Raw genomic sequence first — 72,089 nt, forward strand, 5'->3', positions numbered from 1 at the left:
GCTATATCATGGCGCTATATGAAAGAGACAATGATTGTAACTTCTTCAAATCATTCTGAGATACTCGCAATTCATGAGGCAAGCAGGGAATGCATTTGGTTGAGGTCAATGATCCAACATATTCGAACAACATGTAGTCTCTCATCAATAAAAGATAGCCCAATAGTATTATATGAAGATAATGCGGCATGCATTGCACAGATGAAAGAAGAGTATATTAAAAGTGACAGGATTAAGCACATCTCACCAAAATTCTTTTATGCACATGAACGCCAGAAAAATGGTGACATTGATATTCAGAAGATACGTTCATATGAAAATTTAGCAGATCTATTCACTAAACGCTTCCAGCTACAATATTCAAGAAGCTGGTGCACAACATTGGAATGTGTCAACTAAAGGATCTTCAGGGTTGAACTAACGCAACAATGAGGAGGAGCAATTGATCGAAGAGGTATTGGCATACTGTACTCTTTTTTCCTTCGTCCAGGTTTTGTCCCACTGTGTTTTTAATTTATGCAATACCATTTTCAGATACACAAGAATACTGTACTCTTTTTCCTTCGCTAGGGTTTTGTCCCACCGGGTTTTTCTTAGTAAGGTTTTAACGAGGCATATTCTTAGTGTAGTATTGTGAATCCCAAAGAGGAGTGTTATATATCTATGTTTGTGTGGGATCCACAATGGTTTAAGTCATTAATGATGTCACCCTTGACTTGGAGAGAAAGATCACAATTAAGGCTTACAGTGGAAGCTTCATCTGAGTCTTACATGGAAGCTTCATATGAGTCTTACAGTGGAAGCTTATTTTGAGCCTATAAATAGGCATCATATGTATGTAATGGGTGTGTGTAAAAAAAACGTATAAATGAATTCTTCTTACTTTCTTTTCTTTTGCTTTCTTTATCTCTCTTAATCCTACTATATATATATACACACACATATATTTGTTATAGAATATAAATATATGTGGATATATAAATTGTTAGATTTTTTTGTTTTGGCTGGATGCATATAGCTACTCCATCATTATTAATTAAGAAATATAAATATATGTCTATATATATAAATATATATCCCAGTCATTGAAGAAATTTTTTGTTTTATTTAGGAAAAAAATAAGAAGAAATTTTTTGTTTTGGCTGGATGCATACACCTACTCCATCACTAGTATTAATTAGTAATTAGCACCAAAAAGAATATATATATAGGGTTAAAATCATAAAACCACCTATTATTTCTTAAAATAACAAATAACCTCCTCAATTAATAAAAAATTAACTAATACAAACTATCATGTTATCCTCTTTTCGTAATTAGACTCGTTAACTTACTGCAAATTGACAAAAATGACCTTCAAAGTATAATATTAATTTAAAATTTAAATGTAATTTTTTAAAATGACAATTATATCCTTCATGGGGTCCACCACAAAAATCATATTTTCCATTAATATATATATAATTTTTCATACCTTTTCATCAATACTCATATGTCATAATAAGTCATACAAAATCTTTTTTCTAGTTCTACTATAATAACAAAAATTTATTGACATAATGAGGAGATTAACAACAAAAAAATTATATTATTCTATAAAATTTCAGATTTCTGTGGTAAATTAGTTGTTTTTCTTTAATACTGCTATTTTTATCATCCATTTTTTTTGGTAAGTAAAAAAAATATGAAAGACTGCCAATATGTAAAGTAACTGCAAAGTTCCGATTAGTGGTGGTGAGAAGAACAGAGGCGAAGCGATTTATATTTTTATTTGTTTGGTACTTATTAGTGATATTGGTAAATTTTAAATTTAGAAACTATAAATAATGACAGTGGTTTTATATTAAAAGAAAAATATATAGGTGGGTTTGAAATTTGACCATTAAATTTAATATAATAGTTACAGTAGAAAGTGCATAAGAATTTTTTTACTCTATGGGAAGGAATAGATCACTGCTCCAACTATATATATATATATATATATATATATATATATAAATAGAAAATGATAGCTAGACTATTTTCCTCCCTTTATCTTTCTCTCTCTCTCCTCTTTTTCTTTTTCTTTTTCTTATTCTATTTGTCTTGCTAAAGAAACAAGAACTGGTGAACGATCTGGTTGGTGTCGCCGGCGGTTGGAGAATTCAATTTGGGTCTTTCTTTTAGTCTCTTTCTCTTTCTCACAAGATGAAGACCCATTTTTCCGTACAAAACAAAGAAGGGTAAAGTGGAACCGGAGAGGGAAACATGCAAGAAGTGGTGAACGTTGGATGAGAAAAGCGAATGGAGAGGTAAAAAAACAAGTCGTCGGAGCAGAGGAGGGCCGCCGGTTGGTAGCTGACGAAAACATGGATGGGTTGTTGGCTGGAGATTCAACCAATTATTCTCAGAAGATGATTTTAATTGATAAGAATTAATTGCAGTAGATGAAATATTGAAACAGAGAAGAGAAGAGGAGAGAAGAGACCCGAAGGAATACAACACTTACAATTTTCAGACAACCAGCATATACATGGACTACAGCTCCACCTTCCTATACAATGACTTGTCTTCCGATTTTCAAAGTACCCTTCACTAGGACTCTACACATACAAAGACTATCAAATCATCATTAATGGTCTGATGTACAACACACAATTTATTCAACACTTAGCCTACAAAGTCCTCTTTGCGGTTTAACTCAAACATGGACTTTGAACTTCTAATTTTGCACTAATCAATAACAGCCATCATTCATTGTAGACTTTTTATTTTTCATTTCAACATTTTAACACGGGTCCGGTGTTAATATGGAGATTGCCGGACAGATATGGGTTTTTCCGAGGCTTGAGAGCTCGCGCCGTTGCTTGAGGGCTCGTCGGATTGAGCTTAGTCGTGGTTGCTTCGTGCTACGCGGTTGGGTCAGTTGAAATTAGGTCCGGTGTTGCTCTACTCTGGTTTTGATCTACCTGAACTTCCTCTCTCGTCTTCGTTTAAGCTTTTCCGGTTGTCAATGGAGCATACACTGTTGGTCAATATATATGTATACATATTCAGGCCATAGACACCACAAATTCAAACTTGTTTCACCGCCGAACACTTTGCCGTCGCCTTCAGACCGCCGTCCGCCGTTCTGTTCATCCGTGTTCGCTGCCAATTCTGTTATTTTTATTCTTGTTCGCCGGTTCTGTCCATCCGCGCTTCTCGCCGTTCAGACCTTTATCATCGTCGTCGCTGCCAGTATTGAAGCTCTCTTCTGGGTCTAGCTCACTAATTGAGTATCGACCCCAGAACCATCTTTCCTTGCTCGCCGAACAATCCCGCCGCCCTCTTCACCGCCGTTCAGTCGCTTCATCGGTCAGTTCAATCTCAACGTTCAGCTTGCCGTTTCTCGTTGTTTCTTGCCGGTAATACAGCTTCGAGACCGGCGAGGGCGGGCCACGGTCGGGGCTTGACGAGAAAGTGTTGATGCATCAGGTGTTATGGGTTTGTTGATACGAGGGCACCATTGTCCTTCTGGGTTTGGGTGGTGTTCTCTGATATTTAGAGAGAAGAGAAAAAGAGAGGAAGTGAGGAAAAGATTTCAAAACTTTGACAATTGGACTGCCACGTAATAAGCCACCTAGATTCTGCCTAGGAGATCGGTCTAAACTGTCTGCCTGCGTATCACGACCCTAAACATATAGAAATAAATCCGTATAACTTATATATTTTTCGTAAGGAATACATATCTAAGTTATATATATAATAATTTATATATTTTCCAAATTAGGGTTCGGCATGTTTAGAGAGAGAAGAAGAATTGAAGCAGATATGTCAGCCGTTGTTGGTCTTATTGTTCTCCGTATTTTTCTTCCAATACCTCTGATGCCTCGTTAATTTTGCCTTCGACTATGACCGAACCCGGCAAAGTAAATCAGTTCTGCTATAGGGGTTGTGTGTGACTTATGGTTGATGACTGATTTTGGAGAAATAGGTAATTGGTGGTGGTAGCGCCGCCGCCGGTGTCAGAATTCCCACAAATCAAGCATCGTCAATTTCTCAGCACCTGAATCCAAACCCTCTCTTTCTCTACCTGATTTCCCACAAATTATTCATCGTCAACTTCTTAACACCTGAATCCAAACCCTCTTTTTCTCTATCTGATTTCTCTATTTTTGCTTTAAAATAACGATCAAACACAAGCGTTATTTTTGTCAGTTATTGACCAAGTGTTATTTTTGTCAGTTATTGACCAAGTGTTATTTTTGTCAGTTAAAATAACGATGAAACCCTCTCTGTGCCATGAGAGCAAAGGAAGAGGATGACAATGAAGAAGAACAGTGTGTTATAAGGGCAATTTAGTCATTATGTAATTAAAAGGGTAGAATCGACTCTCACCCGCTTTTCTTCAGTCACGTAATTAAAAGGGTAGGATTGACTCTCACATGCTTTTCTTCAGTTAGTTTTAGCCGGCCACTTAAAAAGGGCTGATGTGATAGTTTTTATAAAAGATTAGAGAATAATGTGATAATTTTTTTAATCCAGGGAGTTAGTCGATAAATTTTGTAAATAATAAGAAAATTTTATAGTTTTCATATATATATATATTTCCGTCATTCAAGAAATATCACACAACAAAAAATAAAAATCCTTGTAATGGGAGAGTAGAGTATCATAGTGCATTAAAGTGGTTGTTACTTGTCTGCTGTTACATGCTTCATCGACTCATCACTGCTTTACAGACATAAAGAAATACTAGTATTAAAAAGTAAAGTCTCACGGGCCATTCTCATTTTATAGTCCTCAACACACCTCATTTCCTATTGTAATACTCCTACAATCTTGTGCAAATCCGAAGTGAATATACGGTCAACATTGTAATGGGTAGTTTCTGAGCCAACACAACAGACATTACCAGGTATACAAACTCGAGATATATTGACCTCCCAAATTAGTGCTTACACCGTCACAGAAGAAACAACACGCGGCTAGCCACGTGTCAGTACCAAATGTTGATTGATTTTAGTTGGTAAAGAAGAATTTGACACTTATTGACGATGCGTAACCTCTCACCCTCACCATATATAATATTATTTGTTTTTCATTCAACCAGACAAAAAGCTTTAAGGGAGATCATCGTAATAATAACGCTTAATTTTAAAATTCTAATAAATTCATAGCCTTTTAAAATGTGCAAGTGCCCACATTACACTTCTTTCTCCTAATTGGTATTCACACACACGTCTTTTGTGAGACTTGAACTCCTAATCTATTTTTAGAAAGTAAAAGACTTATACCGCTAGACCACTGGCCCGTTAATCAGTGCTCACATTACACTTGCCCAAAGCGTCACAATCGCCCGCCTATGACGCTCCGAATTTTCACAAACCCGGATAGTCAATGCGACCTGAAAGTTGACCCAATAACGGATCTGGAATGCAGAAGCGGAAACAAAACAAATGCGGAAGCAGAAGGGTAAAAATAGAACAAGTATATCCCCAATAACAAAATGATCATTTCACATGCAAACAAATTCTCAAGTGATGTACGTCATTCCTAAGACACAAACATAACTTCCCATGAAGCCACGGAACAAAAAAGAAACAAAATGCGGAAGCAAATTTTTTATTATTATTAAAGAAAAGGGATAAGTTTAGCCCTAAAGGTAAAATCGTAATTTTTAGAAAGTTATGAGCGCTATCGAGCACATAGATAACGAAAAATTAAAGAAGTTCAAAACAAAATTCACCCAAAACAGAGTCCGGATCCAGCGCCCACATTACACTTGCCCAAAGCGTCACAATCACCCGTGAGAACAACACCACAATATTATTCGCTTTGAACTGCCCCTTGCTAGACTTAGGACTGCAAGTTGGGTTGGCCCAACCTAGCCCAGCCCCAACCCAACCTCAATCCGAATCGGGTTGGGTTGGGCCAACCCGAATTACACCCAACATGGGTTGTAGTCATAACCCGAACTGAATTTTTTCGGGCGGGTTGGGTCGAGTTGACGGGTTGAGATTTTTTTTAATTATATTTTTTTTATTATATTATTATTATTACATATATATATATATATATATATATATATATATATTTAGGGGCAAATCGTTTCAGCCTTACCAATCGCCGCCTCCATCTCTCTTCACGTTCTCAACTCTGAACTTGCCTTCTCTCTCTCTCTCTCTCTCTCTCTCTGCAACTGCAAGGTACTAAATCTACAAGAATCAGAATTTCAAAACCTATATATTTCAGTTTATCTATCTGTTGCAATAATCAAAAGTTCAAAACCTATTACCTATATCAAAACCCAAATCGGCATATCATTTCAGATTGTTCAAAAAATCAAAACCCATATCTTTCAGTTTTCATCGCCCGCTGTTCCAGTTCGGGTTCGCCGTTCGCAAGCTTCAGCAGCTGTCTCTCAACTCTCAAGCTTCGCCCATGGACGGCGGCAGAGAGAGAAAGAGAAAGAAAAAGAAGAGAGAGAAAGAGAAAGAAAGGAGAAAAAAAAAAAAAAAAAATTAAGCCCCTCTCAACTCTCAAGCTTCGCCCCCTCTCAACTCTCAAGCTTCGCCCATGAATGGCCGTAGAGAGAGAAACAGAAAGAAGAGAGAGGATGATGAGAGAGAGAGTTAGCGAAGAGAAGAGAAGAGAAGGATGATGAGAGAGTGTTAGCGAAGGATGAGGAGAGAGAAAGTTAGGGTTTGTGATATGTGTTTGTCGTGGAATTTTTTTTTTTTTTAAATTTTTTTTTTTTTTTTATGAAATATTTCATTTGGGTTCTCGGGTTGGATTCGGGTTGAACCTAGCCCAAACCGAATAAGGTTGGGTTTTGAAAAAACCCAACCCGACTTAAACCCGAATTGTGAATTTATATGTCCAGATTTTAAAATTTATGGGCTGAACTCTGGTTGGGCTGGGCTAGCCCGCCTAAGTTGTACCCCTAGCTAGACTTCCTACGAAGTCGCCCATTTTGATATTAGTCTAGAATAAACACGCTTTATTTTTTGAAATTCTAATTCGTTCACGACTTTAAAATGCGTTGTGTGATAAAAAAGTGTAATACTTTACCTATAGCATATTGCTCCTGCCCATAGAGGTCGTCGCTCAGTGAGAGACTGAATTGCATAAGTAGTGGAAATGGAGGGGTTTACAAAAGAGAAGATGCATCGACAATTCTAACACCCCACCCAAGTGCAGTCACAAATTTGATAATGTCACTGCAAAACCAAGTCTAATAGTTGAACATACACTCCGCACAAAGAGGCCACATCTATTATACAAAATTACATTAGGAGTAGTTATTTACATGCATATAGGATAACGATTATGTACATGCCTACCAAAAAAACGTTAGGAGTGGTTATTTACATGCACATAGGATAACGATTATGTACATGCATACTAAAAAAAGCAGCAGAGGCTATCAACAAGAAATAGCAATAGGACAACATGGTTGAATATCATATAGTGCAAATTGCAGGCTAACAACATATCTTTTGACAACAGAATTAATAACACAGTTGTTTTTAAGGCCATAGACTAAAGAAATGTCTTCCACCTCGCTGGTCAGGTTGCATCTGTACAGCTTCTTCCACTAAGTTACCCATCGCTACATTTCTTCTCCTCTTTTTTCCTTCTTGTGCCATATAAAAAATATACAAGTGTTAATCAGCCTGCATATCACAGCAGCTAAACCATTAAAATAAAATCATTATAACAAGGTCAAGTACTTTTTTGTATCAACTACTAGTACTAAGTAACACGTAACTAAAATTTTCTTCTCCTCTTTTTCCCTTCTTATGCCACATTAAAATATACAAGTGTTAAACAGGCAGCAACTAAACCATAACAATAAAATTGTTATAGTGAAACCAAGTACCTTTTTTTATTTTTTTTATTTTATCAGCTACGCTAAACTTGTCATTGGGTAAGAAAATCGACAAGACTTCAGAAATATGATGTCCAATTTGGTATGGTTTCATTGAGATATCATCAGTGATACTTAAAGGCTTTTGTTGCTGGAACATTATCTAGACCACTCAAATCTGTTTTGGCAGAAAGGTTAAATGTCACTCTTTACATCATCCTACAAAATTATACAATGAAGCAATGATTTAACCATTTCCCAAAAAACCCAAAGGATCCACATTTCAGTTATGCCATGCTACAAACCACCCTGGTTTCATACACACAGAATTAGTCATATTTCGAATGACATGGTCCTCAAGTATAGAATTTCCATCATAAACAACAGAAAATCGTACGAGAGATTCTCCTCAGCCCACCACATCCAGAAACACGCCACATAAATCAGCACAGGACGCTTTAAAGCAATAATCACAAAATTGCCATAATACACTTGCCTACCCTAGTATGATCATGGCACATGTTGTGCTAATGCATCATTTGACAAGAATTTTGACATCTAAGCAATGCAACTGAATGATAAAAAAGGTTGGCCTTGGAAACAGGGTGGTCATGAATGAAGATTCCATACCCCTCCCCTCAAGATAATGAATAACTGAATTAAATGATCCAATGTCCCATGGACATGTCAGGTCACGAAAGGGCCTACGCCAGTAACAGATACTCACTCCTTAGCTTACTCGATAACACCCACACACCTCATGTATATAATATATTCATCCAAAGTTTTTGAAATCTCATTTTGCATCTTTCAACTGTTCTGTCAATGTCTAGCGGTCTCAATCTCAATGACTCTTTCAGTCTCTCTCCCCAGTCTTGAGGCATAAACATATATATATATATATATATATATATATATTTGCAAATACACATACATATACAAAATATAAACACATGTATATATTTAAACAAACTAAGCATACTTTTTGGCATATGAAAATCTCGGGTTTTTGTGAAAGTTTTTCATCTTTGATCTTTGCTTTGGTTGAGATTTATGCTAAATTCAATATTTTGTTCTTATATCTTCCTGTAATATATATTCATACATAAATTTGTGTATTTGTATATATTAGACTATTAGTGCATTGTTTTCTGCTTATCTTCATTTTCTTTGTTACTGAGGATACAAGTAGGATTAATTATGTTCGACTTGAAAGAGAATATGGCCATCAGCGTATAATCTATTTGATTGGTCACTGTAGTTCTGCATTTCAATATGATATACCATTTTGTTAAAAGATTTGCAGACAAAATTAGAACACACGAATCTGAGAGTTTTGGAAACTCTCTCTCATAAGTTGGTCCCCGCATAGTGTGTGATATGTTGGCTTAGAATGGTTTTTTTTTTTTTTTTTTTTTTTTTTTTCAGTAAACTGTGGCATATTATTTCGATGTTCCAAAACACATTTTTCAATCATTTAACACACTTGTTTTTTTATATGGCCTCTACAAATACATTCATTTACATTTAGGCTCCAGCTTATAGCTGTTTCTCTACAAGTTTACCAATTACCATATACAGGTAATTGATTATTCGATTACCATAAGTAGACTTGCTACTGGAACAATAATCAGTTGGTCACAGCTAAAGATTTTTTCCTTTTTTAATAAACAAGACATGCATTTCAAGAGAACGTTCTTGCTACAATATCATCGTGATTGCTAAATATATAACCAAGTATTAAACTTTGATTTGTATAATATAAAGAGTGCCTCTCTCATCCAATCTCTGTCCAGATAAACCAGTAAATATTACAAAAAGAAAGTGGTCACACGAACATCAGTTAATATGCTATAATACAGCTGTCAATGTTGAACTCCACTCACCGAGATGCATTTTTTTGTCAGAATTGTCATTCATCATCATCCTCCTCAGTTTGTGACGTGTTTCTGGATGTTGTCTCTGCCTCCACTGGATGGGGAGTTGCATCTGGAATTGAGCAAGAAAGAGGCATGAAGAAAATTAGATCATGTCACATTTCATCAAAGATGTAAAAAAAATCAGTAGAACTTGAAATTCCTGCCCATGTCACAAAACCATAGTTATAAATTGCCCAAATAATGAAATTTAGTCCGGCACCTTCTACATCTTAATTGGCCACTCATACAACTGCAAACAGCCCAAAGAAATTACATGTCTGACCATAGTGCAAGTGTATCAAAAATCCGTTTTGGAGTGCAAACGGTGGAATTTGGGTATAAAACTACTCTAACCCAACGCAAAAGAAAAATAGATATCTCATCAGTGTTAAAAGTTCTACGATGTCTTGGACTCTTGGCACCTACAAGAAAATTAAGGTGACCCCATTCATGCAACATATGGAAAAATATAATGATTGATCAATTGGCATTACAGCCCTAGGAGCTATGTCAAGCTTTATTACACCAGCTTGACTGCCCAATATCACAAATTTATATCAATTGTAATGGATGACACAAAACTTCCAACAAGCACAAGCACGTTACTTTGAAAGATTTTTTTTCCAGATACTTGCACCTAAACTATGCAATGCAGAAATAATAACCTACAATCCAAACAAAGTTTATCATTAAACGAGACCCATTGATACATAACGCTAGAAAACTAGAACTTAAGCATGTTTCGCAATTCTCTTAAACTTGGTTTGGATATCAAGTGGAGCTTTTGAACAACATCGAATTGGACAATAAATAAAGAAGTTAAATTTTACATTAATCAAAAAAGTTTAGCAAATTTCCACATTAATCAATTCAATCAAAATCAAAAAATCATATATCACTGACAAAATGGGTTTATGTGCATAATAAAATGAGCCGCAGCATACCACTGACGAAATAGGCCGAGGAAGGCCACCCACGAACGTTAGTCAACGACATCACCTCCTCTTCAGTCAACGTATTCGCCAACTTCTGAACCAAATCGGCGATCCCGTATGACGGTCGACGAGGCGGAACCCAATACGAAGATCCCGGGACGAACGGCAGCCAATCAGGAGCCGATCTCTTGGCGATGATTCGGTGAATCGCGTCCTCAATCCTCTGTACCGCCAAGGCCTCGCGTTGCTGTTCGGAATCGGAATCGACGAGATTGGGATCCCCAATTTGGGGGTTACCGGACTGACTCGATTGATTCCGGAGGGTTGCGATGCGAGATACGTGAGGGGTTGGTGGGGATTTGGTGGCGAAGAGAGAGGGGTTGGAGGTGCGAATTAGGGTTTGAGAGAGAGAACGCGCCATGTAAAAATGCAGAGATATAGAATTTTAGAAAGAGAGAGAGAGTGATGGATAATTCGGAGAGAGAGACTGCTGATGGTGTAGAGAAATGTGAGCTATATATGTGGTCGTTCTCTAGATTTAGCCAAATATTGTAGAGGCGGTTTACACGTGTTAATGTTCGCTCCTGCACAGCGTATTTAAATTCTGAACAAATACAAAAATTTACACTGCCTAATTACACCATCTATTATTATTATTATTATTATTATTATTATTATTATTTCTGTCACTCAAAAATTTACTATAAAGGAATGGGAGTCTAACACTGGGATTTTATTATTAGACTATTTTCTTATAATTACCACCTAATTATTGGGGGAAAATATACACCATCTATTAAATAGAACTAACAAAATTAGGGGTTATTTTTTTATAATAAATATATGCTATGTATTTATTTATATTTATATATGAAAATGGATAATCAAAAACTTTTCTCTCTCAAAACATCTGTAAGGGCAAGTGGTATAGTGCTAGCCATACAGGCTAGCAAAGTTTTGTTGGATTGCTAGTCACATCAGCAATTGTGTTTATGTGGTTAGCAACAATATATTGCAATTTTTTGAACACGGTATGGGTTAATTGATATTTATTATTTTATTATTTTTTGTTGTACTTTTTTAATACATTTAATATTTTTTGAGTAAAAAAAATTAAAAATTTATGTATTTTTTTGTTTGCTTGTATTTTTTAAAACGGTTACTTTTTCAACCACTTGAATTTTTTTTTTATTATATATTGCTATCTTTTAGTCACGGTATGGGTTAATTGATATCTATTATTTTATTATTTTTGCTTATATTTTTTAAAAAGGCTACTTTTTCAACTACTTAGAAATTTTTTTTATTATATATTTGAATAGGATAGAGCAGTTGTGGGCCAAAGAAAAAAAAAAAAAAACAAAACAAAAAAAAAAAAAAGAAAAAAGAAAAGAAAAGAGCCGAGCAGTTGTGGGCCAAAAAAAAATAAAAATAAAAAGAAGAGAGAGCCGTTCTGCAGTGTTTGGCTCGAAATGTTATTGTTAGCAGTTGCGATGTACTTTGCTATTCTCCTTCTGGGTCCCACAAATAGCTAGCATTATACCAATTCAAAGGCTAGCAATACTAACTCATTTACTAGCAAAAAGCTATCCATACCGGTTGCTCTAACCCTAAAATGCAACTAACAGACTTGTTTATTCTTGTGAAAAATAAAATAAAATCTTTTTTTATTTTGTAGCACAAATAATATATTTTAAGAAAATATATAATAAAAATTAATTACTAAATTTTATTTGTGAAAATATGTAAACATTGAACAAATAGAATCTAATTCAAGGAGTGCTACACAAATTGGACAAATAACAGATTGTGAATAATAACAAGTATGTATATATATATATATATATATATATATATATATATATTTAAAGAACTTAATTGAATACGTGAGAGATGTATTAGTTATGGTCTTCGTAACTTTTTACTTCAAGATACAAAAATTATATTTTTTAGTGGTCTTTTTTATGTTAAGGAGTTCGTGGATTCATCTTATGCAGGGCCAGAACCAGAGGCGGAGAAGTCAATGCCTACCTCATCATCCTTATCACAAAGTCGAACAAGTTCTGCTACATCTAAAGAGAGATTGGGAAATAAGAAGGCAGGCAGCAAACTGAAGGGAATAGGTCTCTCCCTACGCATGTTCTACCTTTAAAAGGTTTAGGGCATCTGAGAGCTATCTCTAAACCCCACCTTAATGGTTAGTTTTGCTACCTGGAATATTAGGGGCTTGAACATGCTCCCTAAGTAGCTGGAGCTGCAGAATATTATTTCGTCCTATATATAAATTAGACTTGCTAGCAGTACTGGAAACAAAGGTTTCTCCGAACAATAGTCAGTGGTGTGAACTGGTTTGTGATGGGCAATGAAATTGACACGCTTTCCACTCCATCCTTCTGAAACGTGTTCTAGCAAGTTGTTTGGTTTGTAGCAGTGGGAGCTTCCCTGATGGGGGTGATGACCATTTGTGGTTGGGGCTTCTGCTAGGTGACTTATCCTGCCTCTGAGCATTGAGAGTATCTGCATCTGCAATAGGTAGTTGAACATAGAAGGATGAATAAGGATCCACAACAGCATTAGGGAGCTGAACATAGGGGAATGGTTGAGCCCCTCGTCTGCAAAAGCAATGGATGAACCCTTATTTCTAACAACCTTTTTCCCACATAGCTGCAGTCTGGTTGGCAACATCATGATGAGGAGAGGCAACAACCAAGCTAAAAGGACATATGGAAGAAGTATGCCCTACATTTTTACATGTAACATGGTATTTGGGAACCCTTTTTTGATATTCAACGTGAATTTGGACAGTTTTGCCATCACCCTTTCTCGAAGGGAAGGAATTGATAAGAGGAAAATTAAGATCAATTTCCATGCAAATGCGAGCAAATTTCAGCTTCTGTATGCCTTCAGTAGCTTGATTAGCGTGAGGTCGTTTACCAAGTGCACTAACAATGTGGCTTAGGCCCTTAGCAGTCCATAACTTGAGTGGGATATTAAAAAACTTGACTCAAACATGCACTAAATGACTATTTTGTTTGTCTTACACCAGGTTAGGCTTTCATTTCTGCAAGTGAATTGGTCTTCCGAGGCCCTGATGCTAGAATGTGATCAAGCTGAAGCTCATTTGCAAATCTAAAATAGTATATGTACCATACTTTTTTTCTTTCCAAAGCTTCATTGCAGCTTCTTGTACCATATTAAAAGGAGGTTTCTTTGTGGGGAAATTCCCTGCTATCACCCCTTTCCAAAAGGAATTTCCTTCTTGCTCAACTTCTTTTTGAGGGCTCACCACAGCACCGCAATCATCCTCCGAGGGCTCAAAAAATTATAACACCATTCTTTGGGAAGATGGCCGTGAAGGAGGTTGTTGGGCAATATCAGCCCAATATCTAGTTCTAGTATAACTGGTTGGTGATTGCTTGATTGATGTGCATTGTCCATCAGATGAAGGGGAAGCTATTTTCTCTGACAAAGTGGAAGTCAAACACGGGTCATTGTGCACTGTCACAGAAATGAGAGCAACCCTAGCGCATCAATGAAGTGTACAATATGTGTGTTTGTGTGTAATGAATTGCTCTCCTATGCGGATTACACACTAGTGGGCCCAACTCATATTACACACTCAGCTCTTCACATATAAGGATTGAAGTGGAGGCGCAGTGGGTCTTGTGTGGGCCATGTGTGAGATAATGATATAAAATGATATTGTATGATGGTGTGTAAAATAATTATTGTATGTGTATTGAATTAATTAATTAATGAAAAGATAGTTAAATTTTAATTAATTAAAAAAAGTCATTTTTGTAAATAAATAAAAAGAGTCATATAATTTGCATAATAATTTAATTAATTATTTTTAAAAAAAAAAAGTTTGTACTCTTTGACTTATCAATTTTATTTATTTATTTATTACATAATAATTTAATTAATTTGCATAATAATATAACAAATAAAATTTTATTCGATTAATAAATTTAAACATCTTCACCACGTACTGATTTAATTAATTCGCATAATAATATAAAAATTACATTTTATTCGATTACACCAAATTTAAACATCTTCATTACCAAATTGATTCTACAAATGTTCCATCAGATGTCTCTTGAGATCAGCATTATCCGCTCTATTACGAATTTTTCTAAAACGACCGGAAATGTGTGCCGCCAACATTGTTGGGTTTCGAATGTATTGTGGGAGGGATATTGGCTCATCCGGCGGAGGTGTCCATTGCAAAATGTATCCACGCTCATCTTCAATGATCATATTATGCAATACGATGCACGTTCTCATTATCTTGTTTAAATCTTCTTTATCCCAATAATACACAGGTCCTTGCGTTATAGCCCACTTGATCTGTAACACACCAAATGCTCGTTCAACATCTTTCCTAACGGCTTCATGTTTTTTAGAAATAATTTCTCTTTCACAGTTGTTGGGTGTGGGATGGTCTGAATCAAAGTTGCCCACTTGGGAAAAATACCATCAGATAAGTAATACCCCATTGTACGTCGATGCCTATTTACCTCGTAATTAATCGGAGGCATTGTGCCATTGATCAGGCTATTGAATACCGGGGAACGATCTAAGACATTCACGTCATTGTTTAAACCAGCCATACCAAAGAAAGCATGCTAAATCCACAGATCTTTCGATGCAACCGCCTCCAATATGAGGGTAGGCTTATAATTTCTTCCCTTGTCTGTGCCATGTCACCCTGTAGGGCAATTCTTCCATTACCCAATGCATACAATCTATAGAGCCAAGCATACCTGGGAAGCCTCTTTCTTCCCCTTCTCGAAGCAGACGTGCAATGTCTTCTTCGTTCGGTGTGCGTTGGTACTACGCGCCCTACATACACCACAATTACAGCATCACAAAAGCGCTTCAAGCTTTCAACCGCAGTGGTTTCAGAAATCTTTATGTACTTATCACAAAGATCTGCTGAAATTCTATATGCGAGTATACGTATTGCAGCTGTCATCTTCTGTATAGGGGTGAAACCCGTACGACCGAGGGCATCAGGCTTCTGGATGAACCATTCGTCATATGCTGTAACACCATTTAAAATGCGAATAAACAACTCTCGGCGCATCCAAAATCGTCTAAGAAACATCTCGGGTGGAAAAGTGGGATTTTCAGCAAAATAATCTTGGAATAGCTGTTAAGCTGCTTCCTCTCGATCATGTTTAATATACCTTCTCTTACAACGTCGAAAGAATGCCTTTACCTTCTCAGGCGATAACAGTTGCATCACTGTATTCATCCTTTTCTGACGTTCTTCAAAAAAATCTTCCCCGTTAGAAGATGAAAAGGAACTTAATGGAGAAATTGACCTGGACACTGGAATAGATTGTGATGATGAAGCCATTTTTTTTTTTTTTTTCTATAATAAAGATAAAGACTCAAAGAAGAGTAAATGAATTCGAAGATGTAAAGAAGTGGACTTGGTAATTGAAAAAATGAGCAAATGAGTGGTTTATATAGCCATTGAGAATATAGTTGTTGAAGAAAAAACAAACAGAATATATCCGTTAACAAAAAAACAAACATAATATAACCGTTAGAATAAGACAAACATAATATAGCCATTGGGAATATAGCCGTTAGGAAAAAGATAAAATATTATGGCGCGTTATGCAAAAAGGGGCAATTAATTGTAATGTTTACTATTTTTTTTTTTCCTTATATATATATATATATATGTAATATTATTGTTTTTTAATATATATATATATATATATATATATATATTTAAAATCTTGTATCTAAATCGGAGCAAACAATTATAGCCGTTAGTAATATAGTTGTTGAGAATAAAATTGTTAAGAAAAAAATAATAATAAGAAAATTATTTTATTATTTAAAAAATAATAATATAATAAAGTGTACAATGAAAAAATGAGTGCACAACAAGAACTTGAAACCTTTAAAATAAGTGTACAATCAAATACTGACGTGGCTGTACACTTTATATAAAGTTGATGATGTGGCTACACACTTTATATAAAGTGTGGAATGGGAAACAATGTGTGCACTGGGGTTGCTCTGAGGAGAACTATTTATCTTTCCTGACAAAGTACAGGGGCTGATGGGACAGGTGAACAATGTTGTGATAGGTGGGGTGGTCACATTTGGCGAGATGGGGGGATAATTCAAATTTGAATCTCGTCGGTGCTCAAAGCTCTGGCCAGTGGCTTCCATGGAAGAGTGAGCAAGAAACTCGTGGAAGATACTCATTAACTCATTATGATTGGGCATTGTACGAGCCATTATATCATTAAGGACCAAGGTATCAATGGCTGGTAATGATCCCTGTTGTGCCTTCAATGAGTCAAAAGATAGGATAGATGCAGAGTTCTTCATCAAATTAATCTCCTCCTCCGCCTTCTTTAGCAGTATTTTCGTCACCCCCTTTATAAAGCTATCATTCGAGATGTTATGGAATGTGATCTCTCTATGTCAGTAATAGTTTTTTTTTTTTTTTTTGGAAAGTAGCTTAACACCTGGATAAGGCTTTGGACCCGTTTACTAACGCTTTCACTTTTTTACTTTTATTTTCTTCAAAAGTAAAATCATAATTTTACTTTTTTGAGATAAAATAGAAAGTAAAATGATGTTTAATAAGAAAATTTTATTTTTACTATTTTGAAAGTAAAAAATAGAAAGTAAATTTAATAATTTTGATTTTAATTTTGCTTTCCTATTATATTTCTGAATCTAAAAAAAGCTGAAATCTTAGTCGTGCCTTTGCAATCCTCGCGAAGAAGACGAAGCACGACGAGATGGATTGAAACGGCGACGCCTTTCAACAAAATTGTGTTCGGCGACGGCGAGCACCACATATCCGACCACCACCATATCCAACCCTACCGCGGCGAACCCATTTCACCCACAACCTTCCTTCATACCTATCAGTTCATTCATCACATGAAGATGGTGTTCAAATCCCTAATACAAAACATGAGTATTAACATTCCTACAGATTTTAGATTCTCCCATCATTGCGCAAGCCTTTACAATGAAAGGAAAAGTAAACCCATCAGCCCCAACCCCAATTTCGCATCCGATGGTAAACACATAGACTCTCTTTATGCTCTCCATATGTGACATTAGCTTTCCAGATTGAATTCTACCAAATCAAATTCAAATTGCATTCAATTGGGGTGGTTTCAAATTCTTCCCACTTATCCTCAAGTTGGGTGGTTTCAAATACTTCCCAAGCATCCACAATTTGGGTGGTCACAAATGGTAGTACAATACTAAAGAAGATGATCAAAGAAATTAAAGATTCCACTGTAGGTGTTACAGAAGTGGCTTGCCTTGATTTGGGTTCAATTATGGTGATTAATAATAGAGACGCAAAGGCTCTAGCAACAGGCGTGGGTTTGTTAGGCAGTGAAGAAGATGTCGAGCACTGTTTGAAATGCGCGCAGGCAGCAAGGAACGACAAGCTCCGAATGGATTCCGGTGGTTGTGAGGCTTGGGATATGCCGGTGGTGTACCGAAACAGCGTCGGATCCTGTACAATATTGGGGTTTAAGAGAGGGAAAAGGAGTCATTGCTCGTCGGTGATGGCGTGCTTGTTCGAATCAACGCTGCCGTCTTTGGCGGTGTACGAATCGGAAGAGCGAGGATCTATAAATCCCTTAAATTTGATGGGTAGAAGAGTTTGGGCAGATGGAGATATGGTGGGTTCGAAATGAGAAGCCTTAAAGAACAACTATAAGCCTTCGGTTGTGTCGTCCATGGTAAATTGAGTGCAAGCATAGAGAGAAGAGAGAAGATGTTATAAACGAGACAGCAACTCACGCACAACTTATTTAGGATGAACATTGGCCCGTGTGGTAACAGTGTAGGAATCAATTTCCCGTTACAGTGCATAAAATATAGAAAGCATCAAAAAGTCACTTTTCACTTTCTTCATTAAAACTGATTTCACTTTCTCTTTTTAGAAATCAGAATCAATTTTACTGAACATAATTTTACTTTTATTTCTACTTTTTCAGAGTTGACAGTAGAAAACAGAAATTACTTCCTATTAGTAAACAGGCCCTTTGTAATATCCTTTCGCCCTTTTTAAATTGAGATTGGCCCAAGTGGTATTTGAAGTATAATAATCAAGTTTATCAATTATATTTCTATGAAATAAAGAAAATGCTACATAAATAGAAGTATATATGATACTTCCACATTATATTTTCATCTCAGGCAAAATGCTTCAGTAACACGACATGTGGATACATAGTAAGATAGAAACTTAAAACAGGAATCCAATTCATGAGGAGAGAGATTTTCCATAGTCAAACTGCTACATAAATAGAAGTATATATGATACTTCCACATTATATTTTCATCTCAGGCAAAATGCTTCAATAATACGACATGTGGATACATAGTAAGATTGAAACTTAAAAAAGGAATCCAATTCATGAGGAGAGAGATTTTCCATAGTCATCACAAAATAAATCCAATTCAACAAATACTTTGTTGAAATATCTTTAGTATTATTATTATTATTATTTTATTAGTTGTTTTTAATCTTTTATTATGCGTTTTATGTAAGATTCCTATAATCATGAGATCACGTAGATAAGATCCCCGTAATAATGGGATCACGTAAATTTTGACATACTTCCTGTTTTTCTTTGATGTGGTTTCCTTTCTTTGTACTATTTTCTTGTATATAAATGTAGTTCTTGGCTCTCGGTTGACTAAGCCAAAACCCAAAACTTCTTCTTTTTGGTATCAGAGCATAAACAAAAAACCTCCTCATCTTCCTTCCCCAACGTTTCTACCTCTCTCTCCCTCTCTCCTCTTTTCCTCACCTCCGGCGCACCTCTACCTCCTCCACTTACTTCAAGCCTTTAAGCCTCTGTTATCCAAGTTTCTAGGTCTTACGATTTTTCTTTTTAGACTTAAGCTAGTTTATGGCATGCTAGCCTCGGGCATGTAAACTTTCAGTATTTATGTCTGTGTTTCCCTTCATTAATAACGGCTTGTAAGGATAATGAGTTTCAATGTGAGATTTGTAAGCTTTCTAAACATACTAGAACCAATTATATTTCTCATATGCATCATGTACCTAGTATGTTTGATCTCATACATTCTGATGTATGGGGTCCTTCTCCTGTTACTGCTTTTTCAGGGCATCGTTATTATGTCACATTCATTGATGATTATTCCCGCTACGCATGGGTATATTTATTTAAAAAGAAATATGAAGTTTTTCCCTTGTTCACTCAATTCCTCCAAATGATCAAAACTCAATATAAAACTGTTGTTAGGAATCTTAGGTCTGACAATGGTCATGAATATGTTTCCAATGAGTTTCAGTCTCAACTTAACCAACAGGATATTCTTCATTAGCTTACCTGTCCATATACCCCTGAACAGAATGGTGTGGCACTAATGTCAGTTGTTCGATGTCTTTTAAGTGGTATGAATGTGCCAAAGTCATATTGGAACATGGCGGTTCTTACAACTACTTTTCTCATTAATCGTACCCCTAGTAGTGTCTTAAATGGCAAGGCCCCTTTACAATTGCTTTAGCATGATATTACTTTTTTTTTCCATCATGCCTTGGGTGTTTGGATGTACATGTTTTGTTCAGAATTGTAGCCCTTCTCGTACTAAACTTGATGACAAGGCCATTAAATGTATCTTTTTAGGATATATACTCTTTCATGTCAAAAGGTTACCAGTGTTATGATCCTATACGCAAACACATGTATCACTCTCTTGATGTCACATTTCATGAGCATACCCATTTTTATGGTTCTAGCACTATATTGAAGGAAACTTCTACTCTCAATCAAGAGGCTTCTCCTCTTGCTTGTCCTCTTCCTATTTTTCAAGAAGAGTCTTCTTTTGTGGTTTCCTCACCCCCTTTGTAGGTCTATTCTCGCCGCCCTCGTGCTCCGCCTCCACTGTCTTCATTTTCCTCAAATTTAGGTTCAGGTACATCTCATCTCCATCCCTTACATTTCCCTCATTTACATTTACCTGAACCATGTTCTTGAGTCTCGGTATCCCACTCGGGACCGCAAACCCCCTGCTCAATTTGGATTTGCTTGTAGTACTAATCATCCTATTTTGTAGTATATCTCTTATGATGGTCTTTCAGGGTCTTACCGAGCCTTTCTAGGCAAACTTGATTCTATTTCCATTCCCAAAAATGTGTCTGAGGCTCTTTGGAATCCCAATTTTTTTTTTTAAAGATTCTGGAATCCCAATTAGTGTGTGCTATGAAGGTAGAAATGGATGCTCTGCAGCATAATGAAACATGGGAGCTTGTATCTCTCCCTCCTGGTGAAAAGACGGTTGGTTGCAAATGGGTTTTCAACCGGAAATAATTGCTTGTTAGTTAAAGATTCAAACTATAATATTTCTCAACCGGAGGTCAGACCCTCTTAAATCACATTGAACCATCTTTCTTATCTACAGTGAGGTCCTCATAAGTGCTCCTAGATTGATAAGTTATTTATACTAGATTTTTATTTCTTTTCTTCGCTTTTACTTGTTACCGAAAACAGAAACGTTTGGAATTGGATATTTTACTTATGACCGAAAACAGAAAGTTTGGAATTGGAGATTTTATTTATTCGTTACTTTTCTTTTTTTTCTTTTTTTTTTTTTTTCTTCACCCGGTATTGAAGTGGCTGCTTACAAATTCAATGTTTTTTCACCCGCACACCAAATGATGGCTCTAGGTAGGAATGCTGGCATACAAAAAACAGTTTTTTATTTTTTATTTTTTATTTTTTATCCCCCCACACCAAGTGATGGCTCCGGTTGAGAAAAAGTATAGCTTGAATAGTCATAATATTCACAGAGAGTGACACTTGCTGAAGTGTTGCTTGAGCTTCTAATGTATCTTTGTTTTTTGTTTAACTATTGACTCTAACCTTCTTTTTGCTCCTTGTATTCCTCAGTCTCATGTTAGTATTTATATTATTTCTTGAGCAAGTATAATTTGTGATCTTACCATTGTTTAACATTTGTACTTGGAGAGAATGTGCAGTGAGATTGATCTTTATCCGTTTTCATGTTGCACCCTCTTTTTGTTGGAGTCTTTCATGGCTGCATTGATTTTCATTTATGTGCAGCGAAATCAAATTTAAGGTCCTGCCAGGATAATTTGGATGCATCCTAGTGGCATTTAAAATCATATTTTGTTATATTGAAGTGTTGCATTTTCCCTTTGCGTCAGCCAACTCTTAATCAGGTGACCTCTTAAGAGCATCTGGGGGAGGTAGACAAAGTAGATAATATTTGCGAAAAGTAGAAAGAGAGAGAGGGGCGGTGTGCAGTTTACAATCAATGCTTTTTTTGTGACCCCCACATGAGATTGTCTATTGCCTTCTCTGCCGATAGAGTATTGGTTGGAGTACTGCCATTCAGTTTTTTGGCTTTCTTTATTCACTTGTTTTGTATTGAATTGTAATATTTCGTAAACGGTAATAAAACGACTATTTTTAAATAGTAATAAACAGGTATATTATTTACTCTATATAAACTAATTCTCATCTTCAATAATTTTCATCTTCAATAATTGTCTCTTTCAATATTTTTTTTAACTAATAATAAATTTTTTATTTTATTTTTAAATTAAATTAATAAAATAATAAATAGAGAATGAGATAATTGAGTTCCACACCATGAAATATATAAATAAAAAAAAATAGAATACCACATCATTACTTTTTAGCTTATATGACACTCTACTTTTTAAAAAATAAATAAATAAGTTTGTATGCGCACGTCAGTTACTCTAAGTCTTTTGTTATTAGAATGTTTCACGTTGGAAACGGAGCAGCAGTTGATTGTTTTTTACTTGCTCTGTCATGGCTTGATCTTATGTATATGCTGCTAATTATTTTGTTTTATATATCGATCTATGTCACATCTGTGCTGTTGTAGCTAATTTTCCTTACGTAGGTTAGAGGCTTTCCCTTGTAATGTGACTACCCATGCACGTCATCACTTCTGGTTTCCTGTACAAAGCTATCATTCAAGATATTATGGAATGTGATCTCTCCAGGTCAGTACTAGGGTTTTTCTTGGAAAGTATGTCAATAGTTGGTTGAATAGTGATATTTGAAGTGCAGTAATTCACGTATAGCAATTATATTTCTAAGAAATCAAGAAACTACTACATAAAACCAAGTGTAACGGGTGAAATCATCATTAAATAAGACATAGTATTTAAATCCAGAAGCAGCAGTAACTAAAGATTTTCATACATTAAAATGCACCATATCAAAAAGGGCAAATGCACTAAGGCTATGCTTGTTTGAGCGTAAAATATTTTTCAGAAAATACTTTGTGTGTTTTTTAATGTTTGGTTGTCGAAAATATTTACGAAGAAAAAATATATTAAAATTTAATAAAATAACGTCATCAATTTTCTGTAAGCTATTTTACACGCCTCACCCAATGGACTCGACCTCAATCTTGACCTAAACCTTGGACATACACCAAAAAATAAAAATAAAAGAAAATATTTTCCAAGCCTAATTTCAGTATTGAGTGAAAAGGGGAGCTGTGTGGATTTACCCAACGCACATCCCTTGCAAAAAAGACTTAGAAAAAACAAAAATCAGAAGATAACAATTTATTTGAGACTAAATAAGACAGGACATTGTGAGACAAATGACCTACGTGACCGTTCCAAATGGAGGCAGGCAGGTTGGTAGCAGTAAAACCCTGGGGAACTTGGGAGATAGACAACAAATGATGAAGACCATCCATACATGGGCCCTGAAACAAAAGAGCACTGGAGGTTAGGTCTGTTAGAGTAGGATTCTATTGGGTATTTCTTTGGTTGCTTCAACTTCTATGTACTGTGGTAACAAGAGTGCTATTTAGATCGCACACAATAATGTTTTTCGTGATCACACCAAGTACGAGACTGATTGTCATTTCACGCGCCAACACCTTCAGCTAGGCACCATTTCTCTACCATTTGTTTCTTCTTCTATGCAGTTTGCTGGCTTCTTCACAAAGTCCCGCACTGTTTTACGTTTTCGTTTTCTTCTTAGCGAACCCTTGATGCTTCTCACCGTTACCTCGTGAGTTTGAGGGGGTGTTAGAGTAGGATTTATTTTTATTGTTACAGGTAGTTGTTGATGAACTCGCCACATCACCTGTCTCTGTGGCACCTCCTCGAACAGATGTTTTGCATCACTTGCTTATGTGATCCCACCTGTCTCAATAGGCACACCTGGCCAGAATTTGTCTGGCGTGTCATCAAGGGGACAAGTAATCCTGGGCTGCTCGTCCCATGACTGGAAATACTGGCGAGGAAGGGGTCGCTACCCTTCACTCCTTCAAGGACGAACCCCTCTCCATTCGGATGGGTCCCTCCCCACTGCACTATCCATCGCTCGAGGTCCCTACCTGCAAAAGGACCTCGGGCGCGTGATTACCTCTGTCACCTCGAGCTCCCCTCTCCATGAACACGAGGGGACCTCGAAGTCTGGCCACCTCGAATTCCTGACCTGGGATCTGAAGGGAATTCGAGGACCAAGGTCTGTTACCCCGAGCTCCCCTCACTCTGAATTCGCGGGAGTCTCGGGGGGCCAGGTGGCTGAGAAAATGTGGACAGGTGGCTGGGATCCAGGGTTCGCCTCTCGAAGGTCAACACAAGGGGGAAAGGATACCGATACCCATGGTCGAGCTCTAGATGGGGTTAAAAGAGGTTATTAATGTGATACCCCTCGGATCCGAGACACGAGTTGATCAGGCCCAGGCCCAAACCCGAGGGAATATCAAACAATTAAAGTATTTTAATACGAACACAGATGACAAAAAAAAAAAAAACAATAAAGATAGAATAAAGCTGAACGAAATAATAATAATAAAACCCTCCATGTATAACTGAAAATTGAAACTCCAATCCTCAAAAACTTCAAGGTTACAACTTGGGAATCCACTGGTAGACCCCTAACAAAAAGTTCAACTGAAACTAAAAATTGAAAATAGATAATGCTAGAAACATCGAGAGAAGTCCTACGTAATCAGATGAATGTGAGACTGTCCTCGACAAGCACGATCAAGCTCTAAGGCTGGAACCGTCCTGTACCTGAAAAGAATAATGAAGGAGTGGGTCAGACCCACGAGCAAGTTCTAATCTAACTGCAATCCATACAGTGACCTGATACGCAGATACACCGTAGACACCTCACAATATCTATCTAGTCCATACGTATAAATATATCCATACTAAGGGACATTCACTAGTCTATAATAGGGGTCTCAATCTGAATAGAAGGCAACATGCGAATACGCACTCAAATGTGGGCATGAGTACCTAAACCTAACAGGATACACCTCAACCTATTATAACCAGCTACGCATCCACTGCATATACGCACCCTAACCAACGAGTCTGAGACTCAAGCTCAACTCGTGGTACCATAAACATATATATAAAGTCCGTCCAAATCCAGGGTATGCAATTCAACTATTTATTAAACTGACATACAATAAACCAACTAGTTAGTCACTCAACTTATTCAGTTGATATGACTTAACTACCATCCGTTAATCCAGGAAGTCATCCAACTTGGTTACAGCTGATCTAACTTAGTCACAATTAGGATTCGATATCTTTCAATCCATTCCATTAATCCATTAGGTTAGATTTATGCATTTTGATCTAAACCGTCCCTAGTATGTCACCGTCCCATACCGGTACATACAATCCTCCACATCCATGTAAATTACAACATATATAACAGTTCAATAATTTACAGACCAAAAACCACCATCCAAATAATTGCAGAAGGAATCTTAACAATCTAGCAATTAAAATCCAGTAGTAATCCATGTAATTGCATCGAAGAATTAACTATTCTAACAATTAACATCCAACACATGCATAGTTCAAATTTAATAAAACAATGACCCTATCATGTATTTAAAATTGGTTCTATAATAATATTATAGTCCAATAAATCGCTAAATTAAGCTAAGCGATCTAGTTCCCTCCATCCGGTAACAGAGTACTAAGTCATATACTTATATTTTGTTGTATCCTTTAGTACCGAGCCCCCACTATGCCACAAGTCCAATATATTACTTTAAAAGACTTCATCGTGCATCTAAAATAAATTTAAAATCATTTTATAGCACCTTAAACCATCAGATTAAAATTAATCAACAAATCTCCTTTTCAGCCGTTAACTGTACGCAAAGTTGTCAAATAGCGTACTGTTAATTCCATTTAAACTAAGGGGTAAATTTATGCAATTCAAGACCTTAGTTACATGTTAAAATTATTATTTAACACCCAATTAAAATTTTAAAACTGATTAATAACCCAGAATGCCCAAACAGTGACTGAAAATCACTTTTACGCACAAAACAAAGAAAGAGCCTGCTCTAGAAAAGTAGAGCAGGCTCAAGGTGACATAGAGCCAGCTCTACCACACCTTGGAGCCGGCTCTAACAGGTGGGAGCCGGCTCTTGGCATTCTAGAGCCGGCTCTCTCTCCCTCTGTGAGCTTCTTCTCCGTTTCAGCTTTGTTCTGATCTCTGTTCCAACTCCGGCCAACTGCAACCCTTCTGTTTGGTTTCTTAAACTGATCTTAAGTATCTTATTAACACCCAAGAACATCCCAAAGGTTTGATAACAACCATTAGACCCAATCACAGAGATTAAATTTTGCTACCGAACTAACATGCGATAGGAACAAATCTGAAACTATTTGACAAATTGAAACAAAACAAATTGCAACACATATTTAAAACAGAATACTAACAACCCTATGAGTTTTATATAACCCTAGTATTGTTCCTATATATTGTTTATAGTAGTTGCAATTAAATACAGAGACTAAAGTTACAACAGAAACAACATGCTTGCAGAACAGAAAACTGGAACGAAACTTGTATGCACTGCAACAGATTGATTTTCAACACCACAGATCATCAATATAGCATGAGTTAAACAGGTAAATTCCAGTTACTGATTGATTAAACCCTAAAGATTATCTAAGTGCACAGAACACGAGCCAGAGAAAAGGAGAGAGAGAAGAACTTGCTATATTAAGTAACATGACTGATTAAACAAATAAACCATTAAGCAATTAATTAAACCAAATAATGTACATACAACCAATTTAAACAAATGAAAAACAATAAAATAAATAAAAATGCGATAAAGACAATAAAATAAATAAAAATGCAATACAATAAATATTAAAAATGTCGAGACTATCCTTTTAAAATTAGGGGTATTACATTCTTCCTCCCTAACAAAAGGAATTCCGTCCTCGGAATTCGCTCTTACCGTCTTCCAATATTTCAGGAAACTGTGAGCGAATGACATCCTCCCGTTCCCAAGTGGACTCAGCCTCATTGTGATGACTCCACTGCACACGAACCAAAGGGATAACCTTATTGCGAAGGATTTGATCCCGACGGTCAACAATACGACGTGGTAGCTCCAAATAAGTTGCATCCGGCTGCAACTCAATCTCCCCAACATTGATATGCTGATACCGATCCTCATCTCGCAGAAATTTCCGCAACATGGACACATGGAATACGTTGTGTACGCGGTCCAAATTATCTGGCAGTGCCAACCGATAAACAACAGCTCCAACTCGATCCGTAATCATGAATGGACCGACAAACCGCGGAGACAACTTCCCTTTCTTCCCAAAGCGCATAACACCCTTCATAGGAGATACTTTGAGAAGAACCTGATCCCCAACCCGAAACTCCAAAGCACAAGTGCGACGATCAACGTAGCTCTTCTGCCTACTTTTGGCAGTACGCATGCGATCTCGAATAAGAGCAATCTTTTCAGAGGTATCCTTGATGAACTCAGGACCTAAGAATCGATTCTCTCCAACCTCCATCCAACAAACAGGTGATCGACACGGTCGACCGTATAACGCCTCAAAAGGTGCTATCCCAATAGTCTTCTGGAAACTATTGTTATAAGCAAACTCCACTAGTGGCAAATATTCCTCCCAGTGGCCCTTGAAATCCAGAACACACGACCGAAGCATATCTTCCATAATCTGATTCACCCTCTCAGTCTGTCCGTCAGTCTGAGGATGATAAGCAGTACTAAGGTGTAACTCCGTACCTAAAGCCTGCTGAAAACTCTTCCAAAATCCAGATACAAAGCTCGAATCCCTGTCCGATATAATAGACAATGGAATGCCATGTAGCTTCACAATCTCTGAAATGTAAAGCCTCGCCAACTGCTCCGAAGTGTAGTCAGTGCAAATAGGCAAGAAAAGAGTTGACTTGGTCAACCTATCCACAATGACCCATATGGAATTATGCCCATTGAAAGAATTTGGCAACCCTTTCACAAAATCCATAGATATGCTCTCCCATTTCTACTCCGGAATTGGTAGTGACTGTAGAGCTCCTGGTGGCCTCTGATGATCAATCTTAACCATCTGACAAGTACTACACTGAGAAACAAAAAGAGCAATGTCCCTCTTCATACCTGCCCACCAAAACTGCCGCTTCATATCTTGATACATCTTATCGCCTCCTGGATGAACAGAGAACTCAGAGTGGTGAGTCTCAGTCATCACATCCTTCCTCAAACCATCAGCAGAAGGTACCACTAACCGTCCCTTGTACCTTAAACCTCCATCAGCCCCAACATAGTAGAATGGAACTTCTCCGGAAGCTATCTCTGCGACCTTATCGACACATTGCTGATCGGTGAGTTGTGCTTGTAAAACCTTGTGAATGATGGAAGGTGTAACCACCATGCAAGCCATAAAAGCGTCTGACAACTCATCTACATTCTTTAAAGCATTCCACTCAGTAGTGAATAGAGCAGAAAGACTACCAACAGGTCGGCGACTGAGTGCATCCGCCACTACATTCGCTTTCCCTGGATGGTATTGTATAGAAAAATGATAGTCTTTTACAAATTCCAACCATCTGCGCTGTCTCATATTTAGCTCCCGCTGAGTGAACAAGTACTGCAAACTCTTGTGATCACTGAATAATCTGAAGGACTCATCCAACAGATAATGCCTCCAAATATACAAGGCAAAAACTACTGCTGCCAACTCCAAATCATGTGTTGGATAATTAAGCTCATGAGGCTTAAGTTTCTGAGATCCATAAGAAATCGGTCACTTCTCCTGCATCAATACACATCCAAGACCCTGCAACAAAGCATCCGTGTAAACAAGATACTCTATCCCGCTCTGCGGAGTAGCCAGAACCGGTGCAGAAGTCAGCTTCCTTTTCAGCTCATCAAAAGCTCGCTGACAGTGTTCATCCCACACGAACTGTATGCCCTTCTTGGTCAGATGAGTAAGTGGTCCTGCTATCTTGGAGAACCCCTGGATGAATCTTCTGTAATATCCTGCCAGACCGAGAAAACTCCGAATCTCAGTAGGTGATGTAGGTTGTCCCCACTCAACCACCGCTGAAACCTTGGCCGGATCCACTGCTATCCCCTTTTCTGACACCACGTGACCCAGAAATTTCACCTCCCGCTGCCAAAATTCACACTTCTCCAACTTGGCATATAACTGGTATTCACGAAGCGTCTGCAAGACTATGCGAAGATGTCTAGCATGATCGTCCTCCTACCGAGAATAGATCAAGATGTCATCAATAAAGACAATAACAAACTGATCCAAATAAGCCCGGAAGACTCTATTCATTAAGTCCATGAACACTGCAGGTGCATTAGTCGTCCCAAACGGCATAACACGAAACTCATAAGAACCATATCTCGTGAGAAATGCTGTCTTAGGAACATCCTGCTCCCTAACCCTCAGCTGATGATACCCAGAACGCAGATCAATCTTGGAGAAGTATGTTGCTCCCCTTAACTGATCAAACAAGTCATCAATCCTGGGCAAAGGATACTTGTTACGAATCGTAACCTTGTTCAACTCCCTGTAATCTATACACAGACGAAGCGAACCATCCTTGTTCTTCACAAATAGAACCGGTGCTCCCCAAGGTGATGTACTCCTACGAATAAAACCCTGGCTGAGTAACTGCTAAATATGATCCCTCAGCTCTCTCATCTCTACCGGTGCCATCCTATAGGGTGCCCTAGCAATAGGCGCAGTGCCTGGAGCTAAGTCTATCACAAAATCGATCTTGCGACTAGGTGGCAACCCTGGAATATCCTGAAATACATCCAGGAAATCCTGTACAATCGGTATGTTATCCAATGGCACAGTAATCCCCTCCTCATTTTCTTCCTCCACATGGAACAAATAGGTGCTACCGCCCCCTTTAGAACGTGGCATAGCTACTACATACATATCCTGACCAGGTATGGTAAAAATAATAGATCTATCAAAACAATCAACTTGGGCATGGTAGTAAGACAACCAATCCATCCCAAGTATCACATCATAAGTGTGCATGTCCAGGACCAGTAGATTAGCTAGAAATCTGAGTCTGCCAATATCTAATGTCACAGGCCCATCACTCTCATGTATAATAGCTGTATCACCCAATGGTATAGAAATACCCTGAGGTTTAGTGCATACCCTCGTCCTCATCCCAGATAAAGTAACAAAAGTCTTAGCTACAAATGAGTGTGTAGCACCCGTATCAAATAAAACACGTCCATGTAAACCATGAATAGGACACTTACCCTCAATAGTCTGAGGTGCCTGAACATCCTGTGGCATGGGGTTATACACCCTGCCATAGTGCAACTGCTGTGGTGCCTGTCCCTGAGTCTGCAGCGGTGCCGGTAAAGCCAGACGTGTCTGTCCCTGAATCCGTGGAACCTGTGGAGCTGGTAGAGGCACTGGCGCCTTCTGTCCCTGCTGCACATACTGTCCATGTCCCTGTCCTGCTTTAGGACACTGCCTGGTGGTATGACCATACTCTCCACAAGTGTAACAACTACCCCGGAAAGTACCAAATGGCCTTCTCTGTCGGTTAGCCTGTGGCTGACCCTGTCCTTCCTGTGGTCCCCCATTCTGTTGCCTCTGAATAGGTGCCCCATTCTGATGAGCATCTGAACCACCCTTGTGCTTTTTCCAAAGCTGTTGTCCCTAGAACTTGCCTTTGTCATTCTGCCGGTGACCATTGCCGTTCCCCTTTTCAGCTGACTGATTAGTAGAGTCTTTATCACCTCGCTTCTCACCACGAGCCTGTCTGATATCCACAGTCAACTGATACTGTTGTAGAGTGGCGTCTACCACCTGAGCATAGGTAGTATAGGATGGACTATCTGTAATAGCTCTCTTGTTAGATCACATCAGTCCCTTGACGAAACTGTTACGCTTCTTCTCCTTTGTATCCACCTCCTCCGGTGCAAAGAGAGACAAGCGTGTGAACTGCTGCTCATACTCCGCCATTGTCATGTTTCCCTGCTGCAGATTTAGAAACTCGGTCTTCATAGCTGCCCTGACTGCATAGGGAAAATATTTCTCGTCAAAGCGAGCACTGAACTCATCATAAGATAATGTCATCCTCTCCTCTGGGGTGGTAACTGACTCCAACCACTGTAGTGCATCCCCAACTAACTTAAAAGTAGCAAGCATCTGCTTCTGAATCACCGTGCACTGAACCAAACGAAGATGACGCTCAATGTCCTGTTTCCACTGGTGAGCTGCTCTCGCATCGGTTGAGCCTGAGAACACAGGTGGACTCCCCTTTGTGAAAGAGCTCCTTGCCTTTCCCCAAGAATCCGTCTGAACCACTGGTGCTGGTACAGGTGCCTGCTGAACCTGTGGTTGGCTCCGGAGTGCAGCTGTTACCCCAGCCTCTATAGCCCGAGCAACAAGGTCATTGAGGTGTGGAGGAATCTCTGGATCTCTAACCCGACCCTGAGTTTATTGAACTTCTTCCTGCTCCTCCTGAAACCCTGGCATTTGCTGCTCTTCTTCCATTTGCCGACGTTGTAGACGTTCCTGCTGTCTACGTGCCGCTCTCCTCTGTCGACTGTTCATGTTCTGTCCTCTTCCAGTGTTAACTATGCTGTTAACATAGAAAGACAGACATCAGTACGAGTTTAAACGAACCGTAAAAGAATTCAACGAATCCTAAACATGAGCTCCGTAAAAAAAAACACTACGCGGAAGTCTTAATACGAAACGTCCTAGAGACACTTGAACCTAGAGTGCTCTGATACCAACTGTGATACCCCTCGGATCCGAGACACGGGTTGATCAGGCCCTGGCCCAAACCCGAGGGAATATCAAACAATTAAAGTATTTTAATACGAACACAGATGACAAAAAGAAACAATAAAGATAGAATAAAGCTGAACGAAATAATAATAATAAAACCCTCCATGTATAACTGAAAATTGAAACTCCAATCCTCAAAAACTTCAAGGTTACAACTTGGGAATCCACTGGTGGACCCCTAACAAAAAGTTCAACTGAAACTAAAAATTGAAAATAGATAATGCTAGAAATATCGAGAGAAGTCCTACGTAATCAGATGAATGTGAGACTGTCCTCGACAAGCACGATCAAGCTCTAAGGCTGGAACCGTCCTGTACCTGAAAAGAATAATGAAGGAGTGGGTCAGACCTACGAGCATGTTCTAATCTAACTGCAATCCATACAGTGACCCAATACGCAGATACACCGTAGACACCTCATAATATCTATCTAGTCCATGCGTATAAATATATCCACACTAAGGGACATTCACTAGTCTATAATAGGGGTCTCAACCTGAATAGAAGGCAACATGCGAATACGCACCCAAAGGTGGGCATGAGTACCTAGACCTAACAGAGTACACCTCAACCTATTATAACCAGCTACGCATCCACTGCATATACGCACCCTAACCAACGAGTCTGAGACTCAAGCTCAACTCGTGGTACCATAAACATATATATAAAGTCCGTCCAAATCCAGGGTATGCAATTCAACTATTTATTAAACTGACATACAATAAACCAACTAGTTAGTCACTCAACTTATTCAGTTGATATGACTTAACTACCATCCGTTAATCCAGGAAGTCATCCAACTTGGTTACAGCTGATCTGACTTAATCACAATTAGGATTCGATATCTTTCAATCCATTCCATTAATCCATTAGGTTAGATTTATGCATTTTGAGCTAAACCGTCCCTAGTATGTCACCGTCCCATACCGGTACATACAATCCTCCACATCCATGTAAATTACAACATATATAACAGTTCAATAATTTACAGACCAAAAACCACCATCCAAATAATTGCAGAAGGAATCTTAACAATCTAGCAATTAAAATCCAATAGTAATCCATGTAATTGCATCGAAGAATTAACTATTCTAACAATTAACATCCAACACATGCATAGTTCAAATTTAATAAAACAATGACCCTATCATGTATTTAAAATTGGTTCTATAATAATATTATAGTCCAATAAATCGCTAAATTAAACTAAGCGATCTAGTTCCCTCTATCCGGTAACAGAGTACTAAGTCATATACTTATATTTTGTTGTATCCTTTAGTACCGAGCCCCCACTATGCCACAAGTCCAATATATTACTTTAAAAGACTTCATCGTGCATCTAAAATAAATTTAAAATCATTTTATAGCACCTTAAACCATCAGATTAAAATTAATCAACAAATCTCCTTTCAGCCGTTAACTGTACGCAAAGTTGTCAAATAGCGTACTGTTAATTCCATTTAAACTAAGGGGTAAATTTATGCAATTCAAGACCTTAGTTACATGTTAAAATTATAATTTAACACCCAATTAAAATTTTAAAACTGATTAATAACCCAGAATGCCCAAACAGTGACTGAAAATCACTTTTACGCACAAAACAAAGAAAGAGCCTGCTCTAGAAAAGTAGAGCAGGCTCAAGGTGACATAGAGCCGGCTCTACCACACCTTGGAGCCAGCTCTAACAGGTAGGAGCCGGCTCTTGGCATTCCAGAGCCGGCTCTCTCTCCCCCTGTGAGCTTCTTCTCCGTTTCAGCGTTGTTCTGACCTCTGTTCCAACTCCGGCCAACTGCAACCCTTCTGTTTGGTTTCTTAAACTGATCTTAAGTATCTTATTAACACCCAAGAGCATCCCAAAGGTTTGATAACAACCATTAGACCCAATCACAGAGATTAAATTTTGCTACCGAACTAACATGCGATAGGAACAAATCTGAAACTATTTGACAAATTGAAACAGAACAAATTGCAACACATATTTAAAACAGAATACTAACAACCCTATGAGTTTTATATAACCCCAGTATTGTTCCTATATATTGTTTATAGTAGTTGCAATCAAATACAGAGACTAAAGTTACAACAGAAACAACATGCTTGCAGAACAGAAAACTGGAACGAAACTTGTATGCACTGCAACAGATTAATTTTCAACACCACAGATCATCAATATAGCATGAGTTAAACAGGTAAATTCCAGTTACTGATTGATTAAACCCTAAAGATTATCTAGGTGCACAGAACACGAGCCAAAGAGAAGGAGAAAGAGAAAAACTTGCCTTTGAGTTTCAAACTTGAAACTCTAAATTCTCAGCTTCTGTGGTGATATGTTTGTGTCCTAAACTACAAGTCTGTTTCCCTAGTAACTTGGTTCAACCCAGAGACACCTCTTATCTTCCTCTGTACCTCACAATTTCTGTGTCTTCCACAGAATTCAATTCACGTCTCCGAGTTAACTGCTATGAATCCAAACCCTAAGCTTACCGCACGTATATATTTATAAGCTTAACTCTAAACCCTAATCCTTGTAACCTTAAAGCCAGAGCCCATCTCGGCCCATAAACCGACCTAAGATAAATACCTACGTCGGCCACCCATGTAAATTGCAACCCTAAATTCACGTAGAGAATAGAAAACTAAATTCCCTTAAATTTAAATTTCCATTAAATAAAATTGATTAAACAATTAAATAAACACAATTAAATAAATAAATAAAATTATATAAAAAGTTACCAAAAACATATTAAGTAACATGACTGATTAAACAAATAAACCATTAAGCAATTAATTAAACCAAATAATGCACATACAACCAATTTAAACAAATGAAAAACAATAAAATAAATAAAAATGCGATAAAGACAATAAAATAAATAAAAATGCAATACAATAAATATTAAAAATGTCGAGACTATCCTTTTAAAATTAGGGGTATTACAATTAATTATGAAAGACAGCCGACATGACTAGCATTAATGAGGAAGCGCCATTTTCCCTTTAGACTGGGGGGCAAAGCGGCTCTTCCTCTTTGGACTAAAGGGGGGAAGTATCTCCACCCGATGAGCAATGTCCTATCTGTCAGAGGAAGGGGTCCTCAATCCCTCGGACAAGAGGGAACTCACCTGTAATCGACGGATATTGACCGTTCGGAGGCATTATAAATAGGAGAAGTTAATTAGCCTTAAAGGCAAAGTTAAGAGATTTCTAACTACCAATTACCATCGAGCTCGAACCTACTGGGTATCACCGTACATTGCCTTCCCTTTCTCGATCCCTGAGCTCCAGGGAATCCTTTGTGTTGCTTGGGTCCCCACTTGGATACTGATCTCAGCACTCCCAACTTACGTGGAATATAATCCTCATATCATCCCGAACCACTATCAACATTTTGGCGACTCTGCTGGGGAGGAGTATTTCACGATGTCAAGTGTGCATGAATTCAGCCCTAGCCCTCAGGAGGGAGTCTCCCTCAGAAAGGAGTATGACGGGACCGCGAGCAGTGTCCCAGGAGCACGATACCCGGGAAGGACGATTTTTTTCCCCGAGGCCCTGGTCGAAGCCCATAACTCGCTATCGTACCGGATGGAGAAGCTGGAAGACACTCAGAGCGAAGTAATAGCCCTGCTCAGAGACATCACCAACAATAGAGTCCCACGACTCGCGACGGAGCAGCGTGGTGGTTTCGTTTGCGAACTCGACGAAAGTTAGGTAACCCCGGATCAGCAAGTACGCCGGGCATATCCTTTGTCTTCAGAGAGGAGACGATCGGTTAGCTCTCTTAGACGGCCGAGGGAGGCGACCATTGGGGCCCGTCGAGCCCTATTCAGCACCCCACTTACAGCGCCAGTTAGGGCAGGCGTGCCCGAGTCTAGCCACAGGGAAGCTGCTCGTGAGGAAAGGATCCCCGGTGGCACACAGTACCCGCAGGAGTCGGCCCAACATTCACCCTATGTGACCTTGGCGGACCTCCAGTTGTTATTGCGAAATGGAAGGTCCATACTCTCCCAAGAGGAGGCCCCCAAGCCGCCTTATTCTCAAGCTATTGCACTGCTTCCATACCCCCAAAGGTATGTCGTACCAAAATTCAGTAAGTTCGACGGCAGGAGGGGCAACCCGCGGGAGCATGTGGTGCGATTTATAGAGGCATTGGGGCCTTTTAGAAATGATCACTGCCTATGACTCAGGGAATTCTCCAAGACTCTTACTGATAGAGCTTACAAGTGGTACGTAAACCTGGAGCCAAGGTCTCTCAACACATGGAATCAGTTGGCTTTGTTGTTTCATACCAAGTTTTTCCAAGCCGAGGAAAGAGTGACCACGTTGTCTTTGACAAAGGAGGTGCAGGGCCACAGGGAAGACTTGTTGACGTATGTTCACAGGTTTCATGACCGAGCCATAGAGTGTTACGAAACGCATGAAGAGGAGGCCCTGGCCAAGATATACATACAGGGGATGCAGGGGGGACTATCGGATTCACCTTATCAATTCGAAACTCCCTACCTTTGCAGATTTAATTGAGGCATCTCGCAATCTAGCTGGAAATCTTACTGTCAACGCCCAACTCTCGGCACAAGATGATCACCGAAGCAAGCGCAGGCCTCTGGTTTCAGCGGCTGATACACCCGCTAGCAAAAGGGGTGCAGGAGTGGGTCGTCCTCCCCGAGGGAGAAACCCAGAAGAAATCCCGCCTCCTTTTCCATGCACGATGGAAGAGGTCGAGGCCATTCTAAAAAAATGGATATAGCATGGAGACATCAAACTACCCGAGGTAGCATATGCGATACCCCTCGGATCCAAAGAGGATTGGTACTCACGGGAATCAGAGAAGACGAAGTTTAAACGGACAGAAGGCTGCTAAGGGAGGAAGAAGAGGCTCTAGTAAGGCGAGAGCCGGCTCTAGATGGGAAGAGCAGGCTCTACTTTTTTCTAGAGCCTGCTCCCTCTTTAATTGGCCAGAATGTTGATTTTTAAGGTCCGTTTGGGCTGAAAATTGGTTTTCTAAAATCATTTAAAAGCTACTGGAGAGTGTAAATCATTGCCAAAGACTTATAAAATTGTTGGGAAGCATGGTTACAAATAGGTATGGAGGATGGAATTAACTTTAGTTTAAACAGAGAATCGTAGGAGGATGATTGAAGAATTAATTTTCTTTTGTCTATTATTTTTGAAATTTTGATTTCTCTGTATAATCTTAAACTGCTAGTTATGTTTTTATTATGGTTTAAGCATATAGTAGTATAATTAGATGTAGATATGGATGGAATTAACTGATGATTGAAACTGGATATAAATTGCACCAGTTATGGCACTGTTTGGAGAAATAAATTGCATGCTTTTGTTTTGTCAATTAACGGACTGGAATTGGGATTTTTATTTATTACTGTTTTAATTATGTTTAGAAAGTTTTATAAGCATAGTAAAATTCTTGGAATTATCTATGTTTGGTTGGAAGTAATTGATATAACAGTTCAGTTAATTTTATCAATTAGTGAATTTGATGCATGCTATAAATGCTATGTGTTATAAATAACAAATTTAATGGTTGGAATATAATTTCTAGGCCTAGACTGAATGCCTAAGTTTTATAATTATGGATTAATTTGGTTTGTGCATAATTTGGGAGTTGGGTTGATGACTATCTAGTACTGTTTTATCAACTCTGTTAACTGGAGGATGGTATGTACCGGTATGGGACGGTGACATACTAGGTATGGACTAATTCCAACATTAAGTCCTACCTAATTTGGATCAAGGTATGGATTAATCATAAAGGTTAAGTCCATCATCTACATGTGTCATATCAGTTGTGAATTGAATGACCTACTAGGATTTCAGGATAGATTTGTTGTACATATATCAGACCACTACACAAATGGATGGTATACTGTATTAGGAGGAGTACGGACTTTATATATATATTATATGGTGCTGTGGTATGATCTTGAGTCTCATGACCATGGTTAGGGCGCGTATATCGCCTAGGATGGATAACTGGACATAGGTGTTGTTCCCTGGTTGGTCTAGGTACTCATGCCCACCTTAGGGTGCGTATTTGCATATTGCCTTCTATTCAGGCTGAGACAAACCTACTGGACTAGCGAGCGTCCTATAGTGTGTACTATATACTTATATGGACTACTCTAGATATTGTTGAGTCTTCCTAGGATGTATCTGCGTATCAGATTACTGTTTGGATTGTAGTAGATCAGGACTTGCATGTGGGCCTGACCCACTTCTTTATTTTTCAGGTGTTCGTCAGTTCCAGGGTTAGAGCTTGGACGTGCAGAGTAGATACAGCTATTCATTCCTCCGATTATGTAGGAACCTTCTCTATGTTAGCTTTGGATTTTATTTTTATTATTTTTGTATTTTTTGGAGAATTTCAATAAGGGGTCCAATGGATGGATTCCCGAGTTGTAAACTTTTGGATTTCAATATTTATATCTTAAGGATTTTCAGTTAGCACTCTTCCAGCTTATTATTTTTATTTCTTATTTTATCTTGTATTCTGTGTTCGGTTACATATTAATTGTTTGATATTTCCCTCGGGTTTGGGCCTGGGCCTGATCAACCCGTGTCTCGGATCCGAGGGGTATCACAGCACACGAGCCGACCCCAGAAGACTTAGCTAACCCTCGATTCTGTATGTATCATCGGCACACTCGCCATCCCACCTTTGACTGCTGGGCTCTATGGAACACCTTATAGTGACGAATCGCTAGTGGCGAGCTCATCCTGCCCCCATGAGACGTGAGGGAAGAGCCTTTCCCCACTCACGATAGAGGAGCAACGATGATGGCGACTAGGGGGGTAGATAGTGAGGAGCTCACTTCAGGAGATATTGCTCAGGTTGCACTAGTCGAAGAGGAAGACCTGGGCGCGTTTCGCCTATTAAGGACAACACCTATCAGGAGCATCCTCCAAAAGATGAATTTCTCTCCCCTCGCCCAAAAAGAGATCGCTAAGACTCTTTGGCTCGCCGAGAGAGAGGGGCTAAAAGAGGCAGCGCAGATTGCACCAGTTCCAATAAGCTAGGGGTCAGCCGGAGCGGCCATAGTTTTCACCGAGGAAGACAAGTACGTGCCCACTCCTCACAATCGACCTCTGTATGTCACGGCTTCACTCAACGGAGTAGAGCTCAAACAGGGCATTTTTGGATAATGGTTCCTCTCTCAACATAATGCCCCTGGAGGTCTACCGTCGGAGCGGGTTACCATCTGAAAAGCTCGTTAGAAAGCCGACCGAAATTGCAGGATTCGGTAGTGACATCCGGAGAACAGAATGACACGTGACGGCCGAGTTGGTCATCGGGAAGTTCAGAAACTCTACTAAATTCCACGTTATTGATTCCGATACTTCCTACCACCTCCTCATAGGCCGAAATTGGATGCACAAGTTCGGAATAGTACCCTCCTCATATCACCAGTGCATGAAGGGATTCTGGAACGGAAAGCAAGTCACAGTCCGCTGTTCCGAGCGTCCATTTGCCAGGAGAGAGTCTCATATGGTGGAGGCTAGTTTCTTTGAAGAATTTGAGGACTTAGACGAGCCCCATCCCTTGATGGTTGCCCCTCTGCCGAGATAGGATGAGCTCGATCGACCACTACAAGAGGGAATCCCGACACAAAAAGAAGAACCAAAGGCTGGAATTGACCAGCGTCGAAAAGTCGTGTGTAAGAGAGTGCATCTATCCGACGGAAGAATCGCTTACCGTTTATGACGATGTAAGAGGGCACGGCCTCGGGCAATTCCACGCCCCGGCGAATAAGCATGTGAAGCACATGACGGGGATTGTGACGAAAAAGTCGAAACAGAGCCGGCCAGATTGGGTCGGTCTGACCAGGAAGAGCTCGAGGAAGTTGATTTAGCTACAGATGACCGGCCTCGTAAAACTTACGTAAACAAAGGGTTACCAGCGGAGGAGAAGACAGCATTGATAGAAGTGCTAAAGGAATTCAGCGATGTATTCACATGGACATACGATGAGATGCCTGGGCTGGACCCCCAGATTGTTGCTCACCACCTCAACATACAACTGGGAACGAGACCAGTCAAACAAGCACAGAGGAACTTCTGCCCAGAACTCGAATTACAGATCAAGGAGAAGGTCCAGCGGCTCTTGCAAGCTGGTTTCATCAAGCCTATTCAACACCCTACCTGGTTGGCAAACATTGTTCCTGTGAAGAAAAAGAACGAAAAAATCCGGGTTTGTGTCGACTTTAGAGATCTGAACAAGGCGTGCCCCAAGGATGACTTCCCCTTACCTATAATCGACAGTCTGGTTGACTCGACTTCTGGGCACGAAATGTTCTCATTCATGGATGGATATAGTGGGTATAATCAGATCAAGATGACGCCATGTGATGTAGAAAAGACGGCCTTTCGAACCCCATTGGGGAATTTTTACTATATCGTCATGCCATTTGGCTTGAAGAATGCTGGGGCAACTTACCAATGGGCTATGACGGCTATTTTCCACGACATGCTGCACAGGAATGTAGAAGACTATGTGGATGACCTGGTAGTAAAATCCCGAAGGAAAGAGGAACATCTGGTAGACCTGAGGAAAGTTTTTGAGCATTGCCGCAAGTACAAGCTGAAGATGAATCCTTTGAAGTGTACCTTTGGAGTTGAGGCCGGCCGGTTCCTGGGTTTTGTTGTACATCGACAGGGCATCAATGTCGATCTCGATAAGGTACGGGCTATACAGGAAATGCCCCCCTCGCACTCTGAAGCAGCTAAAGAGTTTAATAGGCCGGATTTCTTATCTCCGACGCTTCATCCCAGCCTTGGCTGAAGTAACACACGCCTTTGGCTCGTTGCTGAAAGGAAGTCCCGAGTTCAGGTGGGGCGAGAAGTATCAACAAGCCTTCATAAGAATTAAAAATCTGTTATCTTCACCAATCACTATGGTTGCCCCTTAGCAGGGTATCCCACTTAGGTTGTACATCACCTCCACTGAACATTCCATCGGGGCGCTGCTCGCCCAAAAGAAAGAAGGGCGAGAATGCCCTGTCTATTACATTAGCCAAGCTATTCAAGGCGCAGAAGCGCGTTACTCGCCGATCGAGCGCCACTGTTTGTCCTTAGCTTTTGCAGTAAAGAAGTTTCGTCACTACTTTCTCGCTTATACTATCCACCTTATCACGAGGTGCAATCCCCTGAGGTACCTGCTCTCGCGGCCTGTCATGTCGGAACGAGTGGCGCGGTGGCTGCTGACTTTTGCCGAGTTCGACATACAATGCTCTGCGCCCCGCGCTATACTGAGCCAAACATTAGCAGATCTGTTGGCCCAGTTCCCGTCGGGAGAATACGAACCGTGCAGACTGACTTACCCTACGAAGACCTTGAGGCGGCATGTTGCGCTGCCAAGGATGCAATTTGGACACTTTCGTTTGACGGATCGTCGACGGCGTGAGGAGAAGGTGTCGGAATAGTGCTAACCCCAGAAGAGGGAGAGGCTCAAAACTTTTCGTACAAGTTGACCTTCGGGTATTCTAATAATATGGCGGAGTATGAAGCCTTAGTCCTAGGATTGCTAGCAGCCCGAGAAGCAAAGGTCAAACGCCTACACGTGTAAGGAGATTCCAACCTAGTGGTAAAGCAGTTGGATGGCTCGTACACTATTAAGGAGCCGTCGTTGGCAGCTTACAAAACCATCATACAGAAACTTAGCGGCCACTTTGATGAGCTGCGCGTGACTCACGTGCCCCGCACGGCCAACCGGCATCCAAACGCCTTGGCCACCCTAGCTTCTAAAGTTGCAATAGTAGTGGAATCAGTAGACATAAGAATTCAAAAGAAAGAAGCATCTTGTTTGCACAATGACGAATTCACCAGTGACAGGAAGGAAGAAGATTGGAGAGATTCTTTTGAATCACACCTGAGGGACGGCAAAGGAAAAATCCCGTTGTCCGAGTTAAAAGATTATACACTTTACTTGGGGATATTATACTATAGAGTGCCCGGGGGCATTCTGACAAGGTGCGTTGGAACTGAAGAGGCTGCACGCGTCCTGCACACTATTCACGCGCAAACTTGTGGCAACGATTCGTTGAGTTTATACAGGAGAATACAGAGGCAGGGGTATTTCTGGCCATCCATGGCAAAAGAGGCGAACACCATCTAGAAGGAATGCCAGAGGTGTAGAGAGGATCTCGACAGACTACAGAGTGTCGCCTGTGTGAGCGAGGATTGGAGGCAAAAATATTTGGATTATCTTAAGTTACACCTGCTCCCACAGGACTGCGAGGACGCTGCCACATTAAAAAGGGACGCACGTCGTTTCTTCATCAGCAGCGGAGAATTGATGAGGAGAGGCTTCGACGGGAATGCCAAGCACTGTATCAGTACCTCCGACGTACAGGAAGTACTTAAGCATACTCACGGAGATAAGCACCAGGGATGGAGAAAGCTGTACAACCAGATTATCTAGATAGGCTACTATTGGCCTACCATACAGGAGGATAGCAGATGGTATGTGCAGAGGTGCCGAGAATGTCAATTTCACAATCATGTAATCCATGCACTCGCGGTCGAGTTACACCCCCTGAGCCCTCCCTGACCCTTTTACACCTGGGCGATGGACCTAATAGGCCCAATTTCCCCGCACTCAAGAAAGAAAAAATGGATTTTAGTGGCAACAGAGGTCTGCACTATATGGGTAGAGGCGGCGGCCCTCTCAACGACAACAGGATAAGTTGTAGCTAATTTCATTAAGGAAAACATCATTTGCCACTTTGGCATACCTCGAGTGATACTATCCGATAATGGAACTCCTTTCGTCAACAGCAAAGTTCAGGAACTCCTTCAGCAATACCATGTCACCCACCATAAGTCAACACCCTACTATCCCAAGGGCAATGGACAAGCGGAAGCTACCAACAAAACTCTACTAAGAATCCTAAGCAGAACTCTAAAAGAGCAGCATGGTAAATGGGCAGAACAACTGCCGCTCGCACTTTGGGCTTATTGAACCACTGTAAGAGGGGCCACGAGCGCCACACCATTTTCCCTGGTGTACAGCACGGAAGCAATCCTCCCCATTGAGATAGTAGTACCATTGAACGGAGCCAGTCTCATTCCGATCTTAGGCTCGGTGAGCTCGAGGGACTACAAGAGCAACGGGACCGTGCCAAAGGAAAGTTGAAGATCTACCAGCAGAGGGTCGCCCGGGCTTACAATGCTACTGTCTGACCCAGAGCATTCCAAAAAGGCGAGCTGGTGCTAAGAACAGTGACGTACATAATGTGAAATCAATCAGCGCTAAAGTTTACCCCGAAATGGGAAGGCCTTTTCGAGATTAGGACTGCGAGTGGCAGTGGGTACTACGAGATCGGCGAGGTCGGCAGCAACAAAACCTTAGGCTTATTCAATGCTAAGTGGTTGAAGAAATACTATGCATGACAAATGACGCCAAACGAGGGTTGCAACTGTGCCCTCGCTCTTTTGTAACAATATATATATGTAAGCATGGGATCTTGTGTGGCCCAAGGGAGTCCATACTTCCCGAATGATGAATTTGAGTCATACTTTTGACAATTATTAAAATGGAGGGGCCCGAGGGAGTCCATACTTCCCTTATGCCTGACCAAACATACAATGGTGTCAAAAAGGGGCCCAAGGGAGTCCATACTTCCCCCATTGCTCATTGATTGTTTTTTCTTTAGTTTCTGGTTGAAGTTTAAACTACTGACATACTACACCACAAAATAATTACCCTAGCCACGGCATCACAATCAACGCATCAATATTTATAAATAGGTAAAAGAAACTTTGTTCCATTTATAATCTCAAAATTGTCATGCTTACACGGGAATGGTAGAACAAAAAAATAATAACAATAACAATAACACAAGCAATAATCTAAACATTTTATCTAAGGGAGATCGCCTAAGTTCAAGGTAGCCAGGCCAAGTAACGCGAGCCTGTGCTTAATCTCCAGGTCCAGCGAGGCGATGTGTTGTTCCCTCGCCTGCACCTGTTCTTGCAGCTCGGCCAGGCAAGCTTGTTCAGCATGAAGAACTTGTTTCTCATCCTCTATCTGATCACGCAAGTCCTTAATTTCCTCAAGCATGGTTTCTCGTGTCTCGAGGCCCCTGATCCGAGTGACAATATCATCAGCCCACCCTACCTCGACCTGTGCTCTCTTTAAATTTGCGAGTAAAAGATCCACAGATTCGAGCTCCTTCGTGTGCAAACGCCTTCCCTTGGCCTCACGAAGGATAGTCACCAATTCGGCCAAAGCCCTGTACACAAAGACTAGGAACAATGGTATGGCTCCGTTAAGGTTCCCAAAAGTTTGCAGGTGCATGGTTTTCACCTCGCGCAGAATCTCCACCTCCCCCGCTGCAAGTTCGGCCCCCTCCCAACGGATGCTTGGAGGGACAGCCTCTCCTCACCCCAAAGGGGTAACGATGGATTCTTGCCTCGATCATGTCGCGGCAGCTCCCCCTTCAACTGTTCTCGTGAGACAAGTTGAGCCAACCCCAGTATCCTCAATCGCTGTGATAGTTCGGTCCTGGGACGTTTCCTTCTCCCCCTCGACTTGCTCATTGTCATCCTTAGAACCACTTCATCTAGAGGATTCACCCCCGGACGATCCCGTTGAACCTGAGCTCTTTGTCCCTCCTGAGTTACTTTCCTCAGGAGCAGGAAGAGCTTCGATTGCCTTCTCAACCATGTCCCTTAACTCCTCGAATGGCTCATGAAGAGGCTCTTGAACCACCGTGTTTAAACCATCCTCGTCACTACCCTCGCTAGCATGACCCTCGCGGCGACTCACAACCTCGCCCCTAATCTATCGAACATCGATCGTTTCGGTATCTGCAAGAGGCCGTTGTTAGAATTGCAAATTTATATATATCTAATAAAGCATTAACGCGAGGAGGTTACCTTTATCTGAGGGCGAGTGACTAGAGCTCTGCTCGATCTCGATCACACCCATAGCAGGGTCCGCGGCAGTATTTACTCTACCGGTTTCCTCGTCAAACCTCCCTATGCCTCGAGCCAGGGGAATAAGTTCTTTCCCCACCCTATGCCGCGAGTGAGTAGGGGGGTTTAGGTCAGGGGAAAGTACGTCCCTCACGGCCCGGTCGGGGTCTTCAAGAACACTAGTGAGAGTGTGAAGAGGATCTTGAGGCACGTCTAAACTGGGAGTCACAGAAGAAGTATAGACACTGCCACTGACTTGAGCGCCCCTACCAGGGTCCTCCTCAAGAGGTAAAGAGCTGGACCTCGTGCCAGAAGATGCCCCAGCTCGAGCCAGTGGGCGAGGGAGCCCTTCAGGAATTAAGGCCTTGGCAACAACGGCATCACGAGAAGAGCCCTGAAGATAAGAAGAAAGTGGTGTTAAGATCGGTTAACAGAGAATTTAGATCAAACCATGTCGAGGTAGCTTATTTTAGCTCGCTTGGAAGAAGAAGATGGAGTGATAGCAGGCACGAAGGTGATAACATCCTGGTCAGCCTTACGTTTGGTACGATGAGACTTTGTAGCTCGAAGGGCTATAACCGGTGCACGAGTATCCATCAGGACCAAGGGACAAAGGTTAGTTGTATTGCATGCCTTGCCTAGACCCTTCTTGTATGCACGAAAGGAAGCATCTCCTCTCAGCAAAGGAGGGGCATGGACGGGCACTGGCTCGCCACAAACAAATCGATTGAAGGCACTAACTATCTCCTACCAGTAAGCACTCGTCTTCGCACCCCATTGCCCCACTATCAAGGGAGGAGAGAAGCAAAGAATACGTCGAGCCCCTACGAGCTCCCCCCCCCCTGAATCTAGGAAGCGAGTGAAGCCCAACCTGTAAGTATTATGATCCTAATGAGCACTGTAACCATAGTCTCGAGCAAGTCCCTGATCCCAACCGAATTGACGAGCCACCCGATGGGGGTTGTAGACCTTACCCACTCTCGAGCTTGGAGGAAGGAGAGCGGGGAGATAGCCTCCTAAGGACATGGCAAGAATGGTTAAGGCAGGATTGCGCTTCAAAGCTTTACCTGAGATGACCTCGCCATCCTTTGGGGCCCAATGATCCAGGCGAAGACCTTGGCTGTAGGGACGAGCTATGAAGCACTTTTCCCTATCAATATACTCAGCGAGTTTCTTTTTTGGATTGTGCTTGTGCCATTGATAGGACCTCTTCAAGCCGCTGTCACGAGGAAGCGTAGTGGGCCAAGAGGCATACCCTAGGAAGTGCTTGTAAAGGAACATCTGAAGAAAGATGGTGTTGATTGGAGACACCACACTCATTCGGCCAATAGAACGCTCCATGTGGGTATGGACGAGGTCGAGCTCATGATAGAGGGACCCCAAGAACATTGCAGCTAAGGGAAGACTGTGACCCTCAGAAATTTTGATGGCTAGAGGAGCAAGGTCAGGGCTGGGGTCATCATCAGGAGGACCTGGGAAGATAAAATGAGAGAGCCAAGTCAATAAGAAGCCAGCAAGACGAAGCTGGTCCAGGCACTTTGGGCCGTTGAAGGCCTCCTCGCCCTCCATTTCCCAAGGTGGGAAATCCCAGAAATAGTAGCGTAGGAGAGAAACAAAGGTACACTTGTTTCCTGTTTCAGGAAAGTCTTCCTAAACACAGCTCTTTTGATAGCGCGTGGTGAGCTTGCCAGCCAAAGTAACAGCACTTCGAAGCTCGATGATGCTCTTGACCTTGATCTTAGAAAGAACCCAAGTGCTTGGATCGGTCTCCCCAAACAAGTTCAGACACATGAGTTATACCACATCCTCGAGGGTAGGGGTAAACTCCCCCCAAGCGGTAAAAAAAGTATGGGTGTCCCTGCTCCATCGAGATAAAAAAAGCGCGAAGCCTAAGCAATCTCGACCAATTGACAATTTGCGTGTGTTGCGAATGGCGTCCGTTATTTTCGAACTCTTCAAGATTCTGGTAAACTCGGCGTCACTTAAGATAGCGTCCGTCCATAAGTCCCACCCTCGACCATGACCAATCTGGCTCTTAAAGAGAAAGGGCGAGTGAGGAAAGTCGCCTCGCTCCACTCGGAATCTGAGTATGGAACTCGGGGGGATGGGGACCCCCTCTCGCGCGTAGGGTTCACCCTCATAAAGAAATGATCCCTCTTGGACTTCGTCCACATCGCTCAACGCGTCACCACTAAGCCAAAAAGTATCACTCGAGCCAAAATAGGGCGCGACTCGCCATTCAGTTAGAGGAGGGACACTGGGGACGTCGTCTCGAACTGATTGGGACATGGTCTATGATTAAATTCAAACAAGTGCAAAGAAAGCTACTTATGCGAGCAAGGGTCTAACGGGAAGAGAGTATGTTCTGTTTTACAAAATATAGACAAGTGTGGTTTAAATAGTAAGGGTATGGTTCCCGAGGCGTCACACCCCTAACATACGAAAAGAAACAACACGAAGCTCGAAGCGTCCGAGCATTTAATACACTAATAAAAAGCTGACACGATGACCAAGGGAGCCAGAACGACGCGACCACTCAATAAAAATTACTAATGATTACGAAAAGACGTCTTAGCTTGCTCGAGCTCATTTTACCGGTGACCTCGAGCAGGGGGGCAAAATGTTGATGAACGCGCCACATCACCTTTCTATGTGGCACCTCCTCGAACAGATGCTTCGCATCACTTGCTTATGTGATCCCACCTGTCTCAATAGGCACACCTGGCCAGAATCTATTTGGCGTGTCATTAAGGGGACAAGTAATCCTGGGCTGCTCATCCCATGACTGAAAATACTGGCGAGGAAAGGGTCGCTACCTTTCACTTCTTCGAGGACGTACCTCTCTCAATTCGGATGGGTCCTTCCCCATTGCACTATCCATCGTTCGAGGTCCTTACCTACAGACGAACCTCGGGCGCGTGATTACCTCTGTCACCTCGAGCTCCCCTCGCCATGAACACGAGGGGACCTCGAAGTCTGGCCCCCTCGAATTCCAGACCTGGGATCTAAAGAGAATTCGACTAAGGTCTGTTACGCCGAGCTCCCCTCACTCTGAATTCGCGGGAGTCTCGGGGGGCCATGATTCGAACTGGATCTTGCAAGGTCAAGAAGGCAATACCTGAGGAGATCCGTTCTCTACCTTCAAAATCGAGAGTTTGAGAAAATGTGGACAGGTGGCTGGGATCCAAGGGTTCGCCTCTCGAAGGTCAGCACAAGAGGGAAAGGATACCAATACCCATGGTCGAGCTCTAGATGGGGTTAAAAGAGGTTATTAATTATGAAAGACAACCGACATGACTAACATTAATAAGGAAGCGCCATTTTCCCTTTAGACTTGGGGTCAAAACGGCTCTTCCTCTTTGGACTAAAAGGGGGAGGTATCTCTACCCGATGAGCAATGTCCCATCTGTCAGAGGAAGGGGTCCTCGATCCCTCGGACAAGAGGGAACTCACCTCTGCAACCGACGGATATTGACCGTTCGGAGGCATTATAAATAGGAGAAGTTAATTAGCCTTAAAGGCAGAGTTAAGAGATTTCCAACTACCAATTACCATCGAGCTCGAACCTACTGGGTATCACCGTACATTGCCTTCCCTTTCTCAATCCCTGAGTTCCAGTGAATCCTTTGTATTGCTTGGGTCCCCACTTGGATACTGATCTCAGCACTCCCAACTCACGTGGAATATAATCCTCATATCATCCCGAACCACTATCAACAGTAGTATTTTCCTTTCATTAGTTTAGTAGTTTATAGTTTATTAGTTTAAGGCTTATTATATTATTATGTATTGTATTTTACTCTTTATGTAACGTTCAAGAATACGACTACTGGATTTTCTCCTCTCTTTTTCTCTGCGCAATATTTTCAAGGTCACAAATGTAAAATCTTTGTGCGTTGAAGGAAAGATGGAAATTATTATCAAGAATGAACTGGGCAACAGAAAACAGGTTCTTACACGTAGCATGAACATGATAGACATTGTTAAGCTAAAAGGAAAAAGAAACAATAGGAAGAGACGTGTCCGTATGAGTGATAGGGAGGTGAGGACTATTGCCAACAATGTTTATCATGTTTAAGGGGTATGATTCTGTAAAGGGCAAGGATCACCAGTCATTTGATGAGTAGCACCAGTGTCCGAGTACCAAATTGGGTTATGAACAGTAGCTTGTTGATAATTTAGGTATGGTGGCTGAAGGGACTGCGGTAAGACTTTCTGTTGATAACTTTGCGTAGGGAATGGGTATGGATGAGTCAACTGAAGATCAGCAAAGGCAATAGGTAGAGGGTCGGTAGTCGAACGAGTACACAATGAGGACACTTGAGGGCAACATGTCCAATACCATTGCATAACTAAATCTACTACCTAGGTTTCAAAATGAATAATGGAAGTCTAAGGAAAGAGCTAGCTGTCCATTAGTGTGAAAGCTGCCATGGAAAATTATAAAAGACATGAGATGAAAAGGAATGAATATCAATAAAAATTTCTCTTATTAAATAATCTTGCATTCATGAATCCCCCCCAATTCATCAAGTGAACTTTACAGATATTTTGGAACGCAAATTAAGCTGTGTTTATATGTGTGTTTAAGTTAATCTTAGGGATAATTCTAAAAAAATGGTATTTTGGTGGTCAAATGCCAAAAAGGTGGAATCAAACTCAAGTTTTCCAAATTAATGGAGTTTTATGAAATGCTGACATAAACATGAAAATTTATGATAGATTTTCTTTTATTTTCTTTTAATTCCTAAACTGCCTTGTTGCGAAATGACCCAATTATCCATTCAAGTGATTGCTCTCTCTTTTCATCTCTCTTTATTACTTTAGGGTTTTTATTGAGTTATTGTCGATACCTCTCTGCCTCGCCATTGTTGATTTAAGTCCAAAACTTTGTATTGTTATCAGTAGTCCTATTTTATTATGAAAACCCATTATTGTTTTGATGATTTCATTATAGTTTGTATTACTAATTTCATTACTTTTTTAAGTCTTCCTATTTATGTTTGGTCCAATTTCTAGGGTTTTTTTTTTTCATGTAATTTATTTGTTTTATTTGTTGAATAAAAACCACACATTACGAATATATATATATATATATATATATATATATATATATATAAACAAAAATAACGAAAATCAAAGACACAGTGTGATATGTAATGACAAGATACAAATGTATAATTGTGAAGTCAATTAGTAGAGTTGGTAAGGATAGTACTATAATTTCACAACAATAGGATGGGCAATTTGGGAATCAAAAGAAAATCTACAATAAATTTTCATGTCTATTTTTTTAATTCTTCCTATTTATATTCAGTCCAATTTCTAGGGTTTTTTTCATGTAATTTATTTGTTGAATAAAAACCACACATTAGGTAAAAAAATATAAACAAAAGTAATGAAAATCAAAGGCAGTGTGATACGTAATGGCTAGATACAGAATTAGTAGAGTTGGTAAGGGTAGTAGTATAATTTCACAACAACAAAGGATGGGCAATTTGGGAATTAAAAGAAAATCTACAATAAATTTCCATGTCCAAGTCAGCATTTGATAAAACTCCATTAATTTGGAAAACTTGGGTTTGACTCCATCTTTTTGGCATTTGACCACCAAATTACCATTTTTTTGGAATTATCCCTTAATCTTATTGCACATTAGACTTGTTGAAGTCTATTGTGGAATTAACTCTTCCATTCTTCGTTTGGTATATTGGATTCAACATTTTCCACGAGTTTAGGTTATCAGAATCTTGCAGATTTCTATTATTTTTCGTTTGGAATAATTTAAGTTTTGGTTTCCTTCAATTGTTTGGATCTCTACCAACCCAAATCATAGAGCATTTCAAGGATTGATAGGTGGTGCTGTTTTGAGCAGATGCATCCTAGACTGAGTTTCTCAAGGGAGTTATCACCACAGCATTGATACAAGTTGATTGCTCATTGGTGAATACATATCAAATAAATAGTGGAGCCATCTTTTAGGCTTTACATTTAACCTCTTAGGGCAGGGCAACACAATTAGAATGAGGCTGTTTAATCTTGGTATGGCCTTCGAGATTAGCATGGTTTAAGTATTTGGCTTGCTTTAAAATCAATTCTTGCAACTGAGGACGAATTGGTTTCCCTTGGACACGGAGATAATCTTTTGGATGAGATTTTTTAGTCAAGTCTGAAATTGGTGTGTCCACTTTGATTGGCTTGTGGGATTGGCTAGTCAGAGGCCAATGTTCGTTAGAAGATGAGCTCCCCTATTTGGTTTTTTATATTTTACCTGTTCTATTTCTTTTTCTGCGAATGGAGACTATTTCTCTTTTCTTTTGAAGAAAGTAGGTCATTACTTGGTCGAATGGTGGTATTTCAAGCACAGTTATTCAAGTTTAGTAGTTATACTTTGAGTTGTGATACGGAGTCCGAAAGTCGGACGTCGTTCTGCACTCGCGTTAAAAATTTTGATGTGTGGACTCTCGGGACTACTTATCATTTTCCTCATACCTACATACATTTTAATATTGTATAATTCGGTAACTTATTTTTTTACTTCCTTTTTGTATGTTCTAATGTTTTGATTTTTAAGTGCAGGAAGAAAGAGTGCATGTGAACTGAGGCTCTACATTCCACAACCCAGGAAATTATTGCATAGCAACTCTAGTTTTTTAATTGCCACAAGGAAAGATTTTAAGAAGGATCTTTTCGCTTCATGGTGCTGATTGTTTATTTGCATCAGACCAAATGGTAGCTGAACGAATCATTTGCTTGATAGGGTTGAACACAATTATATGATAGCTTCATTCATTGCAATGGGAAATCAAAGGCCTGGATTTGGTTGAATAATCAAGCTGTGCTTGGCTGCATGGAATTGGAGTCTTGGACTTGGAATTGGAATTGGTGGAATTGGTGAAATTGGAGAAAATTTTGATTTAATTTTGTTAGTTACTCTTTTCCAATTCCACAAATTCTAATTCTAAAGCTCCAATTCCATACAAATGAACTCGTTTATGATCAAATAGTATTTTTAAGTATCTGAGTTCATGGCCAAAGCCAGATAGAACACTTCAGAATTAGCCCCAGCTGCACAAATTTCATTGCTTTACGTATCTTGTTTGAAGTGCTCCTGTGAGCCTCGAATTATGCTACAAATAAATTTTGCTCAACACAATCATATATATATATATATATATATATATATATATATATATATATATATCTCTTTCGTGTCTAACATCTGCAATTGTTATCGACACGACTATGTCATTTATATCCAGTAAGAGTTGCTCAAATGTTACTGTAATGGGGATCTTCATTGCAAGCTTGCAACATTCTTGTCCCAATAATCTGTATATTAGTTGGTTTATATCTTCTTTTTCTGTTAACATTCAACTACATTGCAACTAAATATATGCTTCTAGCATAGTAGCTGTTTGGAGCCGAATCTCTATTTGGGATTCTATAGCTCACACAATTCGTTTCTGGTGATCGCTAGATGAATCTCTAGTTGTTCGTTCCATTAGCATTATTGAACCACGTTAACAATTCAGAATAACCGATTAAAATTAAGCCATGAATGTTTGGGGGTAATGAGAGAATCAAGGCAATTAAAGAACTGTAAGCTACGTTATGAAAGCAATTAAAGAACAACTAATGTAAACTTAGAATTCCAAGTTATGTTATGGAAAAAATGTGGGTTGAAGTGCAAGCCTATTACACTGGAATGTAGACCAAGTATAGATGGCATAGGATTCGATAGACACATGGAAAGTAGGTGTGTTAGTCTAGGACCCAATCTCATCATAGATGAGTTCTTAGAAGCTAGGTCCAAGGTTGACCACCACGCGAATGATCGCGATGAAGTTGTGCAAAAACTATTGTCACACGTGATGCATCATCCTTTAATTGACATGGATGTGATGTGACTTTATAGGTTCACATATTTGACTTGACATGCCTGTGATGCGCATTTCGTGGACACTTAAATGTTGTAATGCCTTAATCACATAGATCAAACCCCTATTTGTTGACAGGGCAGAAGTAATTGGTTTCACCCGTTGTTTGGAAACTAAGTTCGCAGTTGGATAAGCACTATGTGGACGATTGCGATAAAGTTGCTTTACAAAAGCTATTGTTGCACGTGACGAGCCATCTTTTGATTGACATAGATGTGACTTTATAGGTTAACTTATGCTTAATGTCACGCCCCGCCTATGGAGGTTGTGCCACGCAGGCGACACGCAGATGCTGAGGAGGACATTACATGGCAAGTGGAGTTTCTAGAGTCTTCCGGAGTAGTCTAAAGTTGTGTGAAAGATTCTAGATATGTGTAGAAATATGTAGAAGTGTGTGGAAGGTTCTAGAGTTCTCTAGAGTTGTGTGGAGTAGTATGGAGAATTCTAGAATGTTGTAGATATTTATGGATAAGTATGGAAGTGTGAAGAAGGTGGGAGAAGATTCTAGAGAATCGATCTCCACCATCGGTTAAAATGCATCCTAGCCGTCCATTGGGGATGGAGATGCCTATAAATAGAGGTAGGACTTCATTTTGTAGGCAACAAGTCCTAGAGTGAGTCTTGAGAGCCTTGTAGAGAGCTTGAGTGCTAGTCTTGTACAAAGCATTCTTTGAAGTAATAGAAGTGTTCTTTCCTTGCCAACGTAAGTGTCTTAGTGTGTGTGAGTGTGCAAGCCAAGTGAGGTGAGGGCGAGTGCAACTACAACACTAGTAAGCGCACGAGGGGAGTGTGTTGGCTAAGGTGTGCACGGGAATTAGGCTGACCAAGTACTTGCGAGAGTGGAAGCAACGTCTTGGTACCGCACGGGAGCAGCTAGAGTGGTGCTGAAACTCTAAGCCCGTGACAGTTGGTATCAGAGCAGGTTCGTCAAGGGAACTTTGTTGGAGTAGACATGGCTAGCGGAGGAGACCACCAAGTCCACGTCTTGGAGCAGAGCTTGGAGGAGAAGCTTGCTACACACTTGGTCTACACGGAGACCAAGTTTAACAGGCTCGAGAGAAAGATGGCGGAACTCTACGAGCTGATTGACGGCATTGCCAACAAGGCGCGAGAGAAGGAAAGGGACTTGTACGATCAAGTAGACGACTTGCGCGTGGAGATTGCCGAGTGCAAAAAGGAGTTTTCCCAGGCGCGCGAGGTCGTGGTGAAGCCAAGGAAGAAGAAAGGGCCAGAGCCCAAGGAGTATGATGGGGCAAGGAATGCGCGCCAGATTGACAACTTCTTCTGGCACATGGAGCGGTACTTCGAGTGCATGGAGATCGAGGATGATGAGGAAAAGGTGCAGACAGGCACTATGTACCTCACGGACACTGCCGCTCTATGGTGGAGGCAGCGCTTCACTGGTAGAGGCGCAAGAGCAGTTGACACATGGGAAGAGTTCAAGAGGCAGTTCTACCCTGAGTGCGTTGAGGACCTCGCCATGATCAACCTAAGGCGCCTGAAGCAGAAGGGCAGCATAAGGGAGTATGTGAAGGAGTACTCCAACTTGATGCTGGAGATCCCAGAGATGCCAGAGCGGCAACGTGTGTGTTTGTTCATTGATGGGTTGCAGTCTTGGGTAGCCACAGAGCTGAGAAGGAGGGAGCCTAGAGATTTGGCATCCGCAATGGCTATAGCGGAGCGCCTTGAAGACTTTAGGCGCGATGACAAGAGGGCCACGTCTCCCAGAAGGGACCACGGCAAAGGTGGGGGAGACTGTCGCTTCAAGAAAAGGGGCTCGCCCAAGTCAAGTGATGATGAACACAGCGATGAGGAGAGACGCCCACGCCATGATAAGGGTAAGGACCATGGAGAGAGGTCTAAGGCTAGTGGCAAGTGGGAGCCGAAGTGTTACTTGTGCGAAGGGCCGCACATATTGCGACACTGCCCCAACAAGAAGACCATGAGCGCCCTTGTGAAGGATAAGGGCAAGGGCAGGGTGGACGATGCGGGCAGCGATGAAGATAAGTGTATGGGGGCTATGCAGATGCTGAGTAGCATAGCGCATGACACCAAGAAGAAGGGCAAGGCAAAGAAGGTAGCTGGGGTGCGCTATGTGGATGCGCAGGTTGGTGGCAAAGCCGTGCAAGCGTTGGTAGACACGGGTGCTACACACAACTTCATTACCCCGGAGGAGGCGCAACGACTTGGCTTGGAGATGCGCAAGACAGAGGGATGGATCAAGGCCGTCAACTCCACGGAGGCACGCGTGAGTAGAGTGTGCAAGGAGGTGGAGCTATGCATGCAAGGATGGAAGGGCAATGCCGACTTCCAGGTTGCGGAGATGGACGACCATGACATGGTGCTGGGGCTGGAGTTCATGGACAGGAACAACGTCGCGCCACTACCATGCCTTGGTGCGTTAATGATACTTGGAGGTGAAGAAGGCAAGGCCGCATGCATGGTGCCGCTCGTGGGCAGGAAGGAGAGTCCAGAGGTGGCAGTCAACACGATGGAGCTCGTGAGGACCTCACATCTCCCAAAGGGCGCTCGTACATTTGGGCCAAGGACATATGCGCAAGTGCTGATGACCTGCGAGAGGCTGGGTCAGCTGAAGAAACCGTGACGAGGGCGTCACGGAAATGGGTGGGGGAGAATGTCACGCCCCATGTACGAAGCATTCTTTGAAGTAATAGAAGTATTCTTTTCTTGCCAACGTAAGTGTCTTAGTGTGTGTGAGTGTGTAAGCCAAGTGAGGAGAGGGCGAGTGCAACTACAACACTAGTAAGCGCATGAGGGGAGTGTGTTGGCTAAGGTGTGTACGGGAATTAGGCTGACCAAGTACTTGCGAGAGTGGAAGCAACGTCTTGGTGCTGCACGGGAGCAGCTAGAGTGGTGCTGAAACTCTAAACCCGTGACATTAAGGTGACATACTTGGGACACTTATTTGGCTAGGCACTCAAGTGTCGTTTTGTTTTAGTTACATTGCTTAGACCCTTCTCTGTTGATGGGATAAAAGGTACCTGGTTTTGCTTGTTGCTTAGCATACACTTGAGTTCTATTTATATTTTTTGAGAAACTACGTTTGCAGTTGAATGAGTGTCACATGGACAATCTCAATAAAGATGTTTTGTAGAGACTAAAATCATACGTGATACTTGGGACCCTTTTAAGTTCACTCATGTTTCACGTGACATACTTGGAGTTTCGTCTTGTTTTAGTCACATCACTCATATACTTTGAACAAAAAATAATTAATTTTGCCCATTGCTTAGCATATGTTACGTTGGACCCTAACTTTTGGTATATGCTACGCCTGACCAAAGGAGTTAGAGCCGCAGCTTCTTATTGAGATAATTTAATTATTGCGGCCGTAAATTCTAAACATGATCAAGTTTGTTGATGTAGTTTAGAATGAGACCCGGTTTTACATATTTCACCTTTTTTTTTTTTACTTGACCCATTTCTCATGTCTAAGTGAATCAAATGTCTAATTTAAATGCTGACACATACAAATTAATGAATTATTAAAAAAAAATACAAGTTGAATGGAAAGTAAGTAGGGGTTTTTTCTTTTCTTTTTTTGTTGTGCGTGTGTAAATTTAGATCCTTAAATCAATTTATATGTAACTTTTCATAAAGAATTTGAATTTTTTTTTTTAAGCAGTTGAAATAGGAGGCATAGGATGCTTCATGATGTTATCATGGTGTCATTATTCTTTCATATATTTAATTTTTTTATTTGTATTTATGGAGAAAAAAAAAATTACAGATTTTCCAATTTGTACAACCTCTCTTGTCCAATTTTTCTTTTTAAGATATCCCAAATTAGTAAAGTGAAAGCAAAAATTAATGCCGTCTTTCCATTGTTGCCCCCCAAGTTTTTAAAAACTTACAACTTGAATATGATAATTTAGTAAATTTAAAAGAAGACATTAATTAATTACATATCCCATAAAAAGAAATTAGAACGGACGACACAGAGGAGCATGAAAAGACTCGTCGTCCAACGAATCATACGAACGAGTTACTACAACAATTGTTAAAAAGGTTAAATCGCCACCGCTCTCTAACAGTCTCTCTTTCTCTCTCTGCGGTCATGGCCGCCATGGAAGGCATTGTTGGAGCTCAGGACCAAGCCCAGGCTCAACAACAACAACCGCCCAAGGTTGTGGAGAGGCTGAACCCTGCGGTTCAACAGCAACTCAATCTCGAGTCTGTCAAGACGCGAGCGATCAGCCTCTTCAAAGCCATCTCTCGCATCCTCGAAGACCTAGATGCCATCGCTCGCACCAATTCTGTCCCTAAATGGTTAGCCCTCTCACTTTTTCACTCTAAATTTGTTTGAAATTAGAAGAATTTCGAAATTATGAATTTTAACTACTAATTTTGCCTAAGATTCACAGACCTACCTTTCACCCATGCAATGCACGAAGACATGTAATAAGTAAATGTTCATAACATCGTGTATGAAGGCGAATGTTACTCAGGCACACACAGACAGACGCAGACACAGACAGACGACAAGAAACTGCAAATCAGTTAATTTCAGTATCCCACTCCGATGTGTGCTTATATTGAGATTTAGGATAGAAAGCTTTGAACCTCTGTGTAGTGCCACACACTCCAACACAGTGTGGACTCTTACAGCATATGCATTTTTTACACTGTTCTGCATTGCAGAAAATTGTTTTTTTAATCCAATGCTTCGTGTATTAGGTACTATTCTCCTATGAATGGTCAATCATATATCACCTGGATAGGAATACTTTTTGCAATTACAGTTATCCAATGTATTTTGGGAAAGGACTGTTATCCTGATTTCCTTTGAGTTCAAATGTTGGCTTTTCATTTCTGTTACTCATATTATTATACCTATTCACTGTCCTGGGGATATGATTTGTGAAACTGTCATCTGAGATCCATCACTCAATCTGAGGAATTAGAGAAATAATAGGAGTGTTTCAAAAATCATGTCTTGAAGTAACTGATTTTTATGATTTTGATGACGAAAATTTTTAAGTGAGTCAAGTGATCTTATGGGCATGCATGTAATAAATGTTAAGCTTAATTGGCAATTGCTGCTGATTCTTTTTGACATGCTTGTTTCTGTCCACCAGGCAAGATGTATTGGGGCAATTTTCTATGGTGAATCTTGAGCTTTTTAACATAGTGGAAGACATCAAGAAGGTTTCCAAGGCTTTTGTTGTACATCCAAAGAACGTCAATGCAGAGAACGCCACAAGTATGAATAATTTCTCTCACATTAGTAAGGCATATATAAATACACATATGGAGTTCCTAGACTGATGGATCCAACTGAATGGTTCTAATAAAAATCATCTGTCAATGATATTGAGTGGAATCAGTGCCTAGGTAATGCAAAGAACAACTTTTATTCATGATATGATCCTTTATTCAAACCTTTCAAGATAGTTTTTAGGGGTTCTTAGGAAAACTTGACACACTATTTGCATGCATTTATATGTATCTGAAAAGAACTATCATTTTCTTCTTATTTATGTTTCCCTGGCCTTTTTATTTATTTTTTGGTTTGTTGCTTTATGGTAATGGCAGGGGAATAGTGAGTGACATCTCTTGGCAAGTACAACTGTTTCTCTTGAATCTTGATCTCACAATTTTTATTTTTGGGTAAATTACCTAGACCCCCCCTGAGGTTTTAATAAATAACCCATAAATGAAACCTTTGCAAAAATAACTATGATACCCCCTGTCAAAGTTTGTCGGAGAAATGGTATTAAATTATTAATTTGATTGACATTTTTACCCTAAATATGTTAATAGTTTTAAAATAAAAAAAATTAACAAAAATGCGCAAACAATTGAAAAGACCATTATGCCCTCTCTTAACCTCCCAATTTTTTTTTTTTTTTTTTGCCTGTAACAACCTAGTGTGGTAGCTTGCCTGGTGTCTCGTGCCAGCCTACATCACACCCGCCCACATAGGTCGCCACAATCACCTCCCTAAGGGCCCAACATCCCGTTGGCCACACTTTCGCCAGGGCTCCAGCTCTGATACCATTTGTAACAGCCCACTTCACCACATGGTATAATATTGTCCGCTTTTGGCCTGAACCCACACAATTTTTTTCTTGGGTTTTACCGCAAAAAGCCTTATACCATTTGGAGATACCACCTGCACATATAAGCACTTCACCTTCACCTTACCGCACAATCCCACATCACCTGGTTAAGGTGAAGGTGAAGGTGAAGTGCTTTACCACAATTGATTTTTAATTGATAATGCAGTATTAACAGAAGCCTTATTTTCAAGAAATTTCAGCATTTTTAATTGATAATGTATTTTTTATTTAATATCTGCCATACTTATCAATATATATATATATTATACCTGTCATCATCTATTCGTCTACATCAATTCTTAGGATTTGCTGGTGGAACACCGCAGATAGCCAGATAGTATCATAAGACCTCTCCCTTTTCACCACCACCACCCCCCCCTTTTTTCTCCCCCCCCCTTTTTCTCTCCCTCTTTCTCTTTCTGTATGTATATATATATATATATGTATTATGTATTTAGGAATGTATCTATCTATCTCTGGTGGAACACTGCTCTTCATATCATAAGACCTATTTATATATCCATCTATCTATCTATCTGTTTATCTATAAGTTGTCGTATTGTAGACAATTTCCTAAACAGTAAATTACATATTTATAAAGTAGCAAATGGTTTCTATAATAAACTAATGGATTCTTGTGGATACAGTTCTGCCAGTTATGTTGTCATCAAAGCTATTGCCTGAGATGGAAATGGAAGACAGTTCCAAGAGAGAGCAGGTATTACATGGGATGGAAAACCTGCCAGTATCCGCACAAATTGAAAAGCTAAAGGTGATCTAAATATAATTAAGATTGTTCCATATCAATGTAATTTTTTCTTTCCACTCAAACATGGGCATTATTTTTTTCTATTTTTGAAAAAATTATTATAGACTAGAATAGATATGATTGGAGCAGCCTGTGAAAGTGCTGAAAAGGTCATAGCTGATACCCGTAAAGCCTATTTTGGTACACGACAAGGGCCAACGATTGTTCCAACATTAGACAAGGTCCAAGCTGCAAAAATTCAAGAACAAGAGAATTTACTGCGAAGTGCTGTAAATCATGGCGAAGGTGTTGTTCTCAACTGATACTTCTCATAATTTGCTTTTTAACAGAAGGAATTCCTTTTAATATTCAGGCCTGCTTCTCGTGTTTCATATATACTGTGACTCCAAGTTTATGAGTCTTCAGTTTAACCTAGTTGTAATCATACCTCATTCTTGAAGGCACATTTTCTGCGAATGAAGCTATATTATAATGACATCCTCTTTGATGGACAATGGTCCTTAACTTTCTTTATCTGGAGACTTATGTGGTTAAATGATTTGTTGTACGAGTACTTTAAAATATTCGAAGTATTCTCGTTGGACACTACATAGCATGGGTATGTTACGGAGTACGTATGTAACATTTCTAACAGACTTTATACCTGACAGCTGGTGTCTAATAAAATTAGTAACACCTTAAAACTTGTAAGAAATTCCGTAGGTTATCTGCTTGAGATATAATAATATATGGAGAAATAAGAGAATAACTTTATTAAGGAAATGTTATTGCAAGCATCTTTAGTTGCATGAATATTTTATCCACGCTTTTCTTATGCTTTTCTTGCTTCACTATCTTATTTTGTCTAAAGATTGACTGAGCTTCAAAATAAATTTTTAGATTTCTTGGGCACTGGATCCACAGTTTGGTTGATGGAAATTCCTGTAACCTGTCACAGAACTGTAATTTGTCTCCTGCTTTCTCATTGGTACCATAGCTGGTGAATGATCTTCTCGTGTTGCTTTTTATTATGGGCGTATCATCTCTTCACTTTGGCTGGTTGACTTGGATTATCTGTGTGTGTGTGTGTGTTTCCCCGTCTTTCCTCCAATATAGTGGGATTTATTACTCTTTTTCTAATGAAGTTTGGGTTACACATATAAGCAGCATTCTTCTTAAGTTTAATGTTTAAGCTACTGAATATGAGACTGAGATCAAGTACTAATTGTTTGCTGCAGAATGAGTACTCTGCATGAGACTTGTGAGGTCCAACATTCAATGTGTGTTAAATTATAGGGATACTCCTGTGGAATCATTGACTTCCATGTCTAATATTATGTAACATATTTCTCAGGTTTTTGATGGAGTAACTATGTTGTGTAAGTAAATCCCTGTCAAAGTAATGCACTTTCTGATAGAATGATGTCATATATTTTATCGACTGTATCTCGCTGTGTAAAATATTCAAAGGGCCTGCAGCCATATATAGAGTTCAGGGCTGGGTTTGGCTTTAAATTTTTATAGAAATGAGTAGAAATTGGCTAATAGTTTTTTGAAGTTGAATTAGGGATTATAGGCACCGTTTTAATAGTTTGAAGAGTGATTTTACCCAAAAATAGAAAATAAATATTTGTTGCCAATAATATAAGAGGAAGTGATCAAGAAAAAGAAGAATCAGTGAGTCATGCCTTCTTGATCTTGACCATTGTTTCGATTCGCTTTGTAACTGAAAGCACACTTTATAAATTTTAGAAGAGATGACGCAACCTTATTATTGCAGCTAGTATATTGTTTGATAGGTGTATCCCCTTATGATTGAACGGGAAGTTTTATGGAACAACTATTAGACCAGCCATACTCTATAGCATGGAATGTTGGGCAGTTAGGAAACAACATACATAAAAAGTGAGTGTGGCGGAAATCAGTGTTGTTAAAGGCGCGCCTAGGCATGCGCCTAGGCTCGAGGCGCAGGTCTAGTGCCTGTTGTCATCCCAGGCTCACTAGTGTTTACTAGGCGTGCGCCTCGGTTGTGCCTCATCCTATTTGTCTAGGTGCGCCTAGGCGCGCTTGGTTGTTATTTGTTTTTTTTTAAATGATTGTTCTATCTCTTAAGCCAAAAAGGGTACTTTTGGCAACTTAATAAACAAATAAGAAAGCTTAAGCATAGCAGAGAAGGATCTGATATAGATTGTTCTATCTCTTTTTTTTCTTTTTCTTTTCTTGTTAACAGTTTTTTTTAATAGATTTATTTTTTTTTGTACTATGTTTTGCCTTTCAAGAAAACAAATTTGTGCTATATTTTATGGTTCTTGAATGCCCTTCCATGGCATCATGTAACCATACATGAAGGGGGAATTGTGCAGATTTAGCAACTGCACCGGCAAATACTAGAACGGCACACAATAATAAATGATAAATTGACCTCATTTTTAAAAATCAAGTTATTGACTATTTTGGATAAATCCCGAAATTCAAAACTACCTGTTATCCAGTAAAAACCTAAAATTCCTAATAATAAACAAAAATATAGTTGATGGATTTACTTTTTTATATTAGATATTAATTTTTAGAATATTGATATGACTTGTGAGATATGAATGCTATTATGGTAGTTTAAAATTTCAATTGTGCGCCTCACTTCACTCAGGCGCGTACCTTGCCGTGCGCCTCTCGCCTAGGCTCCAAAGGACCTCTAGCGCCTTGAGCCTTTAATAGCACTAGCGGAAATGCGAATGTTGAGATGGATGTGTGGTGGGAGTAGCACAAATTAGAGAAAAAATCAGAGAAAATCGATTAAGATAGTTTGGACATGTGCAAACAAGACATTTTAAGTGCCCTAGCTAGGAAAAGTGACATAGTCTACATTGATGGTAATACTAGGGGAAGAGGAATACTAAAGTTAATGTGAGTAAATTTAGCAAGGAAGGATATGATAACATGTGGATTGACTGAGGATATGGCCTTAAATAGAGCAGAATGAAAACATATGATTGATTTAGCCGACTTCAAGTGGTTGGGAACTAGGCTTGGTTTTTGCTGTAGTATGACACAACCTTATTATTAGAATTATAAGTAACCCTAGATAGGAAAGGATCCTCTTCTTCGTTGTTTTTTTTTTTTGCTTTGTCTTCTTCTTCTTTGGACAACATGAATTCTTGCCTCTGAATCAATCTAATAAATAAAGGAAACACAAATCTGTATGAGTTCATTACTACAGCAACATGAACAACTCTGTACTACAGTGACATGAATATCAACTTGCTATAGAGTATCCTGAATAGAACTGCGAAAATTTTCTGCTTTATATGATTAAATATAATATAATATGATTTAGAGCTTTGCAACTGGAGGAAACAACTACCAGAGATGTTTCAAGCCACCAAAAGGTTTTTAATTTGTGTCCCCAACAGATCTTTCTTGACCCTCAGCCTATTATATTTTACTGCAAGGACATCAGTTAGTGTGAGTGTATGCTTATTATATTATTGATTTTATTGACTGGTTTTTGTATTAAGGATTAAGAATACCTGGGGATCAAAAGCAGATTACGTCTGCTCTTCCCATGCATCTGGTGGATGTTCTCGCCGTGAGTGATACCACGCAGACTTTTGTTGATGCATCTGGTATGGTTTAGCATGTCATTGATGCATGATTATTTCCTTAAATTTTTTGAAAACCTTGTGTGTTTTGGTGTCAATAAAGTGGCATTTAAAACCTTGTGTTTCAGGCATGTACATGAAAACTAATACTCCCCTGTCATCGAACAACATTAACAGCCAGGGAACGTTGTTACAGGTTAGATCATTGTCTTTTGGGCTTTTCTGAAATTAACATGAAATCATTTATAGGGATCTTTGATATAATGAAGCTAGCCCAGATTGCTCAAATAAATAAAATATATTTTCGTCCTTGTCATTCCAAGGCAGGTTCATCCATTCTGTTTCCTCATTCCTCTTTTCTTTTCCATTTTTTCTCAACTTGTTGGTATGTTTTCTTTTTCATCATCCATCTCGTTAATGAGAAGAATTTACAATTTTAAACTTAAAATTGCAGGATGCTTGCATGCTTTTTGAAGTGTTCTTTATATGGACATTGTTCTGTTTGCTAGTAGCTGCATTCAGCTTGTGTAGTGGAATGTGGGTACATATAGTTACTGAGTAGTATTAATGTATTATAATGTGCTTAAAGCACATGTCTGCCCGATATTTTACACTATAAACTCAGCCCGAGATCAGGTTGTTTTTGGCTTTAGGTTTTGCAGCTACCCATCAAAATCTAACAGGACATCTCCACCAAATATTACCTTTTTTGCCAATTTATTGATTTAATATCCGTGTACTTCTTTATGGGGCTTATGATGAGAAATTTCCAGTTCACATCTTTTTTCTTGTAAGATGCAAACTGCATGATTCTCTGCAAGTGTGGCTGTTTTTTAGCACTCTTACCCAACAATTTCTAAGTAGGCTTCTGGAACACAACTTATTGGAAGATCAGCAGCTTCCCCTTCCGGTGCTACTGCGGCCACTTCCTTTGATAATACAACGACGTCTCCACTGCCATATGCAAACTCGCCTAGGTCTGGCACGACTTTGATGAATACACCATCTCCTCAGCAACAATCACAACAGCAGCAGCACCAACAGCAGCAGCAGCAGCAGCAGCAACAACAACAACAACAACAACAACAAAGGCAAAAAATGATGCAATTACCCCGACATCAGCAGCAACTCCTTGCTCATCAGCAATTCAGGCAATCTTCGATGCCTGGACTGGGGCAGGTACAGTTTTATTTAATATATTTTTTTTTATTGAAGTGGCCATATTTTTAGTGACAGGAGGAAGTAGCATATGATTAGAATCTATCTTTATATTGTTGTTCTTTCCCTGAAATGATGAAGTAGATTAGATGAAATATTTGGCCTGTTTTGAAAGCAGACATTTCGTTACATCATTATATATGTATGCCAGTGTGAGGGTGTGGTGTGTGTATATACGCCCAAACTCAGAGAGACACATGCTTCACACGCTAATCCAATTGGTTGACTATGGTGTTCTTTAATGGGCGATACTGAAGGTTTTTGCCCTCAACTTGACATCAATTTAGTTCCGGTCAAAAACATACGAGTTCGGAAAAGTTGCTGAGGATTTTAAATTTAGAAAATTTTCAACGAAGGGCTGTAGCCTAGTGGTATCTCCTCACATCCCAAAGTGGAAAGTTTAGGGTTCTAGTCCCCATAGGGGCAAAGTGTGTGTGAGTTACTTGTCAATCGTCAGTAAGTTTTATGTAGCATTCCTTTATTTTTTGTAAATGCCTGTGTAACAACTAACAAGTAGATCTATTTTTCGTGACACCCGAGTGCTAAATATCTTGCAGGCCAAACTTTTTTGTTCCGTGAACAGGGTGATTTTATTAAGAAGAACTACAAAAGTACAACTATTGTAGTACTTACTTTTTTTTTTTTCTTTTTTTTTTTTTGGCAGAACCAGCTGCCACAGCTGCATGATTTGCAGGGCCAAGCTCAGCAGAAGTTTCAATCGGTAAATTTGCACTAGTCTTTTATTTATCGTCCTGTATCTCCATCCGGATGCTTTTCCCGTGTATGTTTTACAAAGATATGCAAACAATTCACACAAGCACTGTGCATATATGCATGGCACTGCATGTGTGTTTGTACTTACGGATATATGCCACAAAGCATGTCATTGTGCCCCTCTCTCTTGGTGCCTTATATAATTTCGTATTTTATTTTCTTCATGCTGACTAGATAATCTATCTAGCCACTTACTTAGAGCAGTCCATTGTTTTTCTTATATACATTTCTATCATGGATGCTGATGTGAAATGTGTGAGCATTTTTGAACTGGCGGCTGCACTTGGATGCGTTGATTGTTAAGATTATGGTAGTGGTGACAGTGACAGTGGCAGCAATAGCCTATGTCTCTTAAGTCCCAACTTGCAAAACAATGTTATTTTCTGTTAAAAGTTCTCTCATCTTCTTTTTGGTTGTTTTATATTCCTTAACCATAAATTTTCATTCTCTTTCAACCACAGGTACCACACCAAATAAGGTCTGTGTGTGTGTGTGGAGGATAGAATTTCATTATTACATCCATATATACACTTCTAGAATTTGATTCACTAGGATACTGCTACGACTTTTATAATGCTCCAAGTGCACAATGTCATGAAGTAATATATACTCAGTGAGTCCAAGGTCGAACCATAGGGAAAGGGGAAACAATAATTAATGGTGAAAGCAAAAGCAAAAATATTTAAAAGATTTGGAAAGTTTGGTGATTGAATCACAGAGAATTGATTTGAATAATATTTCGAAAAACACTAAGGTTTCAGAGATTCATACACAACAAATCTATGGTATTTGCTAACAAATTTATTTTATAACTTAATTAAGACTCATACAAAAAATGATCTCAATTAGAAGATATTGAAAGTTATTATATCCAAAGTAATATTTTTAAAAAGATGAATTCATAAATTTGATTGATTTATGAGGTGACAAAACTAGTAATTTGATTCACAGGGAATCCTAAGCATTCACTGTGCCCGGAGTCAACGATAACTCAAAGAATTATACAAAACAAACGCTTTTTCAAAATAGTAGAATCAATTCAAAATAACTTACATTAAAACCATAGATAATGGTTAAGCAAACGCCATATCAATGTTGAGGATTCACTCCTAGCCTTAGCAAAAAGGTTTAGCTACTCATAATAACAAAACAAAACTGGAAAATAGTAATAATACGGATGTGTATTCTTTGTTGGACGGCCTCTCTTATATAGAGATGATGTAGAGTTTCCTCCAAGAAAGAGGAAATAGGAAAGTGCGGAAAAGAAAATCTGCCAAAATCTGGCTTCCAAATTTGTGTCGACTTGCAGCCCAGTTTTGACCTAGTAGACATGCTCTTCATGAAATTCTTGTGAAATACAAATATGACAGGGTTTCAAGTCTTCTTTCTTGAGTTTGCATAGTTATAGCTAATTTACTGAGACGGCTTCAAAACTTTCCTTCCAAACTTCTTTCCTAAATTGAATATGGAAGTTTTATTTCTTCACTTTAATATCCCAAACGAATTTTTATTTTATAAAACTCTTCTAGAATCCTCCTTGATTGATGTTGACCAATGGATACTCGTAGATACTTGCTCTCTTGCGTATTTTCTTTCCAACGATCAATATTAACACACATTTGATCGATCGAAGCTCTAAATACTTCGATTGGTGCTTTAAAATTCCTACAAAATAAATTATGCAATAAAATTTAATGTGATGGATAATAAACTCGTATATTTTCATGCATTAACATGCAATTTTAACCAAGAAAACATTTAACAGTGGAAAAAGGGGATTTTCTTATATTTGTGTATATAATATGGAAATTAATGCAAAATAAGTGCGATAATGCCTACTATAATTATGATATTTATCCAATTGAAAGCTATTATCAGATTGCTTTCTGGATGTATTAGTATTATTCTTTCTCTCTCTTGACTCTTCAAATATTCTCTATTAATTGCTTGAATAAATATCACTGTTTCACCAGTTACACGGTCAGCATCAGATGCAATTTTCTCAGCCAATGGGGGCCCAGCAATTTCAAAGTAGGCAGCTAACATCTGGACCCATTCAGCATAGCATTGGTCAAAACCAACTCAGCCAAGGAAATCAGCTGAATCGTCATTTAAACCAATTTTCTTCCCCTGCCAATAGTGCATTGTTTAATGCTGCTCAGTCTACGCCAAATACGCAAATTGTGAGATATGTTTCCATTTTGCTCTTCCTATTCTCTGTATTTTAAATTATTGCGTCTTATTGTTTTTTATATGTCATTTATAGTTATACGAGTAATAAATATATGAGTAGTCGGTACTGGAATGAGGTATAAATGTTGAGTACTTATTGGACAAACATGGCTAATTGCTGTAATTGGGTTGTACTTCTGTTTTCATTTTCTTTCTCATTTCACCTTTCCTCTTGTAGTTTCTAGTTGCATTGCTTGAGGAAGCAACTATTTAAACTGTTATTTGTGGCGTAATCCAACTTTTATTCAATTAATCCATGCAAACCTCTAAAATTGTTCCACTGCTACAAAATTGAAGAAAGAGTAGCACTTGGGAATCTGCTACGAGTACTTGATAGTAAATAACCTTGCATTCTGTTCATTGAAATGTATTTATTTATTGTTATTATTTTTTGTGTGTACAAATAAAGAGAATTATAATTCTTTGTATTCATCAGCAGCCTAGTGTGTTCACAATTTTTTGGTGAAGTATGTCTTGTGCATTTAAAAGAGTCCAGATATGCACAATTGCACATGCAGAGTAAAATACAGCCTTCCTACTGAAGGTTGAATGAATATTTTACAATTTTTCACACTGACTTTTTATATATCCAGTTTTTGTACTTAACCTTCATACTGATTTGTTTCTGTGCTTCTTGTCGTTTGTTTGTTTTATTCATTTCCTTAAATTTTCTTTTGTTAAATCCACTTTTCGTTTAATCCTTTTTGGAATTCGAGGGGACATCTGTGGCATCCTACCATTCAGCTGACTTTGGAAAAATTGTATCTTCATCCGAAGTAATTTACTTCTTGGAAACTAACAGTTACCATGTGGACAAATCTAATCTTGATTTGTTATTTATAAATAAATCTTTACTTATTTTTATTCTTCTGTTACTGAGAAAAATTTGTAACCATAAAAATTTACTATCTTTTTCATTAATGTCAGATTCCAAACATGTCCGCAACGATGCCATCACAATCACTTCTCCCACGAATGCAGCAGGTTAGCTTTCAAATTGCTTCACAACTCTCTCTCTCAACCCAACTCAGTAGAAAGGTGCCATCTCCTAATTAGTGAGGACGTCTTTATGATTCAACTCAAGAGCTCCCTTTTAAGGGGGAATAGCTAACAAGATGGTGGTAATTTACTTTGCAAGTCCCGAATGGAATTAGAATTGTCTGTATGTCTGGGTAGCTAAACATCCTATACATCTATGATTTGAGTATGATTACTTCATGGGTTGAGCCGTAAACCACCCTTGATCCTTTCTTCTATACATGTATGTCAATGGGTCTTGCCTAGGCACTTCAGTTTAGAGCCTTGGAGAGTTTGGAGCTTTTTGGGGTCGAGCTGCGTCTTTAATTACTCTTGTCTAGAAATTTGCCTTTTTTTTTTAAAGCCAATATGTGCCTTTAATGACTACACCCAGTCTTCAATCAGGGACACCCTAGTGTAAGTTCCATGCTTCCAACCAAATCCACCATGCAATTGCTGGAATAATCCACAAGTGATTTGCAATTGTTGGAATAATCTTGCTTGAACCTATATTAAGCAGCATCTATTGAATTCGTGTATTTCATTATGAAAAATGGGAAGTGTCATCCACTTCGAATATGGCCCAGCGGTTTACTCGCTGAACTTTGGAGCTTAGCAAGCCCAAGGTCTAGGGTTCGAGTCCCACTGGGAGTTCTTTGTGGTTAGCCTCCATTGCTCCTGCAGTGACTTACCCAGCCCGGGTGGGGAGGCGCCCTTCCGGGTCATCGGGGATTAGTTGGGTTGTTGAGGGGCCCTAAGGGTTCGTGCCATCCCTGACACCCCGGGTTAATCCAAAAAAAAAATAAAAAAATGGAAAGTGTCAATGGAGACTTTGCATCTCTATAGGTCAGGCACAAAAAAGTTCAAGTAAGAACTTTTTCAATCCTATCTTGGGTCCAAATAATTAAAAGAATAATTATTATTTACCAGTCAATTAGCAATATCTTGGGCCCTCCTACAACATGAGTTTGTTTTTCAGAATCTTGGCAATATGTAATTAGATCTCCTGCCAGGTTTGAGGAAACTCCATTAAACTCCTGCCACAAACAGTTTTCTGTGGATTTGGATAAGGAAAATCATTTTAAAAGGAAGTCTTTTTTGTTAGTTTACCTAGATTTGCTTGGTTATTGCATAATTATCTTGCTATTTTTCCTTGTTAGAGTCCAAGCAGACACGCCTAATCAATTCTATGTTCTGTTTCAAATAAAATTATCTATTTTGAGAAGAAAATCACTACATTAATTTTCATAACCAGATATAACATTGGAATTTCTATTTGCAACCTTACCTACATATAATGTTGGTCTGTTGGCAATATTACTCCAGTTAGCTTCTTTTGTGACAAACGAATAATTACTTTTTACCCGTAGGTAACGTTTATATGTGGGTTACTGGCATGTCTATCTCATTAATTCTTTTACCGATACCATGTTCTCTGTATAAATTTAGTTTGGCATTATATTACATATTTTTACCTCAATTAGCATTATGATTTTCTTTTTCATGTTGAATTCATTGCTATCAGTTTGGATTATCTTCTGGCAATCGGAGTCATGCTTCCCAAATTTTGAGTGATCAAAGTAAGAAAATCCTTTCTAGTATTATCCTTTATATCTTTTAGCTTACTATAAGTTGTCTTTGCATATACTTGCTTGGTAAAGAGAAATGGGAGGGTGTGTCTGTGAAATGTATCATCTATCTGCTCAACCTATTTTTCCAAGTCAATTTTACATTATACCTATTTGCTAATTTGTGTTTAGGCTTCTCGTTTCAGTGTTTAACATGGGAGCAGCTAATCCTAGCACGATGATGCCTCTACAGCAGCAGCAGCAGCAGCAACATGGTTCACAAGGTGCTTTCGGAAATATGGCGCAAAATGCCTCAAATCTACAACCTGGTATGGTGGCCATCCAGAATGCTTCACAGAATCATCCCAGTTTCCAACAACAGCGACAGCAAAATCAACAGCAGTAATGTTATAGAACCTCCAAGCTAATAGGCTGACCTAGTTCTATTTGTATACTAGGTCAGGGGCCACTACAGAATAGCAGTGATGATATACATTGGAATGTGGCAATGTAGAAACTTAGCATGAAAGTTGGGCTAGACTTATTTTCTTCATTACTTTTTCATGATTTGTATGTGTTGATAGTGTATTGGAAGCTGTGACGTGCTCCATGCTGGCGCAAGGACATCAGTAGTGTAAAATGAATAAAAACTAGTTCATCTGAAATGAAAATGTTTTGGATGCCAAAGTCGCGAAATAGTTGTTCTTCACACAAGGTAATCATGCTTGTTGCATTCCTATGAGCATAAAGATGCATAATAGTGGCTGTGTATATTTGATGGTTTGAATGAATACTGACATTTTCCGATGCCAATGCCCTAACATCTTGGTGACCAGTTCCTTGGGAGTATTTTACACCCACCTTTCCAGCCTGCGGCTAATGGTAAAGTAAATTTGAAAACTTGACATCATCGTTCGATATGGAAAGAACTCTGCATGCACCCTATAAGAAAGAAATAGCTATATACGATCTTTCCATTAATGTCAACAATTCTTTCTGCATAGAGCACAGCCAAGTGATTTTTGTAGTTGATAGGCTGAGCACAGGAATTAGATTATACTTTAGATTGGGTATTGGGTTAGAGCAATTTTTAAGAAACCCTTAACCTGTCTGGTATTGAAAAAGTGTGCTGTTTGGTTTGTCCATTTGGTACTGTTAGCAAATTACTTGGGGCCTCTTTCCTACTAATTATAAAAGACAGTTATTTTAGAACAGACATTTTTATAACCGAGATTTTATAAAACATATTTTAGTAAACTGAATCAAGTATAGTTTTTATACAGTTTTCTAATTTTCAGTTCTCTGAAAACAGAAAATCGTTTTCTTAGTGACAAACTAAGCAGGTCCAACATATGGAGGCGCTGATGGAGAGACATTGTTTAATTTGAATTTCATGCCCTTTTGCTAACTTGTTAGGTATTGTTTTTTGTTGGGTAATATCGTTGAATGGAACATGACATGGCATGTTTTTGCTAGTAGAGGGTGTATGTGAATTAATGGCAACCCGGAATGACGAACTTTTTAATTTTTTACCCAGAAGTTGCAACATCTGTCTCCCCCATTTGCTTAAGCTTCTAAAGCAATAATTCAGGAATTAAAAACTTGCTACTCCATACTAGAATCTTCATTTTGATTATTGCTACAACCAAATCTTGCATTTGGTCAACGTTGAAGTCTCATTAAATAGATTCACCAATGCATATTCTGCCTGTACAGCAACACATCAAGAATAAGGAGAGTTCCAAACAATGTTTCAAAAGTTTTATGTATGATATGTCATTTCAATATTTGATTCGATGTAGGCCTACAGCAGAAAAACTACATATCAGAAACTCTGGTTTTCAGACGGACAAAAAAATTGCGAAAGGCACTTTCGAGCAAATGGATTTTGTTAAAAAATATTGTACACACAGACACGATTAAACAGTTGCAAGCCATAGGAATGTGATTCAGCTTCACTAATTAAGAGGATAATGACTTTGCACATCCATCAAATGGTTCACAGGCAGATTGTTGTGTGGTTCTGCAATGAAGAAAAAGTAAACATGTCAGTCTAACCGATCCAACAAATCATCAAAACAAGGGCATTAGTGTCACTTAAAGATACATATATAAATACATATAAAAAAA

At 39.4% G+C, this 72,089-nt stretch overlaps 4 protein-coding genes across 10 annotated transcripts in view; 2 read left to right on the forward strand and 2 right to left on the reverse strand.

Moving 5' to 3' along the window:
• Positions 1-7,369: 7,369 nt before the first annotated feature.
• Positions 7,370-11,198, reverse strand: LOC132282630 (uncharacterized). Of its 3 annotated transcripts, none has more exons than XM_059784372.1 (3): positions 10,698-11,198; positions 9,721-9,823; positions 7,370-7,600 (listed from the first exon to the last, which is right to left on the reverse strand). In XM_059784372.1, the coding sequence occupies exons 1-2, from the start codon at positions 11,107-11,109 to the stop codon at positions 9,747-9,749; spliced, it is 489 nt and encodes a 162-aa protein (XP_059640355.1). In that variant the 5' UTR covers positions 11,110-11,198; the 3' UTR covers positions 7,370-7,600; positions 9,721-9,746. The 3 variants fall into 3 exon arrangements, with proteins under 3 accessions (XP_059640355.1, XP_059640354.1, XP_059640353.1); XM_059784371.1 differs by having other exon boundaries at positions 7,370-7,603; XM_059784370.1 differs by having other exon boundaries at positions 7,370-7,640.
• A 30,154-nt stretch (positions 11,199-41,352) lies between these two features.
• Positions 41,353-41,976, forward strand: LOC132281806 (uncharacterized). Its single transcript, XM_059783475.1, has 2 exons — positions 41,353-41,406; positions 41,455-41,976. The coding sequence occupies exons 1-2, from the start codon at positions 41,353-41,355 to the stop codon at positions 41,974-41,976; spliced, it is 576 nt and encodes a 191-aa protein (XP_059639458.1).
• Positions 41,977-56,684: 14,708 nt separating this feature from the next.
• Positions 56,685-70,646, forward strand: LOC132282318 (mediator of RNA polymerase II transcription subunit 8). Of its 4 annotated transcripts, none has more exons than XM_059783946.1 (12): positions 56,686-57,010; positions 57,820-57,944; positions 59,451-59,575; positions 59,677-59,857; positions 63,067-63,174; positions 63,279-63,346; positions 64,015-64,329; positions 65,033-65,089; positions 67,116-67,325; positions 68,302-68,358; positions 69,917-69,971; positions 70,152-70,337. In XM_059783946.1, exons 1-12 carry the CDS (start codon positions 56,799-56,801, stop codon positions 70,199-70,201), a joined length of 1,563 nt encoding a protein of 520 aa, XP_059639929.1. In that variant the 5' UTR covers positions 56,686-56,798; the 3' UTR covers positions 70,202-70,337. The 4 variants fall into 4 exon arrangements, with proteins under 4 accessions (XP_059639930.1, XP_059639929.1, XP_059639928.1 ...); XM_059783944.1 differs by having other exon boundaries at positions 56,687-57,010; positions 70,166-70,646; XM_059783947.1 differs by lacking the exon at positions 68,302-68,358 and having other exon boundaries at positions 56,685-57,010.
• A 668-nt stretch (positions 70,647-71,314) lies between these two features.
• LOC132284307 (putative pentatricopeptide repeat-containing protein At1g16830) overlaps positions 71,315-72,089 on the reverse strand; it is a 5,304-nt gene continuing 4,529 nt past the window's right edge. For both annotated transcript variants that reach the window (XM_059786399.1, XM_059786398.1), the window contains one exon: positions 71,315-71,982. The gene's annotated coding sequence lies outside the window, so the exon portion shown is untranslated. The remainder of the gene's footprint in view (positions 71,983-72,089) is intronic.

This window comes from Cornus florida, unplaced genomic scaffold (genome assembly GCF_030987335.1).
Source record: "Cornus florida cultivar Cherokee Brave unplaced genomic scaffold, ASM3098733v1 CherokeeBrave_3.0.0_Hap2_Chr11, whole genome shotgun sequence".
Classification (NCBI taxonomy): domain Eukaryota; kingdom Viridiplantae; phylum Streptophyta; class Magnoliopsida; order Cornales; family Cornaceae; genus Cornus; species Cornus florida.

Bases quoted from the DNA above. Each gene is read 5' to 3' on its own strand.
- LOC132282630 (XM_059784372.1), bottom strand. From the start codon at position 11,109: ATGGCGCGTTCTCTCTCTCAAACCCTAATTCGCACCTCCAACCCCTCT. The intron at 9,824-10,697 runs GTATGCTGCGGC...GCTCAATTCCAG, and splicing joins CTCGGCCTATTTCGTCAGTG to ATGCAACTCCCCATCCAGTG.
- LOC132281806 (XM_059783475.1), top strand. From the start codon at position 41,353: ATGGCGGAGTATGAAGCCTTAGTCCTAGGATTGCTAGCAGCCCGAGAA. The intron at 41,407-41,454 runs GTCAAACGCCTA...GTGGTAAAGCAG, and splicing joins TAGCAGCCCGAGAAGCAAAG to TTGGATGGCTCGTACACTAT.
- LOC132282318 (XM_059783944.1), top strand. From the start codon at position 56,799: ATGGCCGCCATGGAAGGCATTGTTGGAGCTCAGGACCAAGCCCAGGCT. The intron at 59,576-59,676 runs GTGATCTAAATA...AAATTATTATAG, and splicing joins CACAAATTGAAAAGCTAAAG to ACTAGAATAGATATGATTGG. The intron at 68,359-69,916 runs GTTAGCTTTCAA...CATTGCTATCAG, and splicing joins TTCTCCCACGAATGCAGCAG to TTTGGATTATCTTCTGGCAA.